Consider the following 72,089-nt stretch of genomic DNA (forward strand, 5'->3'; position numbering starts at 1 on the left):
CCGGACAACCTTCCTTCTAGAGTATCATGACAAAGGGTAGAGCATGGGCAGAGTTTCCCACCCTCTTGCCCAGTAAATATATATATATATATATATAATGGAAAGAACACAGAACTGAGGGTCAAAGGCTGGGGGTTGGTGACAGTGTTTGAGACTGCTTCACCGTGTCTCTAAGACATTTTCCTCTGCTCCAGGCTTGCATCTGCCCCTCTGCAGTTCCCCAGCCCCCATCAGCTTTAGGTATCCTGCTGTCCGTCACCCATTTTTCTCCCTCGTGTCATCCGACGGAGCTCTGCTTCAATACTGGGAAAAACATGATACTCAGAGCTTCAGTCTGGAACTGAAAGATGATGACTCCATCCCAAACAAAGCTTTCAATAAGTCTATTTATTTATTCTTAATAATGACTGTCTCCCCATCTAGACTGTAAGGTTGTTAAGGGCAGGGACTGGATCTGCTAATTCTGTTGTACTCTCCCATGAACTTTGTACATTGCGGTACACATAGTGAGTGCTCAATAAATATTTCTGATTGATTGATGATAACAATGGCATTTATTAAGTGCCTACTATGTGCAAAGCACTGTTCTAAGCGCTGAGGAGGTTACAAGGTGATCAGGTTGTCCCACGGGGGGCTCACAGTCTTAATCCCCATTTTACAGTTGAGGGAACTGAGGCACAGAGAAGTTAAGTGACTTGTCCAAAGTCACACAGCTGACAGGTGGCGGAACCGGGATTTGAACCCATGGCCTCTGACTTCAAAGCCCATGCTCTTTCCACTGAGCCACGCTGCTTCTCTGATTAGTCATCAGCAGTCCCCCAGGATGGCTCCCTGTATTTTCTCCCACCCAGTCTTTGCATTCACTTGTTGAGGACTTTCATACATTTATTAACAAGAGAAGCATTGAACAGCATTGTGACCTACTGGGAAAAGCACCCGGGAATCGAAGGACCTGAGTTCTAATCCTAGCTCTGCTACTTCTCTGTTGTGTGATCTTGGGCAAGTCACTTCATTTCTCTATACCCCAGTTACCTCATCTGTTAAATGGGAATTAAATCCTATTCCCTCCTACTTAGAGCGTGAGCCCCACGTAAAACAGGGATCGTGTCCAACCTGTTTATCTTGTATCTACTTCAGAGCATGGTGCAGTGCTTGGCACACAGTAAGTACTTAACAAGTAGCGTGGCTCAGTGGAAAGAGCACGGGCTTTGGAGTCAGCGGTCATGGGTTCGAATCCTGGCTCCACCACATGTCTGCTGTGTGACCTTGGGCAAGTCATTTAACTTCTCTGAGCCTCAGTTCCCTCATCTGTAAAATGGGGATTAAAACTGTGAGCCCCACGTGGGACAACTTGATCACCTTGTATCCCCCCAGCGCTTAGAACAGTGCTTTGCACATAGTAAGCGCTTAACAAATGCCATCATTATTATTATTATTATTATTATTATAAGTACCATAAAAAAAGGATATTTTTCCAATCTCCTAAAACTGGTATATAAATCAGGTCTCCGACTGCCGGGTTATCTTGTATCTGCCTCAGAGCATGGTGCAGTGCTCGGCACATAGTAAGGACTTAACAAGTACTGTAAAAAAAGAAAAAAGACATTTTTCCAATCTCCTAAAACTGGCATATAAATCAGATCTCCGACTGCCGGGCCAAGGGCAGGATGAAACAATAGGGAAAAATGTGCACCTGATGACCTCATAAAGCACAGGATGAGAGGGAACAAAACCTGCTTAGAGAGTTTCAGGGGAAGAATAATGTGTCACAGCATTCCACAGTGTTTATAAAGGACCCCCTACCACACTTAAACTCCTCCTCCCCCTGCCCCCCACAACACACAGGAGTGTAGCTCATTCCACTGCTAACAAAGCAAGTGATGGAAATTTCCACCCCAAGTCAGCAAGCAATTCCAGCCTTTAACCCTCTGTTTACTGAAGTTTTATAAGCCTTTAGGGTAATTGCAGTATATTATCAACCTCATCTTTAAGCGCTCAATAAATACGATTGATGATGATGATGATGATATGGTCAAATCCCAAATTCTTTTGAAATCAAATCCAATTCATTTTATTCACCAGAATATCAGAAACCTTAAGCTTGTTTCAGTCGAACTACACGATCACTTACTACTATGAATGTAGTCGATTATTAAAATATGAATGACACAGTACGATGTTTTGAAGAGAGGAGTAGCCAGCTTGTAGAGTCAGTCGTGTAGACCATGAAAATTACTCGTAGGATGCAAGCAAGCAAAGCACCCTACTCTGGGACCACTAATTTCCCCCGGATATCACTATAACCAAGACTCACGTATCGCTCAATCAATCAGTGGTATTTATTGAACGCTTCTGTGATGGGCAGAGCACTGTGTTAAGTGCTCGGGAGAGTACAGTGCAATAGAGTTGATCGACCTGATTATAATAATAATAATAATTGTGGTAGTTGTTAAGCACTTACAATGTGCCAAGCCCTGGACTAAGCGCTGGGGTGGATACAATACAATCAATCAATCAATCACATTTATTGAGCGCTTACTATGTGCAGAGCACTGTACTAAGCGCTTGGGAAGTACAAGTTGGCAACATATAGAGACGGTGCCTACCCAACGGTGGGCTCACAGTCTAGAAATACAGTCAGGTCAGGCACAGTCCTTGCCCCACATGGGACTCACAGTCTAAGAGGGAGAGAGAACAGGTACTTAATCCCCATTTTACAGCTGAGGTAAATGAGGCACAGAGAAGTTAAGTGACCTGTCCAAGGTCCCCAGCAGACAAGTGGAAGAACTGGAATTAGAACGTGGATCTCCTGACTCTCAGACTCTTGTCACTAGGCCCTGCTGCTTCATACACATAAGAACTAAACAAGTGCCATAACAATAATGGTAATACATTTCTAGGCCCAGGAAGCGTAATTGAATCAAATGTGACTAAAGTTCTCTTAGTTAAGGTAGTGAAGGTGGTGTAACTGTTTGGTTTCTGAGCCCCCCCATATGTTCTAACCTCTAACCGCTAACCTCCTCACTGTGCCTCGTTCTCGCCTGTCCCACCACCGATCCCCAGCCTACGTCCTTCCCCTGGCCTGGAATGCCCTCCCTCCGCACACCCGCCAAGCTAGCTCTCTTCCTCCCTTCAAAGCCCTACTGAGAGCTCACCTCCTCCAGGAGGCCTTCCCAGACTGAGCCCCCTTTTTCCTCTCCTCCTCCCCATCCCCCACCTCTGCCCTACCTCCTTCCCCTCCCCACAGCACTTGTATATATTTGTACAGATTGATTACTCTATTTATTTTACTTGTACATATTTACTATTCTATTTATTTTGTTAATGGTGTGCATATAGCTGTAATTCTATTTATCCTAACGATTTTGACACCTGTCTACATGTTTTGTTTTGTTGTCCATCTCCCCCTTCTAGACTGTGAGCCCGTTGTTGGGTAGGGACCGTCTTTATATGTTGTCGACTTGTACTTCCCAAGTGCTTAGTACAGTGCTCGGCACACAGTAAGCGCTCAATAAATACAATTGAATGAATGAATGAATGCTCTAGCACAAAATCCAAGATTATATCTTACAGATAATTTCTTGAAGTTGTGAACACACAGTGAAAGGAATGAAATAGAATGCACTGTCCATTACAGAGGTCAATAAAAACTCCCCTCTCAAGGACAAGAATTTGAGATACATTTTTCACCATTAAGGAGTGAGAGACATAAACCATGGCTAAAGTTTTCCCATCCTCACACTCCCCCCAGCCCCCGGAGGGTGTTTCGAAAGGCTGATATTTGCTATCGTTTCGCATCTGATCCTGGAAGGACGATCTGTGGCAAAGGGAGCAGTGGAAAGTTACTGGTAGGCTTGGGAGTAAACTTAGGCAATTACAGACTGAGGTCATGCAAAGTATAGGCAGAGCCATAGAACTAGCATTTCCTTGGGCTGAGAGTAGGCTAAGCTTTCAACCTATGCAAAATATGTTGCTTCTTCAAATGGAAAAATACCCAGATGGAAAATTTACATTAATTATAAGCAGGAAGTTGGTTGCTCTAAAATCCCACATATTTAGCTGGGCTTAGTTTCTATCATCATCACCATCATCAGCAGTTTTTATTGAGCACTTACTTTGTGCAGAGCACTGTACTGGGTGCTTGGGAGAGTACTATATAACTGAGTTGGTAGATGTGTTGCTTACCCACAAGGAGCTTACAGTCTATCCCACTATTGGAACTATCCCAATTCTTTCCAAAGGTCTTTGCCTTCCTCTGGAGTTCTTCTGAAAGAGTCAGCTTCTGAACATTCGTGACCGTTCACTACACCTACCAGTCGGTCAACACTATTCATTGAGTGCCCACTTTTTTTGTTATTTTTTTTTAATGGCACTGGGGTACATACAAGGTTGTCAAGTAGGACACAGTCCCCGTCTTTCATGGGTCTCACTGTCTTCTAGACTGTGAGCCCACTGTTGGGTAGGGACTTTCTCCATATGTTGCCAACTTGTACTTCCCAAGCACTTTGTACAGTGCTCTGCACACAGTAAGCACTCAATAAATAAGATTGATTGATTGATTGATTAATCCCCGTTTTACAAATGAGGTAACTGAGGCACAGAGAAGTGAAGTGATTTACCCAAGGTCACACAGCAGACAAGTGGTGGAGCGAGGATTAGAACCCAGGTCCTTCTGAAGAGTGTGGGCTAGGAGGTCAGGGGTGGAAAGACCAGATAAGTAAGAAGTATCCTCTAGCCTGAAGCTCATGGTGGACAGGGAACGTGTCACCAAGTCCGTTATATTGTACTCTCCCAAGCGCTTAGTACAGTGCTCTGCACACAGTAAGTACTCTATAAATACGATCAATTGATTGAAGTAGAGAGCCAGCAGTGTTCTCTGAAGCCAATGGTCAGGAACTTCTGAGAATACATCTGTCCTGATGGGCTTTTTTCCAACGAAGCTTCCAATGCCTCCCTGGGTAAGAATGAAAAGGCACACTCGGCTCCGATTGCTGAAATAAACGCTCAAAAAGTTCAGAGGAACAGGGACTAATCTTTCAATCGGGAGTGTCACATAGCAGAACTGGATGCATGCTCTAAGACTGAACATTCATCACACCTCCAGGACAAAGATGGAAACTTGCCAGCCCATAGTACTCCTCAAACCCAGGTAACGTGCAGACTTCACCCCCTAATATACCTGGCTTGCCTATGTAAGAAAGAAAGGCACAGGGGAAGGAGGGCCCGCTTGAAGACCAGTTCCATGGGTCTGAGGCTGTGTGGCTCCATGGAAAGAGCCCGTGCTTCGGAGTCAGAGGTCATGGGTTCAAATCCCGGCTCTGCCAATTGTCAGCTGTGCGACTTTGGGGAAGTCACTTAATTCTCTGTACCTCAGTTACCTCATCTGTCAAATGGGGATTAAGACTGTGAGCCCCATGTGGGACAACCCGGTCACCTGGTATCCTCCCCAGTGCTTAGAATAGTGCTTTGCACATAGTAAGCACTTAATCAATCAATCAATTGTATTTATTGAGAGCTTACTGTTCACAGAGCACTGTACTAAGCGCTTGGGAAGTACAAGTTGGCAACATATAGAGACAGTCCCTACCCAACAGTGGGCTCACGGTCTAAAAGACTTAAAAGATGGCACTTAACAAATGCCATCATTATTATTATACTCAGCTTCCTGGACAGGCTGAGCCATCTGGGGATGCTGGGAGATGTAGTCTGCAAAATGCTACAGTCTGCGGGTGTGGCAGCGACAAAATACACTGCCCTCAATCCAAATAAGGAGTAGCTCAATTTATCCTCAAACCATGGAGGCAGTGCTGCCTGGTGGGCAGAGCATTTGACTGGGAGTCAGAAGGACCTGGATTCTAGTCCAGGCTCTGTCACTTGTCTGCTGTGTGATCTTGGGCAAGTTTCTTAGCTTCTCTGTGCCTCAGTCACCTCAACTGTAAAATGGGGATTAAGACTGTGAGAAACCACATGGGGCATGGATTGTGTCCAACCTGGTTAGTTTGTATCTATCCCGGCACTTAGTACAGTGCCTGCCACATAGTAAGGTCTTATGGAGAAGCAGCGTGGTTCGGTGGATAGAGCATGGGCTTTGGAGTCAGAGGTCATGGGTTCAATTCCCGGCTCCGCAAATTATCATCATCATCATCATCAATCGTATTTATTGAGCGCTTACTATGTGCAGAGCACTGTACTAAGCGCTTGGGAAGTACAAATTGGCAACATATAGAGACAGTCCCTACCCAACAGTGGGCTCACAGTCTAAAAGGGGGAGACAGAGAACAAAACCAAACATACTAACAAAATAAAATAAATAGAATAGATATGTACAAACAAAATAAATAAATAAATAAATAAATTGTCAGCTGTGTGACTTTCGGCAAGTCACTTCACTTCTCTGTGCCTCAGTTACCTCATCTGTAAAATGGGGATTAAGACTGTGAGCCCCCTGGGGGACAACCTGATCTTGTAACCTCTCCAGCGCTTAGAACAGTGCTTTGCACATAGTAAGCACTTAATAAATGCCATCATTATTATTATTATTATTAACAAATAGCATCAACACCCCCACCCCCCAAAAAACCCCAGCCTGCTTCTACAAGAATACAATGCACTGAGTCCCATCTGCTAGACGAATGAACAAGACAGGGGAGAGAAGGTGAACCCTAACCAGGAAATTGGTTAATCAGGACGGATGACTCAAAAGGCAGATGTGCTTTCAGATGGGAAGCAAGTCAACTGCCTTCCAACAGTGTGGATATTGATGTTGGCCTCACTGTCAAGTGACCGATAATCAAAACAACCCCTGGCTCCACGAGCTTATGTGTCGATCCTTTCTTAAATAAAAAAATAAATATAAAGAAATAATAATAATAATAATAATAAATAAAATAAATATGTGCCGATCCTTACTATGTGCTGATCCTTTCTTAAATAATATCTGCCATTCATTCATTCATTTGATCATATTTATTGCGCACTTACTGTGTGCAGAGCATTGTACTAAGTGGTTGGGAGAGTACAATACAACAATTAAACAGACACATTCCCTGCCCACAACGAGCTTACAGCTTCCTGGGAGGGGAGAGGAGTACTTCAATGCTCATTCTTTGGTTCCAAGACGACACTGATGATGGCGAGACTGACTCCATGATTGTGTGAGTCTTTTGCTCACTTGAAAACTTTGTCCATAATTCAGTCAGACACTTGTTCTGGCCACCTTCCATTTGGGTGAGTATCTCTCAGACAGCAATGGTAAGAAGGGGAAAGCATGTCCCACCACCAACAGGGCATGATTTTGAATTATTTTTGAACTGTTTGCACTGAGCCAACCACACTCTCTTGCCCGGTCTCCATACCCAATCATGCACTGAAAAACTGAGGGGAAACTAGAGCTTCCACATCTATGTTAGATAGACAGTCTCTCCAAGCACTGAGTGGTCCTACATATGTTGCCAACTTGTACTTCCCAAGCGTTTAGTACAGCGCTCTGCACACAGTAAGCGCTCAATAAATATGATTGAATGAATGAATGAATGAGTCTGGTAGCAATAGATCTGGCTATCAAAGAGGACCTCAGGTTGAGGGAGAATCAGCTTTTGAATAAATAAAAAAAGAACCCAAATTGAAATATTGGAAAACGTATCCACAGACAGATGGAGGAAGCTCAGGCCTTTTACAAGAGTAATGCAGTCAGTTTTGAACTCATGGTTAAAGAGAGATTTGGCAGGATAAAAAAAAAAGATTCAGAGGAGAGTCACCAAGATGACTAAGTGTTGGAAACTAAGAACTCTGAGGAAATGGTCAAAAATTAAGTTTATTTCACTTAAAGGAGGCTGAAAGGCAACTTGTTGGTCTTTAAAAGATAAGAAGGATTTTTCCTTGTCATTCTTTTTCACTCTGGGCAGAACAGGATGAAATGGCCTTATACTAAAGAGGGATAACTTAGGTTAGATAATAATAATAATAATAATGATAATAATGATGATAATAATAATATTTAAGTGCTTACTATATGTCAAGCATTGTATTAACCACTGGGGTGCATAAAAGATAATCAGTTCCCTCAGGGGGCTCATAGTCTAGGTAGGAGGAAGAACAGGTAATAATAATAATAATGGTACTTATTAAGCGCTTACTATGTGCAAAGCACCGTTCTAAGTGCTGGAGAGGTTACAAGGTGATCAGGTTGTCCCACGGGGGGCTCACAGTTTTAATCCCCATTTTACAGATGAGGGAACTGAGGCACAGAGAAGTGAAGTGACTTGCCCAAAGTCACACAGCTGACATTTGGCGGAGCCGGGATTTGAACCCATGAATCTCTATTCTGCAGATGAGGGAACTGAAGCACAGAGATTTTTAGTGATTTATCCAAGGTCACGCAGCAGAAAAGTGGAGGAGCCTGGTTTAGAACCCAGGTCCTTTGAACTCTCAGGCCTGGGATCTTGTCACTAAGCCGTGCTGCTTCTCTTATGAAGAGTGATTTCCTAAGAGAGAATAGCTAAACTGGATTGAATTCCCAAAGAAGATGATGAAATGGCCTTCTCCAGAGGGTTGTAAGTCCCTACTGAACAGAAGCAGTGGGTAGAGCAAGGGCCCAGGAATCAGAAGAACCTGGGATTCTAATCCCGGCTCTGCCACCTGTCCGCTGTGTGACCTTGGGCAAGTAACTTAACTTCTCTGGGTCTCAGTTCCCCTCATCCGTAAAATGGGGATTAAGATTGTGAGGCTTATGTGGGACAGGAACTGTGTCCAACCTGATTGGTTAGCTTGTATCTACCCCAGGGCTTAGTACAGTGCCTGGCACGTAGTAAGTACTTAACAAATACCTTAAAAAAGGAACTCTTACCTCCACTGTACACTCCAAAATGCTTAGTACAATGCTCTGCATAGATTTGGTCCTCAAAACATACTACTGGTTAGAGAAGCAGCGTGGCTCAGTGGAAAGAGCCCGGGCTTTGGAGTCAGAAGTCATGGGTTCAAATCCCGGCTCTGCCAATTGTCCTCTGTGTGACTTTGGGCAAGTCACTTCACTTATCTGTGCCTCAGTTACCTCATCTGTAAAATGGGAATAAAGACTGTGAGCCCCCCGTGGGACAACGTGATCACCTTGCAACCTCCCCAGTGCTTCTAGACTGTGAGCCCACTTTTGGGTAGGGACCGTCTCTATATGTTGCCAACTCGTACTTCCCAAGCGCTTAGTACAGTGCTCTGCACACAGTAAGTGCTCAATAACTATGATTGATTGATTAGAGCAGTGCTTTGTACATAGTAAGCCCTTAATAAATGCCATTATTATTATTATTACTGGTTGATTGATGGATGGAAGCTCTTAGAAAGTAGAGCAGAAGTGAGTTGAATTTGATCTCAGGAAAAAATGAAGAAGGCAGCACAAAAATGCACGTACGGACCTTCAGAACTGGGCTTCTAAAGAGCAGCTCTGTCCTGTCAATGTGGGATAATTTACATGGTGAGCTCAACCCTAAACCAAAGATCTATGAAACCCAGGCATCCCCAATCTGACCCCACATGGAGGGAGAGGTAGCACTCTTAGAAACTGAGCTGAGCTCACACTGAATAGCAAGGGGCTGGGGGAGATGCCCTGCTATATTAATCAATCAATCAATCAATCAATCAATCTTCTGCCATTGCTCCCCTGCTCATACCTCTCTTTCTGCCTGGAACTCCCTCCCACTTCACTTTAAAAAAAAAATGGTGTTTGTTAAGGGCTTCCTTTGTGCCAGGCACTGTACTAAGTGTTAGGGGAGCTACAAGGTAATCAGGTTGTCCCTCATGGGGCTCACAGTCTTAATCCCCATTTGACAGATGGGGTAACTAAGGCACAGCATGGCTCAGTGGAAAGAGCCCGGGCTTTGGAGTCAGAGGTCACGGGTCACTTAACTTTTCTGGGCCTCAGTTCCCTCATCTGTAAAATGGGGCTGAAGACTGTGAGCCCCACGGGGGACAACCTGATCACCTTGTAACCTCCCTGGCGCTTATAACAGTGCTTTGCACATAATAAGTGCTTAATAAATGCCATTATTATTATTATTATTAAGTGACTTGCCCAAGGTCACACAGCAGACAAGTGGCAGAGCCTAGATTAGAACCCAGGCCCTTCTGACTCCCACGCCGGTGCTCTTTCCACTAGGTCAAGCTGTTTCTCTTCATTTGTGGCTTCTGTTGCTTCTTCATATCCACCAGACCAGTACTCTCCCCATTTTCAAAGCCCCACTAAAATCACCTCCTCCAGGAAGTTTTTCCTGACTAATCCCTCACCTATCCACCCTATCTTCCCTTTTGCCTTGACTATGCACTTGGGTACACACTCCCTAAACAGTTTGATACTTCCTATCTCCTTCCCCCATGCATTTATGTACATTTCCTTATCTTCTGCTGTTTTCCCTATATTCATTCATTCATTTATTCAATTGTATTTATTGAGCTCTTACTGTGTGCAGAGCACTGTACTAAGCAGTAGGGAAGTACAAGTTGGCAACATATAGAGATGGTCCCTATCCAACAACGGGCTCACAGTCTAGAAGGGGGAGACAGACAACAAAACAAAACAAAATAAAACATGTTGTCAGGTGTCTAGTAATCAGAATATACAATTCATTTTAACATTTTAATGTCTGCCTATCCCACTAGACTGTAAGCTCCTTAAGGGCAGCGATTGTGTCTGCCAACTGGATTGCACTCTCCCAAACATTCAATACAATATTTTGGACAAAGCAAGCACTCAATACCCACTGATGGATTGATCGATTGATCAATAAGCACCTGAACTTGGCACTTGAGAGCAAACAATAAAAATAGAAGACACGGTTCCTGCTGGATTGATCGATTGATCAATAAGCACCTGAACTTGGCACTTGAGAGCATACAATAAAAATAGAAGACACGGTTCCTGCCCTCAATTGGTCAGTTAATTATATTTATTGAGCATTTACTGTGTGCAGAGCACTGTACTAAGCGCTGGGGAGAGTACAATACAATGATAAACAGATATATTCCCTGCCCACAAAGAGCTTACAGGTTTACAGGGGAGACAGGCAGACATAGGTAATCAATAGGTAGCATGCATGTAATGGGAAAACATAGATAATAAAATAATCAAAAATGAATAATTACATAAATGGATGCATACGTAAGTGGCAAGGGTGGCTAATGGATAATCCAATCACAGAGGTGAGAATTTGTCAAGGAACACCTCTTTGAGGAGGTAGTTTCTTAGGACACTTCACAGGTGGGGAGAGATGTAGTTTGGTCACAAAAGGCCTAGGGGAGAGGAAACCATCAGCTGTCCTGAGCTTTCACAGAGAAGGAAAACAAGATAAGGTTTATGTGCAGCAAGAGCAGAGAGTTTATGTCTTTTCTCCTATGGTAAAACTTTCCCTAAACTGTGACAGTGCAGTGGAAAATCCCCAGAAGGGAGGAGGTGTAATCATTTACTTGCCCCGGGCATATCCGGAAACAACGTGTTTCTAAGCATCCTAGGTTCCGAGTGTGGTAGGAGACTAGGAGACATGCATTTAGAAACTTCTTCACTGCAGAAGTATAGTTATAACAATGATAATTGAGGTATTTGTTAAACGTTTACTATGTGCCAAGCACTCTACTGAGTGCTGGAGTAGATACGAAATAATCAGATCAGACACAGTCCCTGTCCCACACAGGGCTCACAGGCTAAGTATAAGGTTCAGCTTCCCAAGGCTCCCATGATGGCATTCAATCTCTTGGGTTTTGAATACCTTTGAGTTTTGACCAGCAAACATATTCAAACTTCAGTGCTTACAGTGATAGCTTTGGGGTCCTTACTAACTGTCCAAAATGTTGTCTTCCCCAAATTTCATCCCTCATGGAGGAGGAGGAAGAGAAACAGTGTGGCCTACTCTTTATCCCTGCTGTACGGCCTTGGATAGTGCTAGGGTAAATACAAGCTAACTAGGTTGGACACAGTCCATGTCCCACATGAGGCTCCCAGTCTTTTTCTCTCTGTCCGCCTCTCAGTCTCTTTCCCCTTCTCCCTCTTGCCTTCTCTACTTCTCCTGGTGCTATGATGCGGCCAGGGAACACAGCTTGAAAACCAATTCTGCAAAATAACGGCAAGATCTGCTTTTTAACAAAAAAAAAATACTATTCATTTCCCTTTCCCAAATGACTACTGGACAATGATGAATTAATTTTGAGACTCTAAGAAGGAGATCAAGATTAAGTCCATCTCCAGTCCCATTCCATTCTGCTTCTCTCCAACTTGCTCCCTTTGCTCTCCCCCTTCCCCTTCCAGCCCCACAGCACTTATGGATATATCTGTAATTTTGTTTACTTATATTGAAATCTGTCTCCCCCTTCTAGACTGTGAGCCCGCTGTTGGGTAGGGACCATCTCTATATGTTGCCAACTTGTACTTCCCAAGCACTTAGTACAGTGCTCTGCACACAGTAAGTGCTCAATAAATACGATTGAATGAATGAATGAAAGTCTCCCTCCTTCAGAGTGTAAGCTCCTTGTGTGCAGGGAATGTCACTGTTTATTGTTGCATTGTACTTTCCCAAGTGCTCAGTACAGTACTCGGCACACAGTAAGTGCTTAATAAATACGATTAAATGGGTAAATGAATTAATGAATTAAGTTTAGCAGAACCAGTAAGCATTATAAGTGCAAAAGTGGTGAAGCATTCCCTTACGAGGGGGACCAGAATGGATTCAAGGATTATTTGAAGTTGAATCTATTTTGACTGAGGATTACACATTTCATAAATAAACTGCCTTTCCACTTCAAGAATATTTCTAAATCAAAATCTTGCACTGCCTCATAAACCTTCACTGGCAGTAAGGTCAGGTTGTGCCTTCATATGCTTATCAGTTTCAATACCGGCCAGATTGACTTCTCTGGAGAGTGAGATCTCAGGGTCAGCATTATGCATTTACTTCTCTGCAGTTACAGTTGTGCAAGTGGAAGCCCTTGAAGCTGCTTTAATTTTAGAAGACAATAGAGGAAGATTGCAATGCACTCCTGGGGTGGTGAGAAAAACTAGAATTCTGAAGTTTACATCGAGCCCTGGTTCAGATCCTGCTTGGGCAGCAGGTCCTTAAATATCTTAAGTCTCAGAGAAAAGGAGTTGAGCCATTGCTAGTGATTTGGAAGCTGTCTGTGGCAGAGATGAAAGGAAGGAGAATCCACAGTTCTGTTCTGAATAAAGTGCAAGGCAGCGTGGCCTTGTGGAAAAAACACAGGCTTTGACCATGTGCAAGTTACTTAATTCCTCTGTGCCTTGGTTTGCTCAACTGTAAAAGATGGGTTCAATACCTGTTTTTTCTCCTACGGAGATTATGAGCCCCATTTGGGACACAAACTGTGACTGTCCTAGTTAACATGTAGCTATCCCAGAGCTTAGAGCAGTGCTTGACATATAGGAAGTGCTTCACAGATACCATCATTATCATTATATTATACTAGCAGAGGAAAACTTAATTGTCAGCTATAGAAAATACATATGAAAGGAAGTTTGTCTCCATTACACATGCTACCTATGGTGGCTTCTCTAAGTTCATGTAGTTACCTCCCCCCACTGTTATGGACTAGGGCCTAAAATCCATATGCAGTGTCTAAATTCTGCAAGCATAAATAAGCCACAGGTCAGTGCTGTATGGACATCCAGGGCAAGTTTTACTAACCTGCCCCTGCAGTGCCTGGTTTTGATAGCGGATGTATGTGTTAGTACAGTACTCTGGAAATGGTAAGCACTCAATAAATACCCAAGCACTTAGTGCTTTGCACACAGTAAGCACTCAATAAATACAATTGAATGAATGAAATACCACTGATTGATTGATTTACATACAGAGATTTCAAAGAAGTGACACTGAGAATCTGCAGTTACCAGACAAAACTGTAAGTTCAGGCCATAGTCTGTAGCTCATATATCCGGATCCATAAAAATCCTCAATTCACCTGCTGGCTGCTTCCAATCATTGGGAGCTTTTGATCTTCTATTTAATTTGCTAAATTTTGATGACATGGCAGAACAGTTGCTTCATTGGAGTCTTCATTCTTTCAATCGTATGTATTGAGCACTTACTGTGTGCAGAGCACTGTACTAAGCGCCTGGGAAGTACAAGTTGGCAACATATAGAGACGGTCCCTACCCAACAGTGGGCTCACAGTCTAGAAGTTTACTTTAATTTTTCCTTTCATGTTTAATAATAACCCTGTTCAGTCAATTCTACTATAACATATTTTCACTACACAATTTAGTTTACTACAACATATTTTCACTACACAATTTAGTTGTAACATCAATATAATATAGAGATAATATAATAAAATTTAAAATATGTAATACATAGAGAGGCAGCATGGCCTAGTGGAAAGAGCATGAGCCTGGAACTCAGAAAACCTGGGTTCTAATCCTTGCTCCACCTTTTGTCTTCTGGGTGACCTTGGGCTAGTTGCTTAACATCTCTGGGCCTCAGTTACCTCATCTGTAAAATGGGTATTAAGGCTGTGAGCCCCATGTGGGACATGGACTCTGTCCAAGCTGAATAGTTAGTATCAATCCCAGCACATCATACAGTGCCTGGCACGCAGTAAGTGCTTAACAAATATCATTAAAAAATAACTCAGTGGAAGAATTAAGGGACGTTCTTACCACAGTTTAAGCCTGTTTCGGGTACAATGTGATCCACCAGTTGGTACAGGTAGATGCAGTGTTGGAAGGAATGGTTGTGAGCAGGTATGTTGTTGTTTGTCTCCCCCTTCTAGACTGTGAGCCCACTGTTGGGTAGGGACCGTCTCTATATGTTGCCGACCTGTACTTCCCAAGCGCTTAGTACAGTGCTCTGCACACAGTAAGCACTCAATAAATACGATTGATTGAATGAATGAATGAATCTGTCCAGAAGTGCTACTGCTATTCTTCGTAGCTTCCGCCTTAGCATTGCTATTCGGTAAGTAGCGAGGCCTAGTTGGAATAAACACAGGCCTGGGAGTTAGAGGACCTGAGATCTAATTCCAGATCTTCCTGTGTGGCCTTGAACAAGTCACTTAACTTCTCCGTGTCTCAGTTTCCTCATCTATAAAATGGGGATGAAATCCTACTCTCTCCTAGTTAGACTGTGAGCCTCAGATGGGACAGGGACAGAGTCAGGGCCTAGATCCAACCTGGTTACCTTGTATCCACCCCGCACTCAGTATAGCGCTTGGTACACTTAATAAGTGCTTAACAAGTACACTGTGATTGCGGTACATTTTGCTTCTTTGAATATTTGCGGCTTTATAATATTTAATGTCATAAAATAATGAGTAGCAAGAGCGATAGAGCATTCTGCTACAGGTGTGAATAGCAGATATAAGAAGTGGCACTGAAAAGATTCAGTCATGGTGGTATCAATCGCCTAACTCATTAATTCCTACCAAATCAATGTTTGCTCTGATAGGATTTTCCCAAACTGAAGGTTCTTCAGTTTTTGTTTTAAAATTAGTTTATTTCATTCATTCATTCAATCGTATTTATTGAGTGCTTACTGTGTACAGAGCACTATACTAAGCGCTTAGTTGTGCACTTAATCAATTGCTCCTTTTGAATCCCTTTGACGCGGGTTCAATAGAATTGATAGGATGCCCAGACAATTTTGTATGCCAATTAATTACATGCCTCTCATGCTAATCACACTGCCATTGCAGCACTGTTTCATGTCCTGGGCCAATGAACTGATCAAAATCTTCATCCCGATGATGATGATGATGATGATATTATTATAGTACTTGATTAAGTGCTTATTTGGTGCCAAGCACTGTATTAAGTACTAGGGTGGATGCAAGATAAATAATTCAGACACAGTCCCACAAGAGGCTCACAAGGAGAAACAAATAGAAAAGAGGAATAAGTGATAAACAATGGGAGCAATTGAAAATGCAACCCCGAACAGCAGCACGGCCTAATGGACCTAGTCCCAGCTCCACCATTTATTTGTCTGCTGTGTGATTGTGTGCCACTTAATTTATCTGTCCTTCAGCTACCTCATCTGTAAAATGGGGATGAAGACTGTGAACCTTATGGGGGCCAGGGCCTGTGTCCAACCTGATTATCTTGTATCTACCACAGCACTTAGTACAGCGCCTGGTACGTTAGACCAGAAGAGATCATTTTCAGGCTCGTCACAGTTGCAGGGAATAGTAAACGGTGTCACTTCCTAGCATTTTGATAGTCGTTACAGACTTTGGCTCACCCTCTGCTCTTGGAGGGGCCCAGGCTGCTCTCCCTTGATGTTGATTGGATAGTGCTTTGCACCCAGTAAGCGCTCAATAAATATGATTGAATAAATGTAGGAAGCTCCCCTAGAGTCCCCATAGCTTACAGTAGTCAGGTGACTCTGGTCCGTTGGACTTCTGCTCCATTTAGTAATTTTTTTAAACCTCAGAGTCTCTTCTAATCCCAGCCCTGCCATTTGTCTGCTGTGTGACTTTGGGCAAGTCACTTAACTTCTCTGTGCCTCAGTTCCCTCATCTGTAAAATGGGGATTAAGAATGTGAGCCCCATGTGGGACAACCTGATTACCTTTTATACCCCCCACCCAGCGCATAGTAAGTGCTTAACAAATGCCATCATTAAAATGAGGTTTCACTCTCCAGTTTGTGCTTTTAAGTTGATAGTCTCCTGTTTCATCCTCTGCCATGAATATTTCTTCCTTTGTCTCCAGGAGAGTCATAGAATCGGAATGAAAGGCTTGTGGTTTTGCCACATAAGTCAACAAAGTTATCTGATCGTCACATTTCAACTCTTTGGCTGCTAACTCGGAAGTGTGGAGATGAATGAGGATGAAAAGGAATGGAGAAAAGGAGACAGTCTCTCCTGAATTCTTCGGATCTTAAAAAGTATTTGGATAATTCTCACTGCAGCTGGCTGGTATTCCCACCCCCGGTTTCTGACGACGTAATTCCTTAAAAAGCTTCCTGATTTGCTGGACTACAGCTTTGAATTTGACTCGCCATCACTGCTATCACCATCATGATGATCATCAGTATTTACTGAGTGCTTACTGTGTGCAGAATGTTGTACTGACCTCCTATTGGGCAGAGCGTTGCACTGAGCTTATATATTGTGCAGAGCACAGTACTAAGCACTCAAGAACATACCTTTGTTGATTTCCCTTCATTCATACAGCGGCCCCCTTCTATACCAGAACTAAGCACGGCATTCTTTACCTGATTCTCCCCAAATTCAAACTCATTAACGGTTTTAAGGTGAATTAACCTTTCCAGTTGATTGTATTTCTTCTCCATAATGTCACCTGGCCGCTGTGAGTTGTGTTATCATTCATCCAAGTTAGCATCCTGTCCGTCTCTAGCCCTGACCTAGCCCAGGCTCTGGGAAAGCAGACTTCTGGGGTCCCAAGAGGGGAAGTCAGGGTAGCATGGTCAAGGATACTCAATGCTCTACACCCATATGGACATCTAGCTGCCCCTCCTGGAAACTAGCACCCCAGGAGCCGCCAGAGTTTGGGCACCTGGGGGACCCCTGACCACTTCTAGAAGTGAGTGAATTGGGCTCCCCAAAAGAAGAATAAGTGTAAAGCCTGGCCCAAGCCCCTCCATCCTTGAGCACAGCATGCGGTAAGCACTGCCCTTTCCTTGAATTCTGGGGATGCGTTTTTGATCTCCCTCAGAGGGAACAGTGATTAGTTATTTGAGCAAACGGACTGTGCTCATGCTGTGGGGAGGAGGAATGAGTCGGCCCAAAGATGCACCATATTCTGTTTGTGTTCTGCCACCTGCTGTTTTTCCTGCCTCACGCCTGTTTCTAGTGAAATATCTTCTCTCCCCCTGGAGCCGGCGCCGAAGATGCCGAGGGTTTATTGTTGTGAAGAATAATTCTTATCATCAACATCGCTATGATACAAGGTAGATAGCTGGGTCAACAATTCACATTTTGTTGATGTTTTCAAGCTCCCTCAAGCCGATAAAGGGAAGAGGAGAAGGTGCTTCTAGAAGCTTGATTATGGTAGGGTATTCATTAAGCATCTACTCTATGAGAAACGTCTTACTATGTGCTGGGGTAGAGGCAAGAAACTCCTATCAGATATGGTCCCCGTGTCACATGGAGCTCTCACTCTAAGGGGCTAGGAGAGCTGGAATTGCATCCCCATTTTACAGATGGGGAAACTGAGGCCAAAGTCGCACAGTAGGATAGTGGCAGTGCTGGAACTAGAAATGGGTCTTCCAGTTCCCAATCCCACGGTCTTTTCACTAGGCCATCCTACCTCCTTAAGAGGAGGCAATGTTTCTGAGTTAATTCATTTAAATTTAGAATAAAATCATCCTGCTTTTCAAGGGCTACAGCACGGCTCCCAGGTCCTCATAGGAAGAATAGAGAGGCTGCCCTAGAGAAAGCTAATACAATTGGCCAGGAAAAGGAGGACCATGCGCATAACCAGAGGAGAGCTACTGGGGCGAGAGGTTCTGCTACTCCCCAGAAGGACCAAAGATAGAGTGGGCCAGAGGAGGATGGAGGGAAGAGGCAGCAAAGTTAGACTCTTCATTGCCAAGTCACCCATGGTCCTCCCAGTGTCCCCCACTTTGCACCCCTCCATCATCATCATCGTCATCATCGTCATCATCATCATTAACTAATGCCTATTTTGTGCAGTGTACTGATCTGGGCACCTGCTGTGTGAAGAGTAATCAATTAATTGCCCCCTCCCCATTGTCCCCATTGTCCCCATTGTCATCTCCCTTTACTGTACCCTCCCTCCCCACCGCACAGCAATTTATAATTATTATTCTATTTGTTTTTATTAATGTGCATATATATCCATAATTCTATTTATTTATAATGATGCTACTGATGTCTGTTTATTTGTCTTGATGTCTGTCTACCCCCTTCTAGACTGTGAGCCCATTGTGGGCAGGGATCGTCTCTGTTGTTGAATTAGTAGCCTTTATTAAGCGCTTACTATGTGCAAAGCACTGTTCCAAGTGCTGGGGAGGTTACAAAGTGATCAGGTTGTCCCACGTGCGGCTCACAATCTTAATCCCCATTTTACAGGTGAGGTAACTGAGGCCCAGAGAAGTGAAGTAACTTGTCCAAGCTCACACAGCTGACAATTGGCGGAGATGGGATTTGAACCCATGACCTCTGACTCCAAAGCCCGGGCTCTTTCCACTGAGCCACACTGCTTCTTGTGCACACAGTAAGTGCTCAATAAATACTATTGAGTGAATAAATGAATGAATATTGAGTGCTTACTGTGTGCAGAGCACTGATATAAATGCTTGGAAGAGTCCAATAAAATAGAGTTGGTGGACACAATCTCTGCCCTCAAAGAGATTACAATCTAGAGGAAACAGATGGGTCACAGTCTCTGTGCCATATGGGGCTCATAGTCTCAGGGGTAGGGAAGGTATTTAATCCTCATTTTACAGATGAGGAAACTGAGGCACAGAGAAATTATGTGACTTGCCCAATGTTATACAGCAGGAAAGTGGTGGAGTCAGGATTAGAACCTAGGCTTCCTGTTTCCACTAGACCATACTGTTCTCAAGCACACAAGAAAGCTTTTGCATGGTCACCAGGAAGTTGACTGGCTCTGTTCTTTTCCCATATGTTGGTTAAATCAGAGCTCCCAAAGGGAATGTGTAGCAGTCAGGAATGTGGGTCTCTTCTTGAGTTTATACCTTAAATTTGTAGAGCACTTTAATTTTTTGGAAACACTTCCAAGTTACTTTTCTCACTTTGTCCTTACAACATCCTTTTTGGTAGAAGTAGAGAAAGGCCGATATTAATAACTGAAGAATAACTGGTGACAGAGCTGATACTAGAACCCAGGTCCTCTGTCTCTCAGCCCTGTGCCTCTCCCACTAAACTCCCCCCTTCCTTCTCTTCCCTTGGCTAGATTTTCCCTGAAGACTTGGAAACAGTCAAGTTCCCAGGGATTTAAATATTCATACTTGGGGAAGACATGTGTGAAGCATGTGAAGCAATCAAAGAGAAGAATTAGGGAGAAAACTATTCCCATGAATAGATCTGGACAACATTCGAAAGCAGCCTTCTTGTGGGGTGATTTAAATGGGAAACGTTTGACAAAGCAGGCCATCATTTATCTGGTTGCATTTAGCAAGGTGGGGCTACAAAGTGTGCTTATATCAATCAATCAATCAATCATATTTATTGAGCGCTTACTGTGTGCAGAGCACTGTACTAAGCGCTTGGGAAGTACAAGTTGGCAACATATAGAGACAGTCCCTACCCAACAGTGGGCTCACAGTCTAAAAGGGAGAGTCAAAGGATGGAGAACATGTCTTTCTTTTTTCTCCTCTTCCTTTTAATTTGTTCCCTATGGAGATTCCTTGTGGAGAAGGCAAATTCTTAGAATCAGTCAATCAATGATATTTATTGAGCTCTTATTGTGCACAGAGCACTGTACAAAGGGCTTGGGAGAGGGCCACGGACTTGGTAAGCATTATTCTTGCCCTTATGGAGCTCAGAGTCTAGCAGGGGGAGGAAACATTAAAATAAATTGCAGGTAGGTCAAACAATAGAGTAGAAGGATATGTGCATAAGGTCTCTGGGGTTGGGGGTGGGGTGAATCTTAAAGTGCTTAGAAGGTATTGACCCAAGTGCCTAGCCATGCAGAAAGGAAGGTGAAAAGGGTAGGGGATATGAAAAGTTAGTTAGGGATAAGTTAGTTAGAAGTCTGTGAATTCTTTCCTTGTAAATAGCATGTTCTTTTTGCAGAGCCCTTCAGGATGATGAATTGTAGTACAGATGAAATTCTCCTAGGGACATAAAGATTGTGGTCATTGGATATTGAGAAAGCCCCCAAAGTGTGCTGTGTGTAGAGTTTGGGACCAAAGAAGAAGTGGTCTTTGCCCTTTGTGTGCTGACCATTGTGGAGAAACAGATGAGATAATAAAGCAAGCAGAGCCCCCAGTTGAGGAAGCGGGAGGGATGGGGAGAAGCCTCCTGCCAAAACAAAGAAAGACCCTAACTTTTATTGTCAGGCCACTGGGGAGACTTTGTGTGTGTGTTTTTAGATTATGACCCAAACAATATTTCTCCAAAGGCTGTTTGTTTCAATGTAGAGCTGCCAGAGGTCTCAGATCTGGCCTCCAGACCCCCTGGAACTGCAGGCTCCAAACTTTGGAAGATTTGTTTCCTCAGGTTATGTAAACTGGGATCCGGTCTGCTGGTTGAGAAGGAGTTGGGGTGGAGAATCAATCAATCAATGATACTTATTGAGCATTTTCTAAGCACAAAGCACTGTTCGGAGTGTACTAGAACAGAGTGGATAGACACTTTCCCTTCCCACAAGGATCTTGGCAGTAGTCTCTGGTTTCCCATTGCTGTCCTCAAGGATCTGCGAAGCAGTGTAGCATAATGGCAGGATGGCTTAGTGGAAAGAGCATGGGCTTTGGAGTCAGAGGTCATGGGTTCAAATCCCGGCTCCTCCACATGTCTGCTGTGTGACCTTGGGCAAGTCACTTAACTTCTCTGACTCTCAGTTACCTCATCTGTAAAATGGGGATTAAGACTGTGAGCCCCCTGTGGGACAACCTGATCACCTTGTATCCCCCCCAGTGCTTAGAACAGTGCTTTGCACATAGTAAGCGCTTAACAAATGCCATCATCATCATCATTATTATTATTATTATAATGGGAAGAGCTTGGGTCTGGGAGCCAGGGGACCAGCATTTTAATCCTGGCTCTGCCACTTGCCTGCTGTGTGACTTTGGGCAAGTCACTTTCTTGCTCTGTGCTTCAGTTTCCTCATCTGTACAAAGGGGATTCATTCATTCATTCAATCATATTTATTGAGTTCTTACTGTGTGCAGAGCACTGCACTAAGTGCTTGGGAGAGTCCAATACAATAATAAACAGACACATTCCCTGCCCACAATGAGCATACAGTCTAGAGAGGGGGAGACAGGCATTAATATAAAAAATAAATTGCAGATACGTACCTAAGTGCTGTGGGGCTGGGAAGCGGGGAAGAACTGAAGAGGCAAGTCAGAGTGACGCAGAAGGGAGTGGGAGAAGAGGAAAGGCAGGGGGGCTTAGTCAGGAAAGGCCTCCTGGAGGAGATGTGCCTTCAACAAGGCTTTGAAGTTGGGGGGAGTAACTGTCATTTCAATTTGAGGAGGGAGGGCGTTCCAGGCCAGAGGCAGGATGTGGGTGAGATAGGAGCGGCAAGATAGGAGAGATGGAGGAACAGTGAGAGGTTAGCATTACAGGACTGAAGCGGGTGGGCTGGGTTGTAGAAGGAGAGAAGCAAGGTGAGGTAGGAGGGGGCGAGGTGACTGAGTGCTCTAAAACCAATGGTGAAAAGTTTTTGTTTGACGCAGAGGTGGCAGGGCAACAACTGGAGATTTTTGAGGAATGGGGTGACATGTACTGAATGTTTTTGTAGAAAAATGATCCGGGCAGCAGAGCGCAGTATGGATTGGAGTGGGGAGAGGCAAGGAGGCTGGGAGATCAGCAAGGAGGCTGATGCAGGAATCCCAGTGGGATAGGATGAGTGATTGTATTAACATGGTAGCAGTTTGGATGGAGAGGAAAGGGTGGATTTTAGCGTTGTGAAGGTGGTACCGACAGGATTTAGTGATGAATTGACCATGTGTGTTGAATGAAAGAGGGGAGCCAAGGATAACGCCAAAGCTATGGGCTTGTGAGACAGGAAGGACAGTGGTGCCATCTACAGTGATGGGAAAGTCAGAGGGAGGACAGGGTTGGGGTGGGAATATGAGTTCTCTTTTGGACACGTTAAACACGTCCAAAATAGGATTAAATACCTGTTCTCCCTCTCAGACTGTGAAGTCCAAGAGGGACAGGGACTGTGTCTGATCTGATTACTCTCTCTTAGAACAGTGCTTGGCACATAGCCAGTGCTCAACAAATACTACAATTATTAAATCCATTTTGAATTATAATTCTGGCCTCCAACGTGCTGGTTGCACCGCCAGGCTTGGTATCATGAATTTAATGAGCTAATTATTATCCTTCTAGGAAATTTTTACTGCTTATAGTTAGGCTAGGGACCCTGGGCAGAGAACAGGCTCTTTTCATTATAACTCTGAATTTTCCAGTACTAATTCAGTAGGCCACAAAAGAATTGGCAAATTCTAACATAAGTAATGCGACTCTCAATGCTGTATCTAAATCCTGAGAGCTTTTGGGCTTATGCTGGAAGTGAGTAAATGAGTTTGGCCACTAATTCCCCCACCCCCTCAGCTAATTTCTAGGATTCTGAAGTCCAAAATTGACAAAACTCCACACGGTGCCAAAAAAGAAAGGTTTTAGAATGCTTCTTTGATGTTTAATAGCTCTCATGTGTTCAATGTGCCTCAGACCAAAAAGGTCACCCTGGTTCACAGTGTAATTCAGGATGGTGGCACTCAGGGCTTCCAGGGCACTCTGGGGAGGGTTCTTGGTCACATCAGTTAGGAAGTGCTAATTTAAGACAACTGCTTATGCAATTTGAGGGACAAGGAGGAAAGAGAGGCTGAATGAATCCGAGAGAATAGTATATGTTTGTGGATTTGTGTATATTTGTGTGCATGGATTTTCTCTGTTGCTGAATTGTACTTTCCAAGAGCTTAGCACATTTCTCTGCACACAGTAAGCACTCAATAAGTACGATTGAATGAATGAATGAAAGAATGAATGTGTTTCTGTGTTAATAAGAGCATTCCTGGTGGATTTTTATGTGTAGATGGGAGTTTGTGTCTAGCTGTGTTTATAAGAGAAGTCCCCTCTGAGGTTATGTATGTGAATCATTAAAAAGAAAACTTCTATTCTGAGAAGGCACTCAATTGGTTTAGTGGAAAGAGCTTGGGCTTGGGTGTTAGAGGTGGTGGGTTCGAATCCCAGCTCAGCCACTTGTCAGCTGTGTGATCTTGGGCAAGTCACTTAACTTCTCTGTGATTCAGCTACCTCATCTGCAAAATGGAGATTGAGTGTGAGCCCCACGTGGGACAACCTGATTGCCTTGTATCTACCCCAGCACTTAGAACAGTCCTTTGCACATAATAAGTGCTTAATACCATTATTATTATTAGTAAGTCACTTAACTTCTCTGTGCCTCAGTTCCCTCATCTGTAAAATGGGGATTAAGACTGTGAGCCCCACATGGGACAACCTGATCACCTTGTATCCTCCCCAGTGCTTAGAACAGTGCTTTGCACATAGTAAGTGCTTAACAAATGACATCATTGCCATCAATTACCCTATTGATTGATTGACTGATTGAAAGAGTAGGTATGGGCTTAAAATAGCACTCCAATTAGGAATTTTGAATTGCAGAAAACTTTGTATCTCCTTCTCTGTTAGAATTCTCTGTTTTTGTTTTTGGGGTTTCTTGGTAGAAGTTTACCATTTTCATTGTCAAGTTATTTGCAGACAGCGTTTGATCCTTTTCAGTTTCAGACATGGGCATTAAGGCCACATGGTGTAAATTGTCAATTGGAGCAGCTATAATGAAAAGCAAGGTCGACTTGTACTTCCCAAGTGCTTAGTACAGTGCTCTGCACACAGTAAGCGCTCAATAAATATGATTGATTGATTGATTGAAAACCCAGAGATATCAGGCTGTGCTTTGGTAATTGCTGGTCAGAGGAACTCCAAAAATCATGCAAACATTGTCTGCCTCTTTATTTTACTCTCTCTGGCTCTCCCAAGCCCCTCCCCTCAGCCCAGCCTCTGTTTAGAACTGTATGTTTTTAAACTGACTCTGGCTGTCTTCAGACAGTGCTTAGAAACCACTAGACTCATTTCAGCTGCACAGCAGGCATCGTTTTTAAGTTAGATTAGCCACTCCGTTGGCAGCTCCTTTTGGTGGAACAAGAAAGAAACCGCAAGAAAGAAACCACAACTAATTTGTCCATATGGACCATTTCTCTGCAAAATTTTAAATGACAAAACACCAATTTCAGTTCGTTTTCATTCTGAAGTGGGACTCTAAGAACAAATCCCGAGACTTGACTCGGATGAACTGAAGCTTTTGTTTGTCAGAATGTGTTACTTAGACAAATATTTGGGGCAAGAACCAAGCCTCTAGGGTGCTAAGAAGTTCATGCTAGTAAAGTGAGGGTCAGCTTTCATGATTTAAGCACATTCAACACCATGAATTCTCTGAAGAATCAGCTGGGCTTTTCTGAGGAAAAGGAACACTACACTGAAACTCAGATCATGAACCCGATTGCTAGTTCTACTTCGCAAAGAAAACCTAGCAGCCACCGATTCGCCAGTCTAAGCAGGTGGGAACTGAAACAGGAGGAAGGCAATTGTCAAGGTAAGAATTTTGTGCTACCCCTGCCCCCGGGACAGGGACCATGTCTAATTCCCCCCGGGTTACTCTCTCCCAGTGCCGAGTACAGTGTTCTGCACACAGTAAGCACTCAATAGATATTTTTATTCTGCCCTCTCAGAGCAGAGTATCTTGGACTTGAAGGTTTTGTGCAAGTTCCTGCTACAAAGATCTGTGGAAATTGCTTTAACTTCAATGAACTAATCCCCTCCCCGAGGGTGCAGAAACAGGGACTCAGTGCAGATTCTTAAAAGGCCCAAGATATTTTATTTAGTGTTTTCGTTCTGTAGAGTGATTGCTCTGAAATCCCAAAGCTGATGCTGACCCTCTGAATTTAGAAGCCCAGCTGCTGGTGTCAGGGTTTTTGGAAGACCTTAATGTCATCCAAAAATGATCATTTTTCAAAGCTCAGCAGAATAATGCTGACTGGCTAGATTCCACTGACAAGGGTGGGTTACTATAGCCCAGTTTAGGGTAAAGATTTTGTTGCCACAGATTGAGTGATATGGGTTCAGAGACCAGGCATGGCACAGTCCCCATTTCAGAGACTTCCCATTTCAGAGGAAAACAGAAACAAACCGAGAAAGTCCTAGAGTAGCAAGGGGATATGGGGAAATAAATGAGGAATTATACTGAAACTCGCTGAAGAGAAGTACTTTGATACCAAAGCATTGATTGTTATTAAGGGATTTTATGTTCTGTTTTTTTTTCCTGCAAAATTCAACCATTTCCCCCTTTAGGATGAGCTGTTTGACTCTGAATTCCTTCAATGCAGAATTTGGAGAGATTGGTTCATGCTCTGTAAACTCTCTGTGGGCAGGGAACATGTCTACCAACTCATTCATTCAATGTTATTTATTGAGTGTTTACTGTGTTCAGAGCACTGAACTCAGCACTTGGGAGAGTACAGTATAACAATTAACGGACACGTTCCCTACCCATAGCGAACTCTGTTTTATTGTGCTTCCCAAAGTGCTTAGTAGTGTATTCTGTACACATTAAATGTTTACTAAATACTGTTGATTATTAGTACAGCCTGGTTGTTATGAAGTGCTGCCTTATCCCTCTTTACCATCCCATTTCTCTGAATTCATGACTTCACCTGGGCTTTCCAGAACAAAATAAATGACCTTTTTTTTTTTCCTTTGCCATCATATTCCATAAATCAAACTGCTTCTGAACACTTCAGTAGGGTGTCTTTTGCTACTTACACCCCTAAGGGACAGTACTAAAAAGGGTCACAGATATAGGCAGCTGGACAGACTCAGAAAATCCTTTCACCTAGTATTAAAAATCTAGTCAGATCAGAGAAGGAACTTATGACGATGATGGCATTTGTTAAGAGCTTACCATGTGCAAAGCACTGTTCTAAGTGCTGACCAACGTATAGAAGTGATAAAATTATTAATTCTAGGTCACTGCTACTGTGCCCACACCTGAGGGCAGTGAATATCCGCTAATGAACTCCTTGTGGTTGCTTTCACGTGTAGAGGAAGTTTTTTTACAGACTTAATCAAGGCTTGAGCACCATCTGTGCTATCTCCTCTGGAAGTCTCCTCCTTCTAACAAGGAAGCAAGTTCAATCAATAACTGTCACTCAGTGGTATTTATTGAATGCTTACAGTGTGCAAAGCACTGTACAATACAGGAGCTGGTAGACATGATCCCTGCTCACAAGGAGCTTACAGTCTACTGGAGCAATGGACATTAAAATAAATCACAACTAGAGGCAGCCGAAGACAAGATAAGGTGAAATAATAGGGCATAAGGATATGTTCTTAAGTGTGTTCAGCTGGGGTGAGTATAAAAGTACTTAAGGGGGGGTATGCAGCCAGGTGTGTAGGTGATCCAGAGGGAAGGAAGAATGAGTGCTTAGCCAGAGAAGGATTCTCGGAGAAGATGTGATTTTAGGAGGGTTTTGAATTAAGAGGGAGTTCTTGGTGAGATGGAGAAAGTGGTCAAGGGGTCAGTGGAGGGATAAATGAGATTGAGGTAGGTATAGAGAATAAAGTGATGTTAGAGGACTGGGGTGGTGTGGGTTGGGTTGAAATAGTCAATCAGTGAGATGAGGTAGGAGGGAGAGAGTTGATTGAGTGCCTTCAGGCTGAGGGTAAGGAATTTCTGTTTGATGCAGAAGGGGCTGGACAACAGTTAAACGTTTTTTGAGGAGTGGAGACCAGAGTGAAATTTGGATTAGGAAAAAAAAGAGACAGGAGGCAGGGATAACAATAATAATAATTGCGGTATTTGTTAAGTACTTACTGTGCCAAGCACTGTACTAAACACTCAGATAGATACAAGATAGTGAGGTCCCACATGGGGCTCACAATCTAAGTAGGAGGGAGAACAGGTATTGATTCTCCATTTTGCAGATGACAGAACTTAGGCACAGAGAAGCTAAGTGACTTTCTAAAGTCACACAGCAGGCAAGTGTCAGAGCTGGGATTAGAACCCACATCCTCCGACTCCCAAGCCCATGTCCTTTCCACTAGGCCATGCTGCTTCCTTAATGTCAGTAAGGAGGCTGATGTACTAGTCAAGGTGGGATAGAGTAAGTGCTTGGATCAATGTAGTAGCAGTTTGGATGGAGAGGAATGGGTGGATTCTGCAATTGTTGCGAAGGCAGAACTGACAAGATTTTATGACAGATTGAATGCTAAGGTTGAATGAGAGACTGGAGTTGAGGCAGATGCCAAGGTTTTGGGCTTGTGAGACATGGTGCTGTTTACAGTAATGGGAAAGCCTTGAGAGAACAGGGTTTGGGTAGGAAAATGAGGAGTTCTATTTTGGCCTTGTTAAGTTGGAGGTGTCAGTGGGACATCCAAGTGGAGATGTCCAGAAGACAAGAAGAAACGCAAGGCTGCAGAGAAGGAGAAAGCTCAGGACTGCAGAGGTAAATTTGGGAATCATCTGCGTAGAGATGGTAACTGAAGCTGTGGGAACAAATGTGTTCTCCAAGGGAGTGGGGTATGGCTAAAGAATAGAAGGGGACACAGAGCTGCGCCTTGAGGGATGCCTATATTCAGGGATGGGAAACAGAGAAGAAGCCAGTGAGAGGCTGAGGGACACCAATATTAAGGGATGGGAAACAGAGAAGAAGCCAGTGAGAGGCTGAGAAGGAGCCATCAGAGATAGGAGGAGAACCAGGAGAGGACAGTGCCATTGAAACCAAGGTTTGTTTTCAGTAAAGTTTATCTTTGCTCCTATTGATCAGGCTATATCCTTGCAGATGAGTACCCCCAAAATCATCATCTTCTCATTCCAAAGACTCCCCTCTGCCAACCCACCTTAGACCATTGCTGTCATTTATTTTTCAGAGAAATTCCACATCAGGGCAGGAGAATCATGCAGCCCTTCTGCCGCAGGAGAGGGGACAGTTTGCCACCCAGGGAGCAGAGCTGGCATTTCTTCATCTCTGAGCATCTCAGGGACTCACACATACCATTTCATTTTCACTATTTCACACTCTAAAATGTTCTTTGTTCCTTGCTTCTAATGTTTCCCATGTCCATTCCAAGCAGTGGGCTCTGATCAGCCTAATGGATAGAGCACAGGCCTGGGAATCAGCAAAACCTGGGTTCTAATCCCTGCTCTGCCACTTTCCTGCTAGATGATGTTGGGAAAACACCTCACTTCTCTGTGTCTGTCACCTCATCTGTAAAATGGAGATTAAGACAGTAAGCCCCATGTAGGACAGGGACTGTTTCCAACCTAATTTGCTTGTATCTACCCTAGTGCTTAGTACAGTGCCTGGCACATAGTAAGAACTTAAAATTACCACAATTATAATTATTATTACAGTGTTTCTTTCCCCAGAGAAGCAGAGTCTATTCTTCAGAGAAGCTTTGGAGCTGAGTGTACGAATAGATAGAGGCAGCTAGCCTTGGCTTATCATCATCATCATCAATCATATTTATTGAGCACTTACTGTGTGCAGAGCACTGTACTAAGTGCTTGGAGACAGATCTTAATCATAGTTCTGCCACAATACTGCCGCGTGATCTTGAGCAAGTCACTTCACCTCTCCGTGGCTCTCTTTCTTAATAACAAAAACAATGGTATTTGTTAAGGATTGAGTATGTGCGGAGCACTGTAGTAGATATAATACAATCAGATCAGACACGGTTTCTGTGCTACAGTCTAGGGGGGAGGAAGAACAAGTATCTTATCCCCATTTTTACAGATGAGGAAATTGAGGGCAGATAAATGACTTGCTCAAGTTCATCTAGCATGTAAATGATAGAGCTGGGATTAGAATGCAGATCTCCTAAATTCCAGTCCTGTGCTCTTTCCGCTAGACCACAATGCTTCTCAAATCTGTAAAACATGTTGAAGATACTTCCTCTCTCTATGACTCAGACTGTGAGTCAAATGCAGGATGGGGACTGTGCCTGATCTGATCACATTTTATCTACTTGGCATATAGTAACCTTTGCAACTCTGTAGCAATAATGCTATTTGTTAAGCACTTACTATGCGCTGAGCTCTGCAGTAGATATAATACAATCAGATCAGACACAGCTCCTGTCCCCCAAGGGGTTTACAGTACAAAGGGGAGGGGGAACAGTATCATCCCCATTTTGCAGATGAAGAAACTGAGGCACAGAGAAGTTCGGTGATTTGCCCAAAGTTATACGGCAGACAATTGGCAGAGCTGGGATTAGAACCTAGGCCTCCTAACTCCCAGGCCTGTGTTCTTTCCACTAGGCCACACTGCTTCCCATGTGTAAAATATAAAACGGGGAAATGAGAAGTTAATTGTTAAAGGCTTGGAAGAGATGAGATTTCAGAAGGATTTTGAAGGTGAAAAATGCTTGGTCTGTTGGATATGAAGTGAAAGGAAGTTCCAGGTTGGGGGGAGGTTGTAAGCAAGAGGTCAGTAGCAGGAGAGATGAGAACAAGGCACGGTGAGTAGGTTAGTTTGAGGGGAATGAGGAGGGAGAGCTGAGGTGTAATGGGTAAAGAGAAAGGATGAAGAGGAGGGAGAGAGCTGATTGAGTGCTGCAAAACCAATTGTCAGGAGTTTCTGATTGATGCAGAGAAATAAGCAAACTTTGCAGCTTTGTGAGGAGCAGGGAGCATGAGCAGAATGGTAGTTTAGAAAATGATCTGGGGAGCAGAATGAAGTGTCATCTGGAGAGGGGAGAGGCTGATGAAGGGAGAGACTGGAGATGCAAATGTTCAAGCCGGAGCATACCAAGTGCCTGGACCACCATGGTGGCTGTTGAGGTGGAGAAGGGACCAATCTTGGAAACTTTGTGGGGAAGAAACAACGGGATTTGGCCACAGACTATTAAGGGATTGAAGGAGAAGGAAGAATCAAGGATACTTTTCTCCCTTACCCTATCCCTTCTAGCTTTTATTGTTCACCTGCAAGGTATTATTCCTTTTCCCCCTTCACATGGGGAAGAGTCCTATGACAGTGAGATCAAGCAACTTGCCCAGTGTTACTTGGCAAGCCAGTGATAAAGAGAAAAATAGAAAACTCTGGTTTAAAAGGGAAGTGTGAGCTGAGAATAATTTCCCCTTGTAGAACATTGCTGTTTAATCAGTGGTGTTTTTTGAGTACTTGTGCAGAACATTGTATTAGGTGCTTGGGAGAGTACACTATAACAGAGTTGGTGTTCTGCTTCCCACAAGGAGCTTACAGTCTACAAATGTCTTCAGGAGTGGGTGAAGATTTTTGAGGAATCACAAGTCTAGAAGTGCAACCCAGCTAGATGAGGCAGAGAACTTTGAAAAGTTCACCATGTTGATGTGGTCAAACTTCAAGCTTCTTCCTGTTTTGTTAAGCTTTTTGCACAGTTAAACTGATTTTGTACATTAGTCTTGAGTGGTACTTCAATAGTCATTTCATTCAATTAACCTCTACTCATTCAGATAGGAGTTTTTATTTGTCCATTTTATATTCAAAATGCACAACATTGTTGGTTTTAAGGAAAGGGAGATTTTTTTTTTTGCTTCCCAATGAAATGGCCCCAAAGATAATTGAAATACACTCAAAAGTCAAGACTGCCAAGTGATATGCTTATAACTGGCAGAGTGTGAGGGGAAAAAAATTCATTTTACAGTCACTCTGTTCAGGTAACAAATGCAAGGAAGCAGTTTAGACTTTCTTTTACAAGCTTTCCCTAATCAAACCTCAAGGCAGATGTTTGCAACTTTACTTAAATTCAACAGAATGTCCTCTGTCTAGCATGGAAAGAAATGGTTGAGTGAAAAAAACCCATTTTGTTCCAGCCTAACGTCTCAGGCAATGCAACCCATAAAAGCAGAGGTTTGGGACTTTTAGAAAAACTTATCCCCAAGCATATAGCATGAAATTTCATCTCAGGATGAATGATGCCATAGAATGCTCTGTGAAGGTCTCCAGGCTTGAGAAGAACATTAGGGAGAAAACACCAGACTGCTTAAATTCTGCAGCTCTCTTTTAAAATAACCAAATGGGGTGCTTGGGGTGTCAGAGGTTTTCTGAGGTACATTTCCTTTCCTCTCTCCTCATTCTGGGCATTCATCATTATCATCATCGGTATTTATTGAGCACAGCACTGGTCTTCTACAGTATGCAATGCATTATACTGGACACCTACTGTGTTCAGGGCACTACACTGGGAACTTGGAAATGTACAGTAAAATCAAAGTTCTTGACCTCAAGGAGTTTAATAATAATCGTGATATATTTTATTCAGTCAATGGTATTTATTAAGCACTTTATGCAGAGCAGTGGACTAACAGCTTGGAAGAGTACAGTGTAAGAGAGTTAGCAGTTACTTTCCCTGACCAAGGTGAGCTTACAGTCCAGAGGAAGAGACAGACATTAATATAAATAAATAATTTGCAATATATGTAATTTAAAGATATATAAGTGCTGTTGTCAAGTAGAGGGAGACTCAGTATGCACAGCTTTATTCATTCAATTGTATTTATTGAGCTCTTACTGTATGCAAAATACTGTATAAAACACTTTAAGACACCGTCTTCATCATATGTATATATCTGTAATTTATTTATATTAATGTCGGTCTCCCCCTCTAGATGGTGAGCTTGTTGTGGGCAGGGAATGTGTCTGATGTACTAAGCACTTAGTACAGTGCATGCAGTAAGTGCTCAATAAAAATGATTATTAAGAATAATAATAATTATAACAGTCCCTGTCCCACATGGGGCTCACAGTCTAAGGGGAAGGAGAACAGATTTATAATCCCCACGTTTACGGTCAGTCAGTCAATTGTATTTATTGAGCATTTACTGTGTGCAGAGCACTGTACTAAGCACTTGGGAGAGAACAATACAACAGTAAACAGTTTACAGAGGAGACAAGTAAGACACTGAGAAATTAAGCAACTTGCCCAAGGTCACACAGCAGGCAAGTGGTAGAGCCAGGATTAGAACTCAGGTCTTCTGACTCCCAGGGCCAAACTTTTTTGGTCAATCCTATTTATTGATCGCTTACTATGTGCAGAGCACTGTACTGAGCACTTGGGAGAGTACAATACAATAAAATGCAATAACTTTTTCACTAGGTTAGGCTGCTTCTCATTATAAAATACAATATACAAGGCAGGCAGATGCATATTGGGTTCACATGCCTTGAATTTTATAGAAGAACAGAGATATTAAGTTGTGGCTCTATACCTAAATGGGTCACTATATCTCCTGCCCGAAAATATCTGAAGCTGAGCAATATCCCTGACAAACTCTTTGTCCTATTGTTATTCCTCCTCTCAGAAGAGTCTTTTAATGATGGAGGACATTATTTCTCTTTATGTAGATGTGTTGTGTAGGTAATGTGAGGACAAGTAATGCTTTATACCTACACGGGTGGAAAAGGGTCATCCAAAATGAAATTTCTCTAACGGTAATGCTTTCAGGATGTACTGAGAAATATTGCTTAAATATTGCCTTGAGGTTTGCTGAGTTTATTTTGAAATTTCCATTTCGCTCTGCAGAGCTTTTCAAATATTCTTTTCTTTTCCTAGAAAAGCCCATAATCGCTCAGCCAGTATTTGTGTTTGAGAAAAGAAAACAAGCTTTCAAGGTAAAATCTGTATCTTTTTCCTCTTGCTCTTGTCACTATAAGAAGTATGTATACTGTAGGAATGAGTAACAATCATCAAAGTCTGAATTTCATCTTGCCCTGTGTCTTTTGAGACCATCAGGGACAATAGATGTTAAATCTTTCTAAAATCAGTGGTTAACACTGCCCAGAGCCAAGTGGCCTGGAACCAATGTGGGCCTTAACATTTACATTATAAGAGGATTGGGTCCTCTTTGCTGCAACTCAGCATGGTTGGAGTGAAGACTTTAAGCTTGAGTTGGTGCTGAAAGGACATTTTTCTGCTGAGTCCACAGTAGGGGTATGTGATTTGCCTGTCTGGTTGGATGATGGTCATGGAACCCAATCCCTGAGCAGAAGAAGCAAGTACCTCAAATAACGAGAATATTAATAATAGTATTTGTTAAGTGCTTACTATGTGCCAAACACTGTTCTAAACACTGAATAATAATTGTGGCATCTGTTAAGCGTTTACTATGTGTCAGGCACTGTACTAAGCGCTGGGGTGGTTACAAGCATATCAGGTTGGACACGGTCCCTGTTCCATTTGGGGCTCACAGGCTCAATCCTCATTTTATAGACGGGGTAACTGAGGCCCAGAGAAGTGAAGTGACTTGCCCATGGTCACACAGCAGACAAGTGGCAGAGCAGGGATTAGAATCCATACCTCTGACACCCAGGCCTAAGATAACACTATGCCATGCTGCTTTACTCCCTCGGGGGAAGCCACCATGTAGCAGGAGGACTCACTGAGGTCACCCCTGTAGCAGACCCTCATGAACTCCCCTCTCAACTCTTCCATAGTTGATCATTTATGGTATTTTTTAAAGTGTATGCCAGGTCCCAAGCCTTATGTTAAGCACATGGGGAAATAGAAAACAATCTGATTAGACTCAGTCCCTGTCCCCCATGGGACTCACAATCTAAAAGGTGGGGTCAAGATCTTATCCAGTGCTTAGAACAGTGCTTTGCACATAGTAAGCGCTTAATAAATGCCATTTTTATTATTATTATTATCCCCATTTTACAGATAAGGAAACTGAGGCACAGAAGGAGTTATGTGACTGGGCCCAGGGCACAAAGTAGAACAATGGCTGAGCTGGGATTAGAATCCAGGTTGCCTGACTCTGGGTCCCAAGAAAATAGCCCCAGGAGGTCCAAAAGAGGAGGAAGGGTATAAATGTTAGTTTTGGGGGCCCAGAACCTATGCTCCAGGCCAACCAGAGTCTTCATCTAGTTGGGACTCTGAGCCTTCCCCATTCTATTCTACTCATTCATCCAATCACATTTATTGAGCGCTTACTGTGTGCGGAGCACTGTCCTAAGCGCTTGGGAAAGTACAATACAACAATAAACAGTGACATTCCCTGCCCACAATGAGCTTATGGGTCCCCTTCTCTCCTCAGTCCCCCTACTCTGATCCCACCACCTAGGAGATTGGGCAGATCAGGCTGGGCTGGGGAGTAGGAGGGAAGCAGAATATGTGGTCAATCTTGGTGGACTGATATTAGGATTCCTGGAACATGCTGGAGGGGTGGACAGTAAACAGGATTCCACAAGTGTTGTTTCTCTTTGCCCCATGTAATTCTCCCTGTAATAAATAATGATGGCATTTATTAAGCACTTGCTATGTGCAAAGCACTGTTCTAAGCGCTGGGGAGGTTACAAGGTGATCAGATTGTCCCACGGGGGGCTCACAGTCTTTATCCCCATTTTAGAGATGAGGTAACTGAGGCACAGAGAAGTGAAGTGACTTGCCCAAAGTCACACAGCTGATAATTGGCGGAGCTGGGATTTGATCCCATGACTTCTGACTCCAAAGCCCGTGCTCTTTTCCACTGAGCCACGCTGCTTCTCTCCTATAATGTTAGAGCCTCACAATTGGGATGAATACCAAAATTTTCTCCTAAAACATTCCCTTCCAAACATGATGCTGCCCACAAGTAAGCATGGCCAGTGATTTCAAAAGGAGCTTTGTGTTCTGGCATCCATTCCATTGGCTTCACACTCAGATTAACAACTTTGAGAGACACTAAAAGAGATAAGGATTGGCCTGTTCCTGCTTAACTGCCATTCTTGGTAGGTCTTTTAAACACACTTGCCTTCTAAGCACACTTGGGGAAAAAAAGTAAGAATGGGCATTATCAGATTATCCAGCAACTTGCCCAAACCCCTCACTTTACTTTCATCTGGAGGAATTCCCCTGTACAGTCACCATTACATGGGAGGAGACTCAGAGCCGTAAACCCAGAGGTACAACTCTCATTTACATTTTTGTTCTTTTTCAGAGACCAGCAGAAGATCCTCTTTATAAAGCTGAATGTGGTAATCTATTAATTCAGATCTTCATTGAACTTTTCCCTACTTTGGCCGTTACTATTTATATCTGTGTTTTTTCTCCTGTTCCTAGTCTCTTTTTGCAGTTTTATTGCTTCGATTAGATTGTAAGCTCCTGGAGGGCAGGAACCATGTATTTTACTTGTACTCTCCCGAATCTAGTACAGGAGGACTCTGTAACCCATCAGATGCTCAGTAAAGTGCTTTACACGGAATTCCCAGTACAGTGCTCTGCATCCAATAAAAGTACTGAACAGATGAACATTGATTTAGTAATGATCTGTATATAAAGGAAAATGAACAAACCCATGAAAGACATGAAAAATAGGTTGTATTTCTATTTGGAAATATATACATTATGAATTTTTTTTCCTTCTAGATGAGGCATGACAAAATAATCCATGCATGTTTTGCAATCCCTTCTATACTTGGTCTGTCCTTTGGATATTGGGATGGGCTACCAGCAAAGTCCCTGTTTTGGAATGCTTCATGTTGAATGATATTTTTCCTTCATTCATTCATTCATTCACTTGTATTTATTGGGCGCTTACTGTGTGCAGAGCACTGTACTAAGCGCTTGGGAAGTACAAGTTGGCAACATATAGAGACGGTCCCTACCCAACAGCAGGTTCACAGTCTAGAAGGGGGAGACAGACAACAAAACAAAACATATTAACAAAATAAAATAAATAGAATAAATATGTACAAGTAAAATAGATTAATAAATATGTACAAATATATATACATATATATAGGTGCTGTGAGGAGGGGAAGGTGGTAAGGCGGGGGAGGCTTGAGCTGTGTCACCTTGTTTCCACCTTGTCCTTATTGCGGTCAATCAATTGCATTGCTTAAAGGGTGTTCCACTCCACCCTTGAAATGGTTTTTCGGGTTACTCTGCTCCCCGAGTCCTTACCGTGACCTTCAGTGTACATACTACAAAATGGAGTAGAGACACATACTACTTTATGAAAAACAATTTAATTGATTTTTTCCTTTCATCTTTTATTTCTGACAGAATTTAACTATTCAAGAAAGCGTGGAAGACCACCATCTCTTAGTTTCCAAACTGTTGATTCCGCATCCTACAGAGGTACGGACTTTTCTCTTTATTATTTTCAATTAAATTATCGAGAGACCCTGCCAACTGTTAACATTAAGAATGTTATCCGAGAGAGTTATTAGTCCAAGGTCTCTCCAGATTCTCTACACTGAATCAAATCAACTTAGAATCAACTCACTGAAGCAACTCAACCCCAATTGAGCTTATTGTGGGAAGCAACATGGCTTAATGGAGTCAGATGACTTAGGTTCCAATCCTGGCAGCACCACTTACATGCTGTGTGACTTTAGGCAAGTCATTTAACTTCTCTGTACCTCAGTTCCCTCATCTGTTAAATGATTATTCAATATCTGACTCTCTCCTACTTAGAATATAAGCCCCATGTGAAACCTAATTATTTTTGCATCTACCCCAGGGCTTAGCACATAGTAAGCACTTAACAAATACCCAAGGATTATTATTATTTAGTGAATGGACTTCCACAAGTGGAAGATTTGGTTTTGAATTAAAACAGGATAACAGGGCTTTAAAATTATGGGGGTTTTTTTTTGTCTTGGTGTTTCATTTTTAAGATCCTTTGAAGCAGTCTCTACAGCGTCACTTTCTAAGACCTGCCATTTTGCAGCCACCAGCAACTCAGACGCATGAGGAAAGGAGAGAAATGTGCGGAGACGATGCTTTAGGATTGCACAAGGTTAAAGAAACAATGAAGAGTCAAGTAAGACGATCCTTGGGTAGACATCTCTGGGCATTTGTAGGGACAAAGGAAAAAAGCCTTCAACAAACCTTATAATTTATCAACCTTTTTCATCTGAAGCATGCCTGAAATGGTTTCTACCTTAATGTTGGCATATTCATCCTGAGATAAACTATTATAAGAGAAAATCAGATGTTAAAGAGTAATGAAAGAAAATACACTGGTGAGGGACAGAGATGTCAGACATGATTCCAATAAACTGGTGGAGAGTCCAAGGTGAGCAAATGTTTTTCCCAGTATGTGATTGCTCTTCTTCCCCTTTCTTTCAGTTTCCTGAAGGGGGTTCCTGCTTGCTGAGAGAAAATTCAGTGAGATCTGAAAGCTTATCCAAATCCTCCATATGCAGGCATATTTTAAGTCCTACTCCAAAAGGGTGAGTGCAAAGGAAGAGGAGAACCTGCTTGAAAGACTATCTTTGACTGTTTCACCTCACGTGCTGCTCATAGAAATGAATTTTTACTGAGATAAATGTCCTAGATAATGAAAACCAAAGGGCTTTCACAGAGAGGGAAACTTACACAATTCCCCAAAATGTGTTGAATGATTCTTCTCCTATATCATTAGGGTTGCATTTTTTTATTTACTCTGTTTTAAGAAAACCTGGATTATAGTGCACGTACCTTGACCAATCACAAGCAGACACACAAGTGTTTCTTCCAACATTGCAGTGCATTTGTAACCAAAATGTTCATAATTTCACAGTAGCATTCTACCCAAAAGGCATAGTGACCAAGGGCATTATGGCAGAACTGATTTGTACATTCTGCTGAGCATTGGGTTGATTTAGCTAAATCTTCTGCCTTCGGGCAACAAATCCAGAGTCAAAGTCGTCCTGTATTTCGGGTCTGACTGAATTTTGTGAATACCCAACTCCTCTTTTGATGCCTTCTTTTTTAGCAGTTTCATTATTTTTCAGGATTTTCACCAGGGGTTAGATGAGGAAGTAGAGGGAGGAGCAACTCTAAATATTCCATTTTGCGACAGCATCTCTAAATAGTACTGGCAAAAGCTTTAGTGTAAGAAGGGATTGAAGTTACTAGCTAAAATGAAGTTCTTGAATTATCTGGGAATTTCCTTTATTTATGCTGCCCTTGTCCTCCACGCCGACTGTAATGTCAATTAAGCTTTACTTTAGAAATTAAAGATGAAAAACATGTTGTGATTTGATTCTTTTGATACTATATTTAAAACTTATTTTTAAATGTTTGTCCTTAGCAGGCAATTGGATAAAGATAAAACTTCGTTTAAGAGCATCACTTATGATTTTGTATTTGGAGAAAACATGGTAGAGAGAGTTTTGGTAAGTTGCGTAAATAAAGCACTCCTATTTCTCATTCGGGGGGGATACATCCACCAACTCTGTTGTATTGTTCTTTCCTAGGTGCTTAGTGAAATGCTCTGCATACAGTAAATTCTTAATAACTACCATTGATTGATTGTGGGAAATTGTCTCTAATAGGAAATCCATCAAAATGCAAATGATTATGCATGTCAAGTATATGTAATTATCATTAATTGTTATTATTATTATTATTTATTGCATTTTTTTAGCACTTGCTGTGAGCCATGGACTAAGCGCTGGGATAAGATTAGGGATTAGAGAAGGAGCGTGGCTCAGTGAAAAGAGCATGGGCTTTGGAGTCGGAGCTCATGGGTTCAAATCCCGGCTCCGCCAATTGTCAGCTGTGTGACTTTGGGCAAGTCACTTAACTTCTCTGTGACTCAGTTACCTCTTCTGCAAAATGGAGATTAAGACTGTGAGCCCCCCGGGGGACAACCTGATCACCTTGTAAACCCCCCCCCCCCCCAGTGCTTAGAACAGTGCTTTGCACATAGTAAGCGCTTAATAAATGCCATTGTTATTATTATAAACACATGATAAACGATTCAGATATGGTCAGTGCCCCCAGGGAGTCCCAGGCTAAGTCAGGGAGAACAGACACGTAGATCGGTAAGAATGAATGATGAAAACAGTAAATGAAAAAACACAACAAAAGCAAATGGAATATTAAACAATCCAAGCTACGCATGGTAAAAAGAAGTAGCCACAGTGGTTGGGGCTGGCAGTCCTCAGGCTCCTACTTGCAGTGAGGCCTAGTGGAAAGAGCACAAAAGCCTGGGAGGTTGAAGGACGTGGGTTCTAATCCCGGCTCTGCCGCTTTTCTGTTGTGTGATCTATGTCTACTAACTCTATTGTACTGTACTCTCCCAAGCACTTTGTAAGGGTCCAGTAAGCAGTAATCATTCGTTGCAGGCAGGTAACGTGTCTACCAGCTCAGTTGTAGCGTACTCTCCCAAGCACTTAGTACAGTGCTCTGCACACAGTAAGTGCTCAGTAAATATGATTGATTGACTATCCATTGAGGATGATGCAGCGGAAAGCCAAGGGAGACTGTAGCTTAAGTATCTCATGAGATTAGGTTCAGAGGGTTTGACAGCAATTTAACGGAGAACCACCAACTCGAGGGTCATTAGAAGGGAGCGAGCCAGGGGAACGGAAATGTGTAAGTAGAGGCGTACCTCATGATACCGCCACGGGCCATTTCTTGAAAACATGGCCGGAGCATGTGGAACATTATCCCATAAACTTAAGTGCAGTGGGTTAGGTTCTGTTCCTGAACCAGCTTTATTTTGTTAATATGTTTTGTTTTGTTCTCTGTCTCCCCCTTCTAGACTGTGAGCCCACTGTTGGGTAGGGACCATCTCTATATGTTGCCAACTTGTACTTCCCAAGCGCTTAGTACAGTGCTCTGCACACAGTAAGCGCTCAATAAATACGATTGATTGATTGATTGGGCAAGTCATTTCACTTCTTCGTGCCTCAGTTCCCTCCTCTGTATGGTAGAGGTTAAGACTGTGAGCTCTGTGTGGGACAGGGACTGTGCAGAACCCTATTATCTTGTGTCTAGGTGAGTGCTTAGACTGTCTGACCCATAGTAAGTGCTTAATAAATGACAGTGATTATTATTATTATTATTATTATTATCATTATTATCCAGACCGTAGCCTTTAGTTTGAATGGCTGCATCCTTACTGGCATACCAACAGGCCTCACCTAACTGGCTCTAAGTGGCTCATCCTTCCCTTCAAACAAGCAAGGAGCTACTGACAGCCAGTGAGGTGATCAATCAATCGTATTTATTGAGCACTTACTGTGTGCAGAGCACTGTACTAAGCACTTGGGAAGTACAAGTTGGCAACATATAGAGACGGTCCCTACCCAACAACAAGCTCACAGGCTAGAAATAATAATGGCATTTGTTAAGCGCTTACTATGTGCAAAGCACCGTTCTAAGCGCTGGGAAGGCTACAAGGTGATGAGGTTGTCCCACGGGGGGCTCACAGTCTTAATCCTCATTTTACAGATGAGGTAGCTGAGGCACAGAGAAGTTAAGTGATTTGCCCAAAGTCGCACAGCTGACAAGTGGCGGAGCCGGGATTTGAACCCATGACCTCTGACTCCAAAAACCGGGCTCTTTCCACTGAGCCACGCTGCTTCTCATATGGGAGCAGCCTCACTGGCACTTTGGGTTTAACCACTGAGGCATTCTGCACAGTGCCGTCTTATCCTCACTTCTGCTCTTTCTCACTTGTACTCTCCAGGATGGTTTAGTGGATAGAGAATGGGCCCGGGGGGTCAGAAGGTCATGGGTTCTAATCCTGGCTCCGCCCCGTGTCTGCTGTGTGACCTTGGGCAAGCCACTTCACTTCTCTGTGCCTGTTACCTCATCTGTAAAATGGGGATTGAGACTGTGAGCCCCACGTGGGACAGGGACCTTCTCCAACCCGATTTGCTTGTATCCATCCTGGCGCTTAGTATAGTGCTTGGCACATAGCGCTTAACAAATACCACAGTTGTTGTTGTTATGATTTATAGAGTGTTTTGCACACAAGAGGCACTCAGTAAATTCTACTGAGGCACTCCCCAGCACCACTGACTGTGTCATCCCAACAGCCACCCTTAGTCCTTCGTGAATCATGATTTCTGGACACCATTTATTTATCCATTTTCCTTCTGCTTGATCTTGTTCCTTCTATGTGGCTCCCACTGTGGCTCAGTAGGAAAGAGCCCGGGCTTTGGAGTCATGGGTTCAAATCCCAGCTCCGCCACTAGTCAGCTGTGTGAGTTTGGGCAAGTCACTTCTCTGTGCCTCAGTTACCTCATCTGTAAAATGGGGATTAAGACTGTGAGCCCCACGAGGGACAACATGATCACCTTGTACCCTCCCCAGCGCTTAGAACAGTGCTTTGCACATAGTAAGCACTTAATAAATGCCATTATTATTATTATTATTGTTTTCTACCTGCTTCACCCAGTAGATTATAAATTCCTTGAGAACAGAAGGCCAGGATCCATGTGTTTTAGGGAGGCAGCATGGCCTAGTGGCTAGAGCACGGGTATTGGAGTCAGAAGGTCATGGGTTCTAATTTGTACATATTTATTCTATTTATTTTATTTTGTTAATATGTTTTGTTTTGTTCTCTGTCTCCCCGTTCTAACTGTGAGCCCACTGTTGGGTATGGACCGTCTCTATATGTTGCCAACTTGTACTTCTCAAGCGCTTAGCACAGTGCTCTGCAAACAGTAAGCGCTCAATAAATCCGATTGAATGAATGAATGAATTCTGGCTCTGCCACTCATCTGCTGTGTGACCTTAGGCAAGTCCCTTCACTTCTCTGTGCCTCAGTTATCTCATCTGTAAAATGAGGAATAAGACTGTGAGCCCTTATGCAGGACAGGGACTGTGTCCAAATCGATTTGCTTGTATCCACCCTAGCACTTAGTACAGTGCCTGGCACATAGTAAGAGCTTAACAAATACCATAATTATTATTATTATCTTATACTGTATGTTCCCCAGCATTCAGTTTCTTGCTCTGCACACAGAAGTGCTTTTCTTTTCATGATTTTGTGGTATTTCAAGGTATTTCCACTGAGCAGCGTGGCTCAGTGGAAAGAGCCCGGGCTTTGGAGTCAGAGGTCATGGGTTCAAATCCCCGCTCCACCAATTTTCAGCTGTGTGACTTTGGGCAAGTCACTTAACTTCTCTGTGCCTCAGTTACCTCATCTGTCAAATGGGGATTAAGACTGTGACCTCCACATGGGACAACCTGATCCCCTTGTAAACTCCCCAGTGCTTAGAACAGTGCTTTGCACATAGTAAGCACTTAAAAAATGCCATTATTATTATTATTATTATTATTATTATTATTATTATTATTATTATTACTATGTGCCAGGCACTGTACTAAGCTCTGTGGTTGATACAAGCTAATCAAGTTGGACACAGTCCATGTCCCACATGGGGCTCACAGTTCTCACCTCCGTTCTACAGAGGAGGTAACTGAGGCACAGAGAAGTGAAGTGAATTACCCAAGGTCACACAGCAGACAAGTAGAGGAGTTGTGTTTAGAACCTAGGTCCTTCTTACTTTCAGGCCCGTGCTGTATCCACTAGGCCTTGTTGCTTAGTAAATACCACTAATAAACTGATAAATTGAAGAATGGCTGTATAAGATACTTCCTGGAATTCAATCAATTATTTTGATGTCCAAGTCAGTTCTTAGTCTAAGCCCAAGCAAGGAGACGTTCACAGGGCACAACCTTCAGTGCCTTCCCAAATCAACCCGATGCCGTGACACGGAGGTGAAAATACAAATACCCTTAACTTAATTGCTCACTGTTTTGTTTTCTAGAGTTACCAAAAGTGCCAGAAGCCTCCTAATGAAAAGGATTTTTATCACAGGGGAATATCAAGCAAATCCACAGGGGCTTTACTCATCAGGTCTCCATGTCCAAGTAAGCAATACTGCATGTAAATAATTGCCCCAATGATACCATGAAGAAAAAATGGTACATTTCCTAAAGTCCACCAAGCTCAGTGGGCTCAAATATTAGTAGCGAACCCTTCGAAGCTTATTCGTGTGCCATAGGTAGAGACACACTGTGTGTGAGCTTTTTTATTTGAATAATTAGGTGCAAGGAAAATGGGGAGTTTTTTAATTTGGCACCCCCAACAAAATGCCACATCTGTTCTCAAAACAGGAGCTCTATGCATTTAGAAGAGATAGCTAATGCTAAAGAGTAAGATTTGACGTATATTAAATCAGAGACAACATGGTGCACAAGTATCCTACAGAAATTAGAGCCTTTTCATGAGACATTTTTCTTTCATTCCTAGGATCGAGCCCTATCAGGAACACAACGCTCAGTGAATCAGCAGCTGCTTATGATTCAAAACCAATTCCAGAATATTTCCTTGAAAAAGTCAATGTTCTAACAGGGGAGGAAGCCGAACATAACGTGCTCCAGGTTTGTTCTTTCTTAAAGAAGTCTAACACACTCCTCGGGGGTTCCCAAAATCAACCTAACCAGTTTAACATTTTCTTGAATGTTTACATTTTGCATTAGTAGAGGCATTTATTCACCATCATTAGGGTTAAAAACCTCCTTCATTAGACTGAAAACTTCTTGAAGGCAGAGTCCCAGGCCAGGTTAACTAGCCCTGGTGTAATGGAGCACTTGCCCCAGGCCCTGGATCTCTAGAATTGGAGAAGCAACGTGGCCTAATGGATAGAGCACAGGCCTAGGAGAAGCAGCGTGGCTCAGTGGAAAGAGCCCGGGCTTTGGAGTCAGAGGTCATGAGTTCAAATCCCGGCTCTGCCACATGTCTGCTGTGTGACCTTGGGCAAGTCACTTAACTTCTCTGAACCTCAGTTACCTCATCTGTAAAATGGGGATTAAGACTGTGAGCTCCACATGGGACAACCTGATCACCTTGCAACCCCCCAGTGCTTAGAACAGTGCTTTGCACATAGTAAGCACTTAAAAATTCCATTATTATTATTAGGAGTCAGAAGGACCTGGTTCTAATCCTGGTACTGCCACTTTTTTGCTGTGTGACCTTGGACCAGTCACTTAACTTCTCTGTGCCTAAATTCTCTCATCTGTAAAATGTGGATTAAGACTCTGAACTCCACATGGGACAACCGGATTACCATTTTTTTAAAACAGTATTTATTAAGTGCTTACTATGTGCAAAGCACTGTTCTAAGCACTGGGGAGGTTACAAGGTGATCAGGTTGTCTGATGGGGGGCTCATAGTCTTAATCCCCATTTTACAGATGAGGTCACTGAGGCGCAGAGAAGTTAAGTGACTTGTCCAAAGTCACACAGCTGACAATTGGTGGAGCCGCAATTTGAACCCATGACCTCTGACTCCAAAGCCCGGGCTCTTTCCACTGAGCCGTGCTGCTTCTTGTTACCTGTATCCCCTCATTTACTTTGTATCCCCCCCCAGCGCTTAGAACAGTGCTTGGCACCTAGTAAGTGCTTAACAAATACCACCACCATCATCGTCATCCAACCTGATTACCTTGTATCCCCCCCAGTGCTTAGAACAGGGCCTGTGCCTTACTAAGAGCCTTAGTAAGTGCTTAACAAATACCACTGAAAAAAATTGTTTGCTTACACAATCAATCAATCAATCGTATTTATTGAGCACTTACTGTGTGCAGAGCCCTGTTAAGCACTTGGGAAGTACAAGTTGGCAACATATAGAGATGGTCCCTACCCAACAACGGGCTCCCAGTCTAGAAGGGGGAGACAGAGAACAAAACAAAACATATTAATGAAATAAAATATATAGACTAGATAAGTACAAATAAAATAGAGTAATAAATATGTACAAATATATTCAGGTGCTGTGGGGAAGGGAAGGAGGTAAGGCGGGGGGGGATGGAGAGGGGGAGGAGGGGGAGAGGAAGGAGGGGGCTCAGTGTGGGAAGGCCTCCTGGAGGAGGTGAGCTCTCAGTAGGGCCTTGAAAGGAGGAAGAGAGCTAGCTTGGCGGATGTGGGGAGGGAGGGCAGGGAAGTCACTTGACTTCTCTGTGCCTAAATTTCCTCATCTGTAAAATGGGGATTAAGACTGTGAACCCCACATGGGACAACCTGAATACCTTGTATCCCCCCAGGGCTTAGAACAGTGCTTGGCAGCTAGTAGGCGCTTAACAAATGCCATCATCATCATCCAACCTGATTACCTTGTATCCCCCCTCCAGTGCTTAGAACAGTGCCTCTGCCTTACTAAGTGCCTTAGTAAGTACTTAACAAAAATACCACTGAAAAAAATTGTTTGCTTACACAAGTGAAACTCTACTTGACCCAAACCAAGTGCCTCTCAAAGGTCACCCACCCCATATTCCTTACCCCCACTACAAGTCTGGGGACTTTTTCTCCCCAATCCAGGCCTGAGCTAGCTCGGGGTACTCTTAATCTGCTCTTGGTAGGAATTATGGCTTTGCTTCTTTAGTGATTTCCCCTGGAGCCTAGCAAGGAGTTCTGCACAAACTGGACATTCACTATTGTCACTTTTTTTTTTAAAGCATTTATTAAGCGCTTACTAGACTGTGAGCCCTCTTCTAGACTGTAAGCCCGCTGTTCGGTAGGGACTGTCTCTGTGTTGCCGACTTGTACTTCCCAAGCGCTTAGTACAGTGCTCTGCACACAGTAAGCGCTCAATAAATATGATTGATTACTATGTGCAAAGCACTTTCTAAGTGCTGGGGAGGTTACAAGGTGGTCAGGTTGTCCCACGGGGGGCTCACAGTCTTCATCCCCATGTTACAGATGAGGGAACTGAGGCCCAGAGAAGTTAAGTGACTTGCCCAAAGACACACAGCTGACAATCGGTGGAGCTGGGACTTTTGTTACTAAATGTGATGAGGACCCTGATATTGACTGATTTTGAGGTAGAGACGGCCAGGGAAGCCCTTCTCAGAACAAGTGTGGCCTTTAGTCCACGAGTCACACATTTCATAAATGTTTGAGTAATCACTGTTACTCCTATATGGTATTTGTTAAGCCCCTTACTATGCGACAGGCACTGCACTAAGCACTGGGGTAGATATAAGTTCAGCAGATTGGGACAAGTCCATGTCCCACATGGGCTCACAGTCTTAATCCCTATTTTGCAGATGAGGTAATTGAGGCACAGAGAAGTTAACTGACTTGCTCAAGGTCACACAGCAGACAAGTGGTGGAGCCAGGACTAGAACCTAGGTCATTTTGGCTCCCAGGCCCCCGCTGTATCCACTAGGCCATGCTGCTTCTCTCTATAAAACTTAAATTTCTCCCCCTAGGTGTATCCGATTTCAAATATAAGCACCACTTCCCTCCATCATCTCCCTAATTCTCTTTTCAGAGTGATATTGGGAGAAGGCCCAGCAGGTGACAGAGACAATTCTTGCAGGTTGGGTAGTGATTCCTCCCTTAAAGCGGGTTCAATTTGTTTCAAACAGAGTGAGGGAAGAAGCAGAGGAGAGGTGCACTGCGGGCCCCTCTGAACCTTCAGCAGGGAGGACCCGGTTCAGTCAGCGTGCTTGACAGGTTAAACATTTTCCCCTAGATCAACTGCAAGATCTTTATATTTAATAAAACAACACAGTCCTGGATTGAAAAGGGCAGAGGGACATTGAGACTTAATGACACAGCGAGCAACAAACTGGGAACCCTTCAGTCCAGACTCGGTAAGAAGAATCCATCTCCTTTTTCAATTAAACTGGGATTTGCCCAAGCAAATAGGATTTTCAGACTTGTAATTTGAACACCGGTGGCTGGTGCATTTCGAAGACCAGATTTTGAACAGCTCTGAACTAAGGTTCTCTTCATTGTGAATACCAGCTGCTGCTCTTTAGGAGCTCTGAATACTTTTCAGCTGGCCAACCTTAACTTTCCTTCTAATAACCCAATAGGGACTTCTCTCCCCTGAATCTATCCAAATGCTTCATGCACCTTTTAATACTTTCTGCGTGTACATTTTCCTTTGGTAAATGTACTAAGTGTTTGTAAGAGAGCAACTGAGTTAGTAAACATGGTCCCTGCCCTCAAAGAGATTTACAATCTAGTGAGATTCAAGCTTCACTACGCGTCCCCTAGCCCCGGTGTGAGATTTGGTGAATGATAATAAATTGTTGGACCGTGTCCAAATCTTTTATGATGGTGTTGATTTCAATCGTGTTCTCCCTCAGCCTTTGTCTTTCAAGACTGAAATTCTAATCTTTTCTTTTGCAAGCTGATTCATGCCCCTGATGGTTTTATTTGCCCTTCTCTGGCCTGTCAATCAATCAATCAACCGTATTTATTGAGTGCTTACTGTGTGCAGAGCACTGTACTAAGCGCTTGGGAAGTACAAGGTGGCAACATATAGAGACAATCCCTACCCAACAGTGGGCTCACAGTCTAGAAGGGGGAGACAGAGAACAAAACCAAACATATTAACAAAATAAAATAAATGGAATAGATATGTACAAGTAAAATAAATAGAGTAATCCTGATTCAATGAGCAATCAATCAGTTGTATTTATTTCACACTCTACTAAGCACTTGGGAGAGTACAATATAACAGAGCCCCTAAACATGTTCCCTGCCCACCAGGAGCTTACAAGTCTAGAGGAGAGTGGCATGCAATAGTCCAGGGCCGGCTAGTTGGCCCATGATTTTACATGCAGCCTGGCTTTGCCAAATATTTTTCTCCCAGTTATGGGTTTGGGTAGTACGGATTGGAGAAGCAGCGTGGTTCAGTGGAAAGAGCCCGGGCTTTGGAGTCAGAGGTCATGGGTTCTAATCCCGGCTCCGCCACTTATCGGCTGTGTGACTTTGGGCAAGTCACTGAACTTCTCTGTGCCTGTTACCTCAACTGTAAAATGGGGATTAAGATTGTGAGCCCCACACGGGACAACCTGATCACCTTGTATTCCCCCAGCGCTTAGAACAGTGCTTAGTACATAGTAAGTGCTTAACAAATACCGTTATTATTATTATTGAATAAACTGGTTCAATTTCCTTGAGGCCGTTCCTGTTGTTACAGCATTCAGTATGGAGGAATCCTGGTTTTCCTTGGGCAGAGGAAGCTCTGTTGTTACAAGGAATCTGTGCCTCTCAATCAGATCATTAGTAGTGAATGGAAATGTAATTATAAATGCTTCAAGTTCCTAATAACCAAGAAAGTATGGAAACAGTGAACTTTAAAAAGTCATTTATGTCAGAGTAGCACAGAGTAGGGTTGAGGCAGCTAGTTGGAAGGAGGTTTAGAGTGTCTTGTTTCTTTTCCACAAACTCGCTTCAATTCCTTTAAGCCCTTGGTCTTGACAACCATGGATACTTTCGGGAACTGAAACCCAATAGTCGGCAAAGGAAATCAGTATAAGAGCACGTTGATCCCTCCCTACCCTTTGTTTCTTGTATTTTGAGTCGGAAAAGATATCCTTTGAGGCAATTTTTAATACGTAATCCTCTTGTGCTTTAGTTATGCGGAATCAAGGCAATCTGAGACTGATCCTTAACACTAAACTCTGGGCCCAAATGGAGTTGCAAAGAGCAAACAGCAAAAGTCTTCGAATCACTGCTACGGATTTAAAAGACTCCTCCATCAGAGTATTTTTAGTTCAGGTAAGGGGGAACATTGAAAGAAAAAGGTTTACTTCGCAGGTGTAAAACTTGACTTCGGGTTGCTCATTTTGTTGCAGTAACTGTTGTTACTGTAATTTTGTTCATTACTTATGATTCTACAGACGTTTATCCTCTTCTTGTCAGAGCTTTACAAAGAAGTCAGAGAAAACCAAGATATTATCCATTTTAGCCACATCAAACCTATTCTTATGGAATCTAATGAAATAATAATGATGGTATTTGTTAATCACTTACTATGTGCCAAGCACTGTTCTAAGTGCTGGGGTAGATACAAGCTAATCAGTTTGGACATAGTCCCTGTCCCACATGGAGTTCACATTTTACAGCTGAGGTAACTGAGGCACAGAGAAGTTGAGTGATTTGCCCAAGGTCACACAGCAGACAAGGGACAGAGCCAGGATTAGAATATATGCAGTAAACACATTTTTTTGGTCTGCATGAATAAAACTGCTACATATTATTAATAACCTAAACATTATTATTCTCTAGAACAAAAAGACATTAAATTGGAGAATAGATATAAAGTCAGTTATCCTGTAACATGGAAATAATGTTCTTGAATAATTTTGTGTTATGGGAAAATTGTGTTGTTGCAATTATTGAATCGGGGAATGGGTAGAAGATTCAAAGCTACCTCCGTGACTGAAATATTGAAATATTTTGTTTCTACTGCTACATTCATTCATTCAATCATATTTATTGAGCGCTTACTGTGTGCAGAGCATTGTACTAACCGCTTGGGAAGTACAAGTCGGCTACATCCATCACAAGCTTGCCATTCTTTATTTTACTGGATTATATAATATATACATGTTATATATTATTGCCAGTTGCAATGAGATTCATATGACTGCCCCGATGGAAAGTAGCTCATCCAACATAGAGCTGCAGGTTCCAGCCACCATGACAGCCGTCCAGGCCTCCGTGACCGCCACAGTGTAAGGCCCCAGGATTGTTCCCCACCGCCCCATTCCCTACAAGAAGCAGCGTGGTTCAGTGGAAAGAGCATGGGCTTTGGAGTCAGAGGACATGGGTTCAAATCCCAGCTCCGCCAATTGTCACCTGTGTGACTTTGGGCAAGTCACTTAACGTTTCTGTGCCTCAGTTACTTCATCTGTAAAATGGGGATTAAGACTGTAAGCCCCACGTGGGACAACCTGATCACCTTGTAACCTCCTCAGTGCTTAGAGCAGTGCTTTGCACATAGTAAGCACTTAATAAATGCCATTATTATTATTATTATATACTGACATTGTAGAGTTGCAAAACTACAAAGAAACACAAAGTACTCTACAGCACAGCAAAATTGTCAGGTACTGAGAAGAGAAGCAGTCTTACTACTTGACGGACGCCAATCACACGCACACAACTATTTCTTTCTACATTGAAACTTCTTGAGCCAAGTGGCAAGCCTGTTTTTACCAAAATTACCCAGAACTGTGTACTCAGAGGTGAGTCATCTAGCTATGTTAATGATTTTATATTGTCAGAGAGGTTCCTTGATAGGTCCATTTTACTTCTGATCAATCAATCAATCAATTGTATTTATTGAGCACTTACTGTGTGCAGAGCACTGTACTAAGAGCTTGGGACTATGAGCCCACTGTTGGGTAGGGACTGTCTCTATATGCTGCCAACTTGTACTTCCCAAGTGCTTAGTACAGTGTTCTGCACACAGTAAGCGGTCAATAAATGCGATTGAATGAATCTCTATCCTTTGGACACCTGATATTCACCCCACCCTAGGTCTCACTCCACTTATGTACATATTAGTAATGTATTTATATGAATTTGTGTCTTCCCCCTGTAGACTGTAAACTTGATGGGGCCAGGAATGTACCTACCAACTCTGTAGTAATGTCTCTAATAATTGAGACTGTGAGCCCTATGTGGAACAGGAACTGTGTCCAACCCTATTTGCTTGTATCCACTCCAGCACTTAGTTACAGTGCCTGGCACATAGTGCTTAACAAATACAATAATAATAATAATAGTTATTATTATCATTATTTGTATTATTATTGTATTCTCTCAGGGGCTTAGTACAGTGCTCAGCACACAGTAAGCCCTCAATAAATACTATCATCATCATCATCAATCGTATTATTGAGCACTTACTATGTGCAGAGCACTGTACTAAGCGCTTGGGAAGTACAAATTGGCAACATATAGAGACAGTCCCTACCCAACAGTGGGCTCGCAGTCTAAAAGGGGGAGACAGAGAACAAAACCAAACATACTAACAAAATAAAATAAATAGAATAGATATGTACAAGTAAAATAAATAAATAGAGTAATAAATATGTACAAACATATATACATATATACAGGTGCTGTGGGGAAGGGAAGGAGGTAAGATGGGGGGATGGAGAGGGGGATGAGCTTAGAACAGTGCTTCGCACATAGTAAGTGCTTAATAAATGCTATTATTATTATTATTATTATTATTATTTCCATGCAAGTCCCGGGAGGGAGCCCCATTCCATCATTCAGTAGCAGTTATTAAATGTTTTCTGGATACATTATATCTTACGAGGAATCAAGTTGGGAAATGCCTCAGTGAGTTTCAGCACAAATGAAGTCCCGTCTGAGAACACTGAGAGCAAAGAACCTGGTGAGAAGAAAGTTAAGGGAGAAGGAAGTCCAAAAGCACTAGATTCTCTTTAATAAGCGGGTTGAAGAAGCTCTACTGAGTTTGAAATCTAAAAGCCTGTGAATTTCGATGCCCATATTAATGCTGATTTCCTCCGAGACCATAGGCTGTTCAGTTCTTCTTTCTGTCTTTTCATTCCCTAGTCTATAAATAGGGAGGATAATACTAACCAAGACAGTTCAGTTCTTCTTTCTGTCTTTTCATTCCCTGATCTATAAATAGGGAAGATACTAACCAATGCCATAAGCCTTTTCAGAGGCTAAGGTAATTAAGTTCATAGAACGCCTTTGGCGGGCCTAAGGAAGGTTTAATAAACTAATAATTGCCCTCCAGTTATACTAAGGAGAAAAATCTTTTTGTGGCAGGCACGTGCTAAAGACGCCGGTTGCCTGTATGCAGCGATACATCACCGTCTTGTTGCGCTCCGAAGCTTGGATAAGCAGGAATCAGATGGGAATCAAGTTGAAACCGAACCCAAACCAGTCTTCCAGCTTCTAAGTTGTGACAGCTGCGATGAGGAAGATGACGACAGAACACAGATCACCAGATCTAGTAGGTGGATTTCCATTTGGCCTAAACGTAATCGCTACCAGGGTTTTCGTCAGGATCACAAATCTAGATGTGATGTGCCTATGATTTCGGGAAGCGGCGTGACCTAGTGGAAAGAACATGGGCCTGACAGAGTTCCTGGGTTCAATTCCCAGATCTGACATTTTTCCTGCTGTGTGACCTTGGGCAAGTCACTTAACTGCTCCGTGCCTCAGTTTCCTCATCTGTAAAATGGGGATTCGACACCTGTTTATCTTCTGTTTCTGGCTATGAGCCCTGTATGGGACAGGGACTCTGTCCAACCTGACTATCTTGTTATCTCACCTAGCACTTAATATGATGCATGGCCCTTAGAAAGCGCTTAACAAATACCACACTAATTTGCATGCAATTTGCTCATGAAGTAAAATTGCCTTCAATTTTTACATGCCTCCAGGAGACTGTGCCACCTCCTCTCCGATTTATAGTTTTACCATTAAGGTTGCCAACTTTTTTTCTCTTCATTCATTCATTTATTCAATTGTATTTATTGAGCATTTACTTTGTGCAGAGCACTATACTAAGAGCTTGGAAAGTACAATTTGGCAACAAATAGAGACAGTCCCTACCCAACAATGGGCTCACAGTCTAGAAAGGGGGAGACAGACAACAAAACAAGACAGGCACCAATAGCATCAATATAAATAAATTCCGTATTCATTCATTCTCAATTAAAAGGCCTTGAAGGCTGCAGGTGCAGTTCTTTTCAGGAGACATTTCTGTATGAAGAAAATTTCTCCTTTTCCAGTTTACAGTTCAACTTGTACTTCCCATGCGCTTAGTACAGCGCTCTGCACACAGTAAGCACTCAATAAATACGATTGAGTGATTGATTGATTCACATATTTTCTCATCAGGTCTTGAAGATCTTAGGTGGACACAATGATGGGAGAGATTTTGCAAAAAACAAATTTCTCTTTATCCACCTCAAATGTTTTCTTTCCAGGCCTTTGAAGACCTGAGGTGGAAGAATTAAAGCAGAAGGTTGTTTGCAAGAAGCAAAATTCTCCTTTTTCACCTCGGATAATCTTGAATCACTCTCAATTAAAAAAGGCCTTGGTGGCTTGAAATGGACTAAGGCACAGGAGATGTGTCCGCATGAAGCAAATCTTTCCTTTTCCGGCTTCATATATTTCTCTTCAGGCCTTGAAGACCTTGGACAGTACATCAGTGTTCCCCCAACTACTGTGATGACCTTAAACTAGAAGAATGAGGCTGAATGGAAAGACCCCGAGTCACGTTGAGAATGACCTAAAGAAATAGTTCTTTGGGTTGGTCTTAAATCATCAAGAATCCTGTTTGTTCCTCTTTTTCTGTTCAATTTTCCACCAGATTTTTTTTTCTCTGAGCATGGTTTGTGTAGGGTAAGGCTAGATGCTGCTCAGATTGCACTAAAACCCAAGAGTGGGGCAATGAATTTGTGGCTGACACCCAGATAATTAGTCTTAGCCGTGTCATTGCTTCAATATTGTCATTTTTTTAGTGAAAGATTTTCTACTTTACAGGAACTAAAGGGTTCAACATTAGGTTGACCTTTATCTGGACTAGTGGATATCATGTGGACGATTAGGAAAGACATATTGGAACCTATTCCTCCCACAGCCCAAACTACTCCCAAGTAATAGCTTAGGAGTTTTGAGTGGAAAGCTTAATTACTTCAAGCCCCCAGATTAATTTTTAGTGTATTGTTCATGAGTGTCACTTGGAGTCTAACTCGCTGTGAGAGAGTGACTCGTCCCATAATTTGTGTTTTAAAACTGACGCAACATGAGCCTGTTTGAATATAGTGCATGTTGTGGCTGGAGGAATTGTAAGGATAACAAATTCTGAAATCTCGATTCGAAGGATTTGCAGAAATTCAGTTTTTCTTCTGGTCTTAAGGAGCAGGGAGAGGAGGAGTGATCTTCTACCTACGCAAAGGGGCAGTCAGGGTATCCTGGCTCACTGGAAAGGGCACAGGCCTTGGAGTCAGAGGTCATGGGTTCAAATCCCGGCTCCACCAACTGTCAGCTGTGTGACTTTGGGCAAGTTACTTAACTTCTCTGTGCCTCGTTACCTCATCTGTAAAATGGGGATTAAAACTGTGAGCCCACCGTGGGACAACCTGATCACCTTGTAACCTCCCCAGTGCTTAGAACAGTGCCCTGCACATAGTAAGCGCTTAACAAATACCATCATCATCATCATCCCACCCACAGGCTCTGGGGCCAGAACAAGTTTCGTGGATTTGCAAGTGCCTCTAGACTGTAAGCTCCTTTTGAACAGGGATGTCATTTACCAGGTCATTAATTCATTCAATTGTATTTATTGAGCGCTTACTGTGCACAGAGCACTGTACTACTACTACTACTACTACTAATAATAATAATAATAATGATGATGGCATTTATTAAGTGTTTACTATGTGCAAAGCACTGTTCTAAGTGCTGGGGAGGCTACAAGGCGATCAGGTTGTCCCACGGCGGGCTCACAGTCTTAATCCCCATTTGACAGATGAGGGAACTGAGGCCCAGATAAGGTAAGTGACTTGCCCAGAGTCACCCAGCTGACAAGTGGCAGAGCCGGGATTCGAACTCATGACCCCTGACTCCAAAGCCTGGGCTCTCTCCACTGAGCCACGCTGCTTCTCAAGCACTTGGGAAGTACAAGCCGGCAACACATAGAGACGGTCCCTACCCAACAACGGGTTCACAGTCTAGAAGGGGGTGACGGACAACAAAACATTCTATTTATAAAACTGGTCTATTATACTCTCGCCGGCTCTTGTTACGGTGCTCTGCACACAATCAGCGCTCAGTAAATACCACTAATTAATCAATGGCTATTCTGGAAGTGACTGAGGCAACCCAAGACGGCTCTTTCGAAGAAGGATAGAAGAGCCCAGGGCCAGTTTCTCTGCAGAGGCCTGAATGGGACTGCGTGGCCTCCTCGCTGCGTACCGTCCTGAAAGAGCGGGATGGTGTCACCCCCTGAACTGCCTCGCTCGGAGCTGGGCTGTGCCTGAAGAGCAGTTGTCGTCTCCCTGCTCCTGCTGTGGAAATGAGGGAGAGGAGGACTTGTAGTCGTTGGGAACCGCGGCCCGTCTCCACCCTAGTCGACCCCTATGGCTGACCTAAGAGGAGGAGGCGAAGGGAAGGAGGGGGGATCTTGCAGACAGCACTGATTCAACCACTGCTTTAGACTGTGAGCCCACCGTTGGGTAGGGACTGTCTCTATATGTTGCCAACTTGTACTTCCCAAGCGCTTAGTACAGTGCTCTGCACACAGTAAGCTCTCAATAAATACGATTGATTGATTGATCTCGGCATGGTTTAATATCCTCGGTCCAAACGCTTGTCGTTGCTGGAGCTTCAAGGTAGACACAAGCGCAGAACACTTCTTAACGCTTCTCTTCAGAAGCAGCGTGGCTTAGTGGAAAGAGCCTGGGCTTGGGAGTCAGAGGTCGTGGGTTCTAATCCTGGCTCCGCCACTTGTCTGCTGTGTGACCTAGGACAAGTCACTTAACTTCTCTGGGCCTCAGTTCCCTCATCTATAAAATGGGGATTAAGATGGTGAGCCCCATGTGGGACAATCTGATTACCTTGTATCTACCCCAGTGCTTAGAACAGTCCTTGGCACGTAGTAAGTGCTTAACAAATACCATTATTATTAGTAGTATTATTAATGGACTGTTAATGAGATCCTATCAACAGTAGCCAATAACCTCAAATGCCACTAGGCGCATGAACAACTATTTTACCAACATTTCAACTTCCTCCAGACTGTAAACTCGTCCTTTAGTCGTCTAGACTGTAAGCTCATCTTCTAAACTATTAGCTCGTTGAGGGCAGGGAATGTGTCTGTTTATTTTTACCTTGTACTCTCCCAGTGCTTAGTACAGTGCTCTGCACACAGGAAGCTCTCAATTGAATGAACTTCCTCATTAACAAGCTATATATTTTCTTCCTCTGGACTGTAAGCTCCTCCTCTAGACTTCAAGTTCCTTATTCTTTATTTTTGGTGTTTTTTAAACACTTACTATGTGCCAGGCACTGAGCTGAGTGCTGGGATAGATATAAACTAATAAGATTGGCGACAGTCCATGTCCCACATGAGGCTTACAGTCTTAATCCTCATTTTACAGATGAGGCAACTGAGACAAGGGGAAGTTAAATGATTTGCCCAAGGTCACACAATCATTCATACATTCATTCATTTATTCAATCGTATTTATTGAGCACTTACTGTGTGCAGAGCACTGTACTAAGTGCTTGGGAGAGTACAATACAACAGTAAACAGACACATTTCCTGACCACAACAAGATAACAGTCTCAAGTGAGGGGAGACAGACATTAATATTAACCCGTTGTTGGGTAGGAACCATCTCTATATGTTGCCAACTTGTACTTCCCAAGCGTTTAGTACAGTGCTCTGCACACAGTAAGCACTCAATAAATACGATTGAATGAATAAACAAAAATAAATAAATTACAGATATGTACATAAGTGCTTTGGGGCTGGGAGGGGGGAAGAACAAACGGAGCAAGTCAAGGTATTGCAGAGGGGAGAGGGAAACAAGGAAATAATACTAATGATGATGGCATTTGTTAAACGCTATGTGCCAAGTACTGTTCTAAGCACTGGGGTAAATGCAAGGTAATCAGGTTGTCCCACAGTTTTCATCCCCATTTTACAGATGAGGGAACTGAGGCACAGAGAAGTTGCCTGAAATCACACGGCTAAGTGACGGAGTCGGGATCAGAACCCACGACCTCTGGCTCCCAAACCCGGGCTCTTTCCACTGAGCCAAGAGGCAACGTGGCCTTGTGGATAGAGCCCGGGTATAGGAGTCAGAATTATAATAATAATGATGGTATTTGTCAAATGTTTACTATGTGTCAAGCACCGCTCCAAGCACTGGGGTAGATACAAGCTAATCCGGTTGGACACAGTTCCTGTCCCACACAGCATATAAGTGGTGGATCTGGGATAAGAACATGGATCCTTCCTACTCCCAAGAAGGTGTTCTATCCACCGGACGATGTTGCTTCCTTACGGGAAAGTAACGTCTCTACCATCTCTGTACTACTGGACTCTCCCAAGCGCTTAGGACAGTGCTCTGCACTCAATGCATGCTCAGAAAATACAGCCGGATCGATTGTCAGTGTCTGCTAGAAACAAGATGAAATATCAATTTCTTCTATAAAATACCATACAATGGACACTTAATACCAGTGGTTGACGCTGATGATGAGTACCAAAAATATGGATGTGTTGAAATAACCTGGAATTTGAAAATGCTATTTCAGATCCTTCCAAGTGGGCTCGCAGGCAGTCAGTTGCCTGTCCGTAACCGCTGTCAGCCAGTTATTACTAGAAGAAGATCGGTCATCCTGCATAAATCTTAAACTGCCTTCATGCATCTTCAAGTGAGGTAAACCCACTCCAAGGTTTTTAGTGCAAAAGTTAGTTTTCAAGAGAATATATACGTATATAGTTCTCATACCCGGGTGTAGGATTTGGAATTCTTTAAGATTTCTTATTTCCAGAAATTACATTCCTTCTCTTTAGCATTTGGATTGTTGTGGAAACAGTTTCTCAGGTTAAATGTTTTCATGTGGACTCCAGACATTTAAAATTCATTGTTTCTGGAGATATTCATTGAGAAGAAGATTTTATGACTAATTGAGAATCATCCATCATATTGATGCACGGAACTCTGAACTACGGCTGACTAAATGTGCCACATTTCTGACTGAGACTTTTTTTTTTTAGTACAGCATTGGATTATGAGATATGTTTTTAAAGGTTTTAAATATAGCTTCTTTGATCAATCATCAATGTTCCACAGTAGCCTTTAAAAATAGGCCATATTTAAATTGGCTCCAAGAGTGCCCCAAATGCTCATCTACACATATTATTTTGTATTTTTTAAAAAAATTGATGTGTAAAAAATTAAAATGATTCATGGTTCAAGATGTTGTTCCTTCCATTATTTGCAGTCTTTCAAGAATTTGCCTTCATACTGCATACTTAGGAGTCTTCCTAATTTGCGTGTATGAGCCGCATTCTCTTAGTATGAAAGCACTTTTTGATTTCTTCAGTTAGCTGAAACGATAGTTTCCTAGGGTTGCCAGTGAGGGAATTTGGAACTTGCTGAAGAATGTTTGGCCACTGCTCCCTAAAGATGCAAAAAATGGAGCCGATATAGCTCTGCCTTTAGGTTTGGGCGGCCTTGGGCAGTTACGCCTCTCCTGATTCTGTGTGCTTTACTTCTAGGCCAACCAGTCCAGGGGTGGGGAGGAAGAAGGTGAATTGGTACTTAGTCTGTAAGCTCCTTGTGGGCAGGGAACACGTCTACCAATGCTGTTACATTTCACAGAGAAATAGCGTGGCCTAGTGGAAAGCGCCCAGGTCTCCGAGTCAGAGGACCTGGCTTCTAATCCCTGCTCCGCCGCTTGTCTGCCGGGTGACCTTGGGAATACATTTATTCAGTCGTATTTATTGAGCACTTACTGTGTGCGGAGCATTGTACTAAGCTTTAGGGAAAGTACAGTACGACAATAAACAGTGCCATTCCCTGCCCACAAGGAGCTCACAGTCTAGAGGAGGGAAGGCTGACATCAATACGAATAAATAAAATTACAGCTAAGTGCTGTGGGGGTGGAAAAGGGGAAAAGCAAAGGGAACAACTCAGGATGACACAGAAGGGAGTGGAAGAAGAGGAAAAGTGGGGCTTAGCGTGGGAAGCCCTCTTGGAGGAGATGTGCCTTTAATAAGGCTTTGAAGGGAGGGAGAGAAAATCGCTTAACTTCTCTGTGCCTCAGTTCCCTCAACTGCAAACTGGGAATTCAATACCTGTTCTCCCTCTTACTTAGACTGTGAGCCCCATGTAGGACCTGATTATCTCGTATGTACCCCGGCACTTGATACAGTGCTTGACGGATAGTAAGCACGTAACTAACACCACAGTTATTATTACCCTCCCAAGTGCTCAGTACAGTGTTCCGCACACAGACAGTGGTCAGTTAAGGCCACTGATGAACTGATTGTTTTTTTAATCGATCATTGAGTTGTGCTGCTCCTCCCACCTGACTCAGAACCCCACCAGAGGAGGGTCAAGACTGTGCTGTATGTGAGACCGGAGCAGCTTATTGGCCATTTGAAGGAGAGTCTGCCCCTTTAAATGGTGGCCCGGTTGCACCGGGCGATTTATTGAAATGCCAATACTGGGAAGGCTGGACTCGGGCCAGGGAGAACCAGAGTCTGGTTCATAGAGTTCACTAACCTAGCCCAAGCAGAGTCCCCCCAGGCATATATAGTTTTTACTTGAAAGGCTTACCTTCTCACTGGAACCTAACTGGGGTGACTACACCCAAGGGCACAGTCATCCCTAGGGGAATACAAGGTTATCAGGTTGTCCCACGGGGGGCTCACAGTCTTAATCCCCATTTGACAGATGAGGTAACTGAGGCACGGAGAAGTGAAGTGACTTGCGCAAAGTCACACAGCGACAACTGGCCGAGCTGGAATTTGAACCCATGACTTCTGAGTCCAAAGCCCGGGCTCTTTCCACTGAGCCACGCTGCTTCGATGACAGTTCATGTTAATAATAATAGTAATGGCATTTATTTAGCGCTTACTATATGCAAAGCACTGTTCTAAACGCTCGGGAGGTTACAAGGTGATCAGGTCATCCCACGTGGGGCTCACAGTCTTAATCCCCATTTGACAGATGAGGCAACTGAGGCCCAGAGAAGCGAAGTGACTTGCCCAAAGCTGATAAGTGGTGGAGCCGGGATTTGAACCCATGACCTCTGACTCCAAAGCCCGGGCTCTTCCCACTGAGCCACGCTGCTTCTCAATGGTTAAAATGATTCATTGTTTAGCTACACTGTAGTAGACTGAAAAGTATTTCCTGCCGCTATAAGTTGAGCGTTATATTGTCAGTGAATCAATCAGTGGTATTTATTGGGTGTTTTCTGTATGCAAGGCAGGCTACTGAGTACATGAGAGAGAATAACAGAAGTGGAAGCAAAAGAGTGGAACAGAGAAGCAGTGTGACCTAGAGGATAGAGCAGGGGCCTGGGAATCCGAAGGACTTGGGTTCTAATTCCAGCTCCGCCGCTTGTCTGCTTGGGCAAGTCACTTAACTTCTCTGTACCTCAGTTACCTCATCTGTAAAATGGGGATTAAGACTGGGAGTCCCAGGTGGGACATGGACCGTGTCCAACCTATCTAGCCCAGCTCAAAGCGGGGTGTCTGGTACATAGTCAAGTGCTTAACAAATACCATAAAAAGAAAAAAAAGTCTCTGTCCTCAGGAAGCTATCTAATGGAGGCTCCTGCTCTATTGTGCAGTCCCTAAATCACTCTCAAGTAGCAGATTTCTGTCCAAGAAGGCGAATTACCGAGGAATCTGCAGAATTTGATGCCACTCTGTAGCCACCTTAACTGACTATTACTAAGTGGCGTAAGCTTTCTAGTTTTTCGAGCTAGATTTGCTCCGTGCCGAACTGCTAGAGAAGCAGTATGGTCCAGTGGAAAGAGCATGGGCCTGGTAATCAGAAGACCTGGGTTCTAATCTACCATGTTTCTGGTGTGTGACCTTGGGCAAATCACTTAACTTTTTTGTGCCACCTGCTTTTTTGTGCCAAGTGGGACAGGGACTCTGTCCAACCTGATTAACTTTTATCTATCTGAGCACTTCGAACGGTGCTGCTGGGCACATAGTAAATGCTTAACAAGTACTATCATCATCACCAGAACTTCCTCATTGGGAGCAATTTCTACCTTTCTGGCCACTAGGCCACCACCATCATCATCATCAATCGTATTTATTGAGCGCTTACTGTGTGCAGAGCACTGTACTAAGCGCTTGGGAAGTACAAATTGGCAACATATAGAGACAGTCCCTACCCAACAGCGGGCTCACAGTCTAAAAGGGGGAGACAGAGAACAAAACTAAACATACTAACAAAATAAAATAAATAGAATAGATATGTACAAGTAAAATAGAGTAATAAATATGTACAAACATATATACATATATAATACACCATATATATATGTACATATATATGTATATATATGTATGTATATATATATATACATATAGCAAATAGTTACATGTCAAGGAGATTAAAATCTCCTGGAGAAGCAGCGTGGCTCAATGGAAAGAGCCTGGGCTTTGGAGTCGGAGGTCATGGGTTCAAATCCCGGCTCTGCCAATCGTCAGCTGTGTGACCCTGGGCAAGTCACTTAACTTCTCTGTGCCTCAGTTACCTCATTTGTAAAATGGGGATGAAGACTGTGAGCCCCCCGTGGGGCAACCTGATCACTTTGTATCCCCCCAGCGCTTAGAACAGTGCTTTGCACATAGTAAGCGCTTAACAAATGCCATTATTATTATTATTATTAAAATGGGGAATTGAGAAGCCATCAGTTTGCTCCTTGTAGTTCAAGGTCTAGTATGCTTCCCCCACATCCCCTGAATAGGAGCTGCTCTGGCCCAGGACTCCCCAAAGATGCTCAAGATCAGCCACAGCAGGCCCTGTCAAATCCTAGGCCCAAGAGGCTTAATAATGATGATAATGATGGCATTTGTTAAGAACTTACTATGTGCAAAGCACTGTTCTAAGCTCTGGGGAGGATACAAGATGATCGGGTTGTCCCAAGGGGGGCTCCCAGTCTTAATGCCCACTTTACAGATAAGGTAACTGAGGCACAGAGAACTGATTTGCCCAAGGTCACACAACAGATAATTGGTGGAGCCAGAATTTGAACCCATGACCTCTGACTCCTGAGCCTGTGCTTTTTCCATTGAGAGAGAAAGAGAGAGATCTTTCACTTCGGAGGCCCCCCTGGGTTCAAGCCTCAGAGTTCAGGAGGAGAACCGAAGCCGCCCTCTCTTTCTTGCCGTGCTTCTCCTTCGCTCTGTCCTTCCCGCTCCCCCGGGAGCCCTCCAGACTCTAGGGATGACTGTGCCCTTGGGTGTAGTCACCCCAGTTAGGTTCCAGTGAGAAGGTAAGCCTTTCAAGTAAAAACTATATATGCCTGGGGGGACTCTGCTTGGGCTAGGTTAGTGAACTCTATGAACCAGACTCTGGTTCTCCCTGGCCCGAGTCCAGCCTTCCCAGTATTGGCATTTCAATAAATCTCCCGGTGCAACCGGGCCACCATTTAAAGGGGCAGACTCTCCTTCAAATGGCCAATAAGCTGCTCCGGTCTCACATACAGCACAGTCTTGACCCTCCTCTGGTGGGGTTCTGAGTCAGGTGGGAGGAGCAGCACAACTCAATGATCGATTAAAAAAACAATCAGTTCATCAATGGCCTTAACTGACCACTGTCTGTGTGCGGAACACTGTACTGAGCACTTGGGAGGGTAATAATAACTGTGGTATTAGTTACGTGCTTACTATCTGTCAAGCACCGTATCAAGTGCTGGGGTACATACGAGATAATCAGGTCCTACATGGGGCTCACAGTCTAAGTAAGAGGGAGAACAGGTATTGAATTCCCAGTTTGCAGTTGAGGGAACTGAGGCACAGAGAAGTTAAGCGATTTTCTCTCCCTCCCTTCAAAGCCTTATTAAAGGTACATCTCCTCCAAGAGGGCTTCCCACACTAAGCCCCACTTTTCCTCTTCTTCCACTCCCTTCTGTGTCATCCTGAGTTGTTCCCTTTGCTTTTCCCCTTTTCCACCCCCCCAGCACTTAGGTACATAGCTGTAATTTTATTTATTCGTATTGATGTCAGCCATCCCCCCTCTAGACTGTGAGCTCCTTGTGGGCAGGGAATGGCACTGTTTATTGTCGTACTGTACTTTCCCAAAAGCTTAGTACAATGTTCCGCACACAGTAAGTGCTCAATAAATACGACTGAATAAATGAATTCCCAAGGTCACCCGGCAGACAAGCGGCGGAGCAGGGATTAGAAGCCAGGTCCTCTGACTCGGAGACCTGGGCGCTTTCCACTAGGCCACACTATTTCTCTGTGAAATGTAACAGCATTGGTAGACGTGTTCCCTGCCCACAAGGAGCTTACAGACTAAGTACCAATTCACCTTCTTCCTCCCCACCCCTGGACTGGTTGGCCTAGAAGTAAAGCACACAGAATCAGGAGAGGCGTAACTGCCCAAGGCCGCCCAAACCTAAAGGCAGAGCTATATCGGCTCCATTTTTTGCATCCTTAGGGAGCAGTGGCCAAACATTCTTCAGCAAGTTCCAAATTCCCTCACTGGCAACCCTAGGAAACTATCGTTTCAGCTAACTGAAGAAATCAAAAAGTGCTTTCATCTAAGAGAATGCGGCTCATACACGCAAATTAGGAAGACTCCTAAGTATGCAGTATGAAGGCAAATTCTTGAAAGACTGCAAATAATGGAAGGAACAACATCTTGAACCATGAATCATTTTAATTTTTTACACATCAATTTTTTTAAAAAATACAAAATAATATGTGTAGATGAGCATTTGGGGCACTCTTGGAGCCAATTTAAATATGGCCTATTTTTAAAGGCTACTGTGGAACATTGATGATTGATCAAAGAAGCTATATTTAAAACCTTTAAAAACATATCTCATAATCCAATGCTGTACTAAAAAAAAAAAGTCTCAGTCAGAAATGTGGCACATTTAGTCAGCCGTAGTTCAGAGTTCCGTGCATCAATATGATGGATGATTCTCAATTAGTCATAAAATCTTCTTCTCAATGAATATCTCCAGAAACAATGAATTTTAAATGTCTGGAGTCCACATGAAAACATTTAACCTGAGAAACTGTTTCCACAACAATCCAAATGCTAAAGAGAAGGAATGTAATTTCTGGAAATAAGAAATCTTAAAGAATTCCAAATCCTACACCCGGGTATGAGAACTATATACGTATATATTCTCTTGAAAACTAACTTTTGCACTAAAAACCTTGGAGTGGGTTTACCTCACTTGAAGATGCATGAAGGCAGTTTAAGATTTATGCAGGATGACCGATCTTCTTCTAGTAATAACTGGCTGACAGCGGTTACGGACAGGCAACTGACTGCCTGCGAGCCCACTTGGAAGGATCTGAAATAGCATTTTCAAATTCCAGGTTATTTCAACACATCCATATTTTTGGTACTCATCATCAGCGTCAACCACTGGTATTAAGTGTCCATTGTATGGTATTTTATAGAAGAAATTGATATTTCATCTTGTTTCTAGCAGACACTGACAATCGATCCGGCTGTATTTTCTGAGCATGCATTGAGTGCAGAGCACTGTCCTAAGCGCTTGGGAGAGTCCAGTAGTACAGAGATGGTAGAGACGTTACTTTCCCGTAAGGAAGCAACATCGTCCGGTGGATAGAACACCTTCTTGGGAGTAGGAAGGATCCATGTTCTTATCCCAGATCCACCACTTATATGCTGTGTGGGACAGGAACTGTGTCCAACCGGATTAGCTTGTATCTACCCCAGTGCTTGGAGCGGTGCTTGACACATAGTAAACATTTGACAAATACCATCATTATTATTATAATTCTGACTCCTATACCCGGGCTCTATCCACAAGGCCACGTTGCCTCTTGGCTCAGTGGAAAGAGCCCGGGTTTGGGAGCCAGAGGTCGTGGGTTCTGATCCCGACTCCGTCACTTAGCCGTGTGATTTCAGGCAACTTCTCTGTGCCTCAGTTCCCTCATCTGTAAAATGGGGATGAAAACTGTGGGACAACCTGATTACCTTGCATTTACCCCAGTGCTTAGAACAGTACTTGGCACATAGCGTTTAACAAATGCCATCATCATTAGTATTATTTCCTTGTTTCCCTCTCCCCTCTGCAATACCTTGACTTGCTCCGTTTGTTCTTCCCCCCTCCCAGCCCCAAAGCACTTATGTACATATCTGTAATTTATTTATTTTTGTTTATTCATTCAATCGTATTTATTGAGTGCTTACTGTGTGCAGAGCACTGTACTAAACGCTTGGGAAGTACAAGTTGGCAACATATAGAGATGGTTCCTACCCAACAACGGGTTAATATTAATGTCTGTCTCCCCTCACTTGAGACTGTTATCTTGTTGTGGTCAGGAAATGTGTCTGTTTACTGTTGTATTGTACTCTCCCAAGCACTTAGTACAGTGCTCTGCACACAGTAAGTGCTCAATAAATACGATTGAATAAATGAATGAATGTATGAATGATTGTGTGACCTTGGGCAAATCATTTAACTTCCCCTTGTCTCAGTTGCCTCATCTGTAAAATGAGGATTAAGACTGTAAGCCTCATGTGGGACATGGACTGTCGCCAATCTTATTAGTTTATATCTATCCCAGCACTCAGCTCAGTGCCTGGCACATAGTAAGTGTTTAAAAAACACCAAAAATAAAGAATAAGGAACTTGAAGTCTAGAGGAGGAGCTTACAGTCCAGAGGAAGAAAATATATAGCTTGTTAATGAGGAAGTTCATTCAATTGAGAGCTTCCTGTGTGCAGAGCACTGTACTAAGCACTGGGAGAGTACAAGGTAAAAATAAACAGACACATTCCCTGCCCTCAACGAGCTAATAGTTTAGAAGATGAGCTTACAGTCTAGACGACTAAAGGACGAGTTTACAGTCTGGAGGAAGTTGAAATGTTGGTAAAATAGTTGTTCATGCGCCTAGTGGCATTTGAGGTTATTGGCTACTGTTGATAGGATCTCATTAACAGTCCATTAATAATACTACTAATAACTCAGCATTATCCTGACGGCGATGGCGACTGAAAGGGAAACACCAGCACAGCTAGCAGAGAGGGAATGCCTGCCGGGCAAGAATTTACAAGATGGAAAATGTCCAGAAGAGGATGCCGAGTTATCAGTTCCCTGAGCAGAGGCAAGTGGAGGACAGAACACTTTCTAATTCTTGGTCCGCTCTACTTTTAAATGTCTCGAATCACTTCCGTTGGACGACTGCACAGCTGTGCCCGGTCTCTTTCATGCTTTTGGCAAGGCCCTGGAATTATTTTTAGCATCATGTTGTTCATCAGCTGAGCAATGTGAACAGTGTCTTGTGCTTCTCCCCTGAATATACTTCACCTACCCCAGGAGATTATTTTTAGCATTTCTTAGCAGGGGGTGGGGCAGGGCATGTACTGATAACAGAGAGAGACTTGCTCCATACTGCAGTACAGTATTTGGCAGATAAAGCATTTGATGCGCGTGCCATGAGCCGTCCCTGGTTCTGGGTGACTGGGTTGTTCCCCCATCCCCCGAAATCCACGCTTAAATACTCCTGGTTTAGGCTAAAATATTATTGTATTTTTGCACAAAATAGCCACAAAAAAAATCCCACAGTTTAAAGTCACAATTAGGAGCACATTCTGGAGGTGGGAGCCCAGCCCAGCCTGCACACTCCGCTGCTCTGCCAGTCACCTCCTCGTTCTCGCCTGTCCCGCCGTCGACCCCCGGCCCTCGTCCTTCCCCTGGCCTGGAATGCCCTCCCTCCTCACATCTGCCAAACTAATCAATCAATCAATCAATCAATCGCATTTATTGAGCGCTTATTGTGTGCAGAGCACTGTACTAAGTGCTTGGGAAGTACAAGTTGGCAACATATAGAGACAGTCCCTACCCAACAGTGGGCTCACAGTCTAAAAGGGGGAGACAGAGAACAAAACCAAACATACTAACGAAATAAAATAAATAGAATAGATATGTACAAGTAAAATAGAGTAATAAATACGTACAAACATATATACATATGTTTGCTCTCCTTCCCCTCTTCAAAGCCCTACTGAGAGCTCACCTCCTCCAAGAGGCCTTCCCAGACTGAGCCCCCCCTTTTCCTCTGCTCCTCCTCCCCTCCCCATCACCCCTACTCCCTCCCTCTGCCTTACCCCCTTTTCTGCCCCACAGCACTTGTGTATATTTGTACATATTATTCTATTTATCTTATCAATGATGCGTATCTATAATTGGATTTATCTATTTTGATGTTATTGTTCTGTTCTCTGTCTCCCCCTTCTAGACTGTGAGCCCGCTGTTGGGTAGGGATCGTCTCTATCTGTTGCCAAAGTGTACTAAGTGCTCTGCACACAGTAAGCACTCAATAAATACCATTGAATGAATTAACTTTACTATTCCTAGCTCTCCACTCTGGGCTCTAGTGCCAATATTCCCCTATTTCCATACTCTCTGCTTCCCTAATTTTTAGGATTGGAAGAAGGAATTAATCTCACCTAACAGTAATCTATACACAACAATTCCCCTCCGTGTTTTTTTTTCAGTTTTCCAACAACATAAACTACGGTTACTTCCCAAACTTCTTCAGTTGGGGGTTACATCTAAAACAAGTAATGTGTAGCTGCATGCCATGCTTCTTCCCCACAGAACATTTACTGAGTTGGAGAGAGTCCTTTAGAGTAAGAGAGACTTTACGACCTAGGGGATGGGCAATCATCATCATCATCATCATCAATCGTATTTATTGAGCGCTTACTGTGTGCTAAGTACTGTGCACTGTACTAAGCGCTTGGGAAGTACAAGTTGACAACATAGAGAGACAGTCCCTACCCAACAGTGGGCTCACAGTCTAAAAGGGGGAGACAGAGAACAAAACCAAACATACTAACAAAATAAAATATTATTCACGAGTAGCTGGAGAAGAAAACTCTGTAGCTGATGAAAAAAGTAAGGAAGGATAAAAGTGAACCTGTAGGACTGGTTGAAAGGGTGGATATTTATTCATTTCATTCATTCAATCCTATTTATTGAGCGCTTACTGTGTGCAGATCACCGTATTAAGTGTTTGCAAAGTACAATTTGGCAACAAATTTGGCAACAAACCCAACAACGTTTGCAAATATTTAAATTGTAAATATTTGCAAAAAGGTATTCCTCAGTAGCAGAGAGTTCACCAGTACAGGGCATCCTATAGCACGCATGAGCTTCCTGTTTTAATTACGAATCTGAACACGAATGGGGAAAATCAGATAGGGGGTTAGACAACTGGTTTAGGGCCCTGATATCTTTGATTTCAATTCAGTTTTGGTTGAAATGACGGATCGCGATGCCAGATTTGGGGAGCACCTAAGGATGCTGCCCACTGCACACATACGTTATTATTTCTGGTTCTGATAAACACTATATACAAAGCTCTAGGGTCAGCTCTCCTATAACATGACTTGTGTTCTCGAAGAACCTCATATAATGGAAAAATTGCATTTAGAGTGTTTATGCTTTGGATGGTGTCACATGCATATGTGACATTGGTAAACAGTGTAGCCTAACGGAAAGAGCACAGGCCTGGGAATCAGAGGACCTGGGCTCTAATCTGGGCTCCGCCAATTGCTTGCTGTGTGATCTCTTAACAAATACCATAATAATAATGATCGTATTAATTAGGATTTGCACCCCTTAATGACTCCCTCCCTCATAGCCCCAAAGCACTTGGGTACATAGCTGTAATTTCTTTCTATTAACGCCTTGTCTCCCCCTCTAGACTGTAAACTCGTTCATTCGTCCATTCAATCGTATTTATTGTATGCTTACTGTGCGCAGAGCACTGTACTAAGCGCTTGGGAAGTACAGATCGGCAACATCTAGAGACGGTCCCTACCCAGCAACGGGCTCGCGGTCTAAAAGGGGGAGACAGACAACCAAACAAAACAAGTAGACGGGTGTCAGTACCATCAGAAGAAATAGAATTATAGCTATGTACCCATCATTAATAAAATAAGTAGAATAATAAAAATGTGGGCGGGAACATGTCTACCAACTCTGTTATACTGTACTCTCTTAATAACTGAGGAAAGTGCTCTGCACAGAGTAAAGGTTCAATAAATACAATGATTGATTGCTGCGTGACTGTCTCTATATGTTGCCAACTTGTACTTCCCAAGGGCTTAGTACAGTGCTCTGCACACAGTAAGCGCTCAATAAATACGATTGATTGATTGATTGATTGATTGTGCCTCAAGTTCCTTAACTATAAAATGGAGATTAAATCCCCGTTCTCCCTCCTTCTTAGACTGTGGGCCCCAGGTGGGACAGGGTCTGTGTCTGACCTGATAAACTTCTATCTACCTAGAGATAGAAGAAGCAGCGTGGCTCAGTGGAAAAGAGGCCGGGCTTTGGAGTCCAAGGTCGTGGGTTCAAATCCCGGCTTTGCCCATTGTCAGCTGTGAGACTTTGGGCGAGTCACTTCACTTCTCTGGGCCTTAGTTTCCTCATCTGTAAAATGGGCATTAAGCCTGTAAGCCTCCCGTGGGACAACCTGATCATCTTGTAACCTCCCCAGTGCTTAGAACAGTGCTTTGCACACAGTAAGCGCTTAATAAATGCCATCATTATTATTATTATTACCTCAGTGCTTAGAACAGTGCCTGACACAGAGTAAGAACTTAAAAAATGCTATAATTATGTGCAACTGTTGCTTCTAAGATCACATCTACTTAAGTTGACTGATGCATTATAAACAGAAAGGTGAGCATTGCGGGAAGAATGTTCCCAAATTCTTCAATAGTGTGCTACTCATTCATTCATGCATTTATTCAATTCATTCAATCGTATTTATCGAGCGCTTACTGTGTGCAGAGCACTGTACTAAGCGTTTGGGAAGGACAAGTTGGCTCAAATCACTTTGTAGGGTGATACCGTACTAACGGCTGAGAGGAGATGGGGACACGGCATCAAACACAGGCAATAACCAATCGAAGGTATTTTTTGAGCGATTCCTGTGTGCAGAGCACTGTGCTAAGTCCTAGGGATACTAGGGACATATTTATTACTTTATTTATTTATTTATTCATTCATTTTACTTGTACACATCTACTCTATTTTATTTTGTTAGTATGTTTGGTTTTGTTCTCTGTCTCCCCCTTCTAGACTGTGAGCCCACTGCTGGGTAGGGACCATCTCTCTATGTTGCCAACTTGTCCTTCCCAAGCGCTTAGCACAGTGCTCTGCACACAATAAGCGCTCAATAAATACGATTGATTGATTGATTGATAGGGACAGGGCGATACGATAAAGCTGGTAGATGTACTCCCTGCCCACAAGGAGTTTACAGTCTATGGGGGAAAGAGGCATTAAGAAAGATTAGGGAGAGAGTGAATAGTGGCATGTAAGAATATTTATATAAAGCCCGCTGTTGGATGGGGACCGTCTCTATGTGTTGCCGACTTGTACTTCCCAAGCGCTTAGTACAGTGCTCTGCACACAGTAAGCGCTCAATAAATACGATTGATTGATTGATTGATCAAAGAGCCCAAGGAGTACACAGGAAAGTGCAGAGGCAATGCAGAGGGGCGAAGAATGATCCATAGCATGTTCAGAAAATGGAAAAGGTGAAGGGAGGGCCGATACACTGGGACAGAAATATCTGGCAAATTAAGTACCAAAACAAACAACTTAATAACAACCATTCTCATGATCGGGAAGGGAGATTTAAGGTCTTGGTCATGGGAACGCTACATAATCAAAGACGACATAATTTTTAAAATGACATTTATTAATAATAATGATGACATACTTTAAAAAATGACATTTATTAATAATAATGATGACATACTTTAAAAAATGACATTTATTAATAATAATGATGACAATAATGATAATGGTAATAATAATAATGATAATAATGGTGTTTGATGATAATAATGTGACAATAATAATAATAATAATAGTGGCATTTGTTAAGTGCTTGCTATGTGCCAAGCACTGTTCTAAGTGGTGGGGTGGATACAAGGTGATGAGGTTGGACACACTCCCTGTCCCATGTGGGGCTCACAGTCTTAATCCCCATTTTACAGATGAGGGAACTGAGGCCCAGAGAAGTGAAGTGACTTCCCCCAGGTCACACAGCAGACAAGTGATGGAGCCGGGATTAGAACCTAGGTCTTTCTGGCTCCCAGGGCTGGGCTCTATAATAATAATAATAAGCGCTTAGTACAGTGCTCTGCACACAGTAAGTGCTCAATAAATACGATTGAATGAATTGAATGAATGAATAATAATAATAATGATGGCATTTATTAAGCGCTTACTATGTGCAAAGCACTGTTTTAAGCGCTGGGGAGGTTACATGGTGATTGGGTTGTCCTACGGGGGGGGCTCACAATCTTAATCCCCATTTTCCAGATGAGGTAACCGAGGCCCAGAGAAGTGAAATGACTTGCCCAAAGTCCCACAGCTGACAATTGGCGGAGCCGGAATTCGAACCCACGACCCCTGACTCCAAAGCCCGGGCTCTTTCCACTGAGCCACGCTGCTTCTCTGTGCCAGGCACCGTACTAAGCGCTGGGGCAGATACAAGATAAGCAGGTTGGACACAGTCCCCATCCCGCGTGGGGCTCGCAGTCTTAATCCCCATTTTACAGATGAGGTAACAGAGGCAGAGAGAAGCTAAGTGACTTGCCCAAGGTCACACAGTGGATAAGCGGCAGAGCTGGGACTAGAATTTAGGTCCTTCTTACTCTTAAGCGCTTTTTGCAGTGGGCCCCGCTGCTTCGGGTTGCTCTCATTTGTTTCATCCACTATTCATCATCAATCGTATTTATTGAGCGCTTACTATGTGCAGAGCACTGTACTAAGCGCTTGGGAAGTACAAATTGGCAACATATAGAGACAGTCCCTAACCACTGTTAAACATAAAAGGGAGCTCTTCCTTCGTTTTATCGTTCCGTTTTTAAAAAAGGGTGTTTATTAAGCACTTATCATCTGCCCGGCCCTTTACTAAGTGCTGGGGTCGATACAAGATAAGCTGGTTGGACACGGTCCGTGTCCCACATAGGCGTCACAGCCTTAATCTCCGTCTTAGACTGTGGGCTCTGGACTCTAAACTCGCTTTGGGCGGGGAGTGTGTCTACCAACTGTCATATTGTACTCTCCCAAGCGCTTAGTACGGTTATCTACGCACAGTAAGCGCCCG

General features: G+C 43.2%; 2 protein-coding genes across 2 annotated transcripts in view; one reads left to right on the top strand and one right to left on the bottom strand.

Annotated features, from left to right (window-relative positions):
• LRIT2 (leucine rich repeat, Ig-like and transmembrane domains 2) overlaps positions 1 to 5,244 on the bottom strand; it is a 19,864-nt gene extending 14,620 nt beyond the window's left edge. The window contains exons 1-2 of the mRNA XM_038743409.1: positions 5,180 to 5,244; positions 3,691 to 3,817 (exon numbers count right to left, since the gene is read on the bottom strand). Coding sequence (XP_038599337.1) covers positions 3,691 to 3,817; positions 5,180 to 5,244 — 192 coding nt within the window. The remainder of the gene's footprint in view (positions 1 to 3,690; positions 3,818 to 5,179) is intronic.
• A 19,579-nt stretch (positions 5,245 to 24,823) lies between these two features.
• On the top strand, positions 24,824 to 57,703 carry RANBP3L (RAN binding protein 3 like). The gene is made up of 13 exons (XM_038744176.1): positions 24,824 to 25,286; positions 33,281 to 33,339; positions 35,646 to 35,682; positions 36,713 to 36,787; positions 37,330 to 37,475; positions 37,784 to 37,887; positions 38,730 to 38,814; positions 43,210 to 43,312; positions 43,695 to 43,825; positions 46,920 to 47,040; positions 48,819 to 48,961; positions 52,001 to 52,187; positions 57,513 to 57,703. The coding sequence occupies exons 1-13, from the start codon at positions 25,118 to 25,120 to the stop codon at positions 57,554 to 57,556; spliced, it is 1,404 nt and encodes a 467-aa protein (XP_038600104.1). The 5' UTR covers positions 24,824 to 25,117; the 3' UTR covers positions 57,557 to 57,703.
• Positions 57,704 to 72,089: the final 14,386 nt, after the last annotated feature.

The sequence above is a fragment of the Tachyglossus aculeatus genome, chromosome 3, assembly GCF_015852505.1.
Source record: "Tachyglossus aculeatus isolate mTacAcu1 chromosome 3, mTacAcu1.pri, whole genome shotgun sequence".
NCBI lineage: Eukaryota > Metazoa > Chordata > Mammalia > Monotremata > Tachyglossidae > Tachyglossus > Tachyglossus aculeatus.

Bases quoted from the DNA above. Each gene is read 5' to 3' on its own strand.
- RANBP3L (XM_038744176.1), top strand. From the start codon at position 25,118: ATGAATTCTCTGAAGAATCAGCTGGGCTTTTCTGAGGAAAAGGAACAC. The intron at 33,340-35,645 runs GTAAAATCTGTA...GTTCTTTTTCAG, and splicing joins AAAGAAAACAAGCTTTCAAG to AGACCAGCAGAAGATCCTCT. The intron at 43,313-43,694 runs GTAAGCAATACT...TTTCATTCCTAG, and splicing joins CATCAGGTCTCCATGTCCAA to GATCGAGCCCTATCAGGAAC.